The sequence below is a fragment of the Calonectris borealis genome, chromosome 1 (genome assembly GCF_964195595.1).
Source record: "Calonectris borealis chromosome 1, bCalBor7.hap1.2, whole genome shotgun sequence".
Classification (NCBI taxonomy): Eukaryota; Metazoa; Chordata; class Aves; order Procellariiformes; family Procellariidae; genus Calonectris; species Calonectris borealis.
Genome location: NC_134312.1, coordinates 97,879,136 through 97,951,224, shown reverse-complemented (window position 1 = coordinate 97,951,224; position 72,089 = coordinate 97,879,136). Strand labels below are relative to the sequence as shown.

Here is a 72,089-nt window from a genome sequence, read left to right as displayed (position 1 = left end):
CTATGGTGTTGTAGTTTAATCCCAGTTGGCAACTAAGCACCACACAGCTGCTCGCTCACCCTCCCCTCTCCAGTGGGATGGGGGAGAGAGAATCGGAAGGGCAGAAGTAAGAAAATACGTGGGTTGAGATAAGAACAGTTTAATACTTGAAATAAAATAATAATAATAATAGTAATAATAATAACAATGACAACAATAACAACAACAACAATAATAAATTGTAATGAACAGGAAAACAAAAAGAGAGAGATGAACGAAACCCAGGAAGAACAAGTGATGCAACCACTCACCACCTGCCGACCGATGCCCAGCCAGTCCCCGAGCAGCAATTGCTGCCCCCTGGCCAACTCCCCCAGTTTATATACTGAGCATGACGTCATATGGTATGGAATATCCCTTTAGTCAGCTTGGGTCAGCTGTCCTGGCTGTGCCCCCTCCCAGCTTCTTGTGCACCCGGCAGAGCATGGGAAGCTGAAAAGTCTTTAGCTAGTGCAAGCACTACTTAGCAGCAACTAAAACATCAGTGTGTTATCAAGATTATTCTCATACTAAATCCAAAACACAGCATTATATCAGCTACTAGGAAGAAAATTAACTTTATCCCAGCTAAAACCAGAACATATGGTTATACCACACAGAGATAAGCAAAAATAAAGCAAGTTAGGGCATAACTACCTGGTCATTAAAAAAATTGCTATTATAGCTAAGTTGGGAAGTTGCAGGCGGGTCAAGTAAGCTTGACAAGCTGCTGTCCTGAGGCCTTGCAAACACAGCAAACATGGCAAACAACTAGCATTGGTAATACAGTATTTACTGGGCTACAGGGCTACAGTATACCAGCTGTGAAATGATATATGTTGTCTTCCTTAGTAATGTGATTCCAGTTAGGGACATTACTCTTGGAAATATTCTGGAACTACTTCAGCTGGTTTTTCATGTCGTGTCATTTCTACGGTACCGTATTTTCTCTCCTCATAGGATTTATGGTCCCAGATCCTGACTTTTTAATGAGAAGGCTGACAGCAAGATTCGTTCATTCCTACAGTGGATGGGCCATCATCTCTCACACTTCAAGTCATGACACTTCATCTACTCTGAATGTTACCCATTCTGGGATCTGGAGGTAGTTCAGGGAATATGAAAAGCAGACTCCTCTATGATAGGCTACTTTGAAGGTTTGCTTTTGTTTTTAATGACAGCTATTTGCTTAAATTTCTTTTAATACGTTAAATTAATACAAGCTCCAAGAAATGATAGGGCATGAAGAATGCAGTTAAGCACAGTATCTAGAAGAAATGAAGGAATGTGGTACAGGGTTAGATATTAGGTCCCACATTTACCATAATTTAGTAATTGCTTTGGTTTGCTCTCTGGGTTGCCCCCAGATATATGCCTTAAATGGAGAGTTCAAACATATTCCTCTTGTGTAGAAAGTAAAGGTTCTAAGGACTTGTGCAAAAATCACCAGGGCTTGGGAGGAAAGTAACCTTTCAATTCATCAGTTGAGTCCTTTTGATGTAGTTGTTCCTCCATTAGCTACCTTCAGTGTTGCTACAGTAATAAATCACACCCAGTAAAAGTACATCTAGAAAGCAAACGCTGAATGACTTTTTGTGTTTGTGAATTGCTGTTATTGTGTAAATATATTGTTATATAGGTATATATGTAGCTATAGACAATAAAATATTTAGTATCTTTTTGCAAGCCACAGTTAACAGCTGGTTCCCTAGGATAAGTACATTCTCATGATCTAATAATAGTGCATGGGTTTGTTCCGTCTCTGCAAACATACAGCAAATGTTGATGGTATGCTCCTATTGGACCCAGCCTAATAGTGGACTTAGCTTTTGAGTCACCCCACTCTTTCTATCATGTTCATGGTTTCAGTTCCCAGGGCCTCATCATGGTGAGAGCAAATGGATATGTGACTGAGAGCCAGGCAGCAATGGGATCTTAACAAAAAACTGTTCTGCGTGGGAAGCAGTGGAGACATACATACATCCCAATTTCATGTCCATGGAGAGAGTTGGGGACCCTTTTCTTTGGGCAGAGGATACAAAACCATGTTGGGAATTAGCATGCCAGGTGCAGTTCTACTCTGAAAAGTAAACTTTGTAAAAGAAATTTCAAATGAAACCTTGCTTCTACTAAAAGAAATTAAGTGATAAGGAAAAGCTGCTGTCCCTGTGATGCTCAGCCAGACTCTTCACATTAGTGCTCTTCTCTGGCTGTATGATTTTAGCATAGTCTTTACAAGAAAGTGGCTTTTACCTGCCTTCGGTGCAATTAACAACTAGCCTTTTTTGCAGCTCTAATGAGCAATGCTCATGTACATCCAGTGCCTTTCTCTGAGAAATGCATGCTTCCTAGAGCTAACAGCTAAAATTAGAAATGCCTATTTTGTCATTTGATGTTAACAGGAATGATAACAGGGCATTCAGAGAAGGATCTATTGTATAAAGCAAAGCCTTTCTTATAGTCACTCTGGAGAACAACCCCGTATGAGAACAGTGCTGTACTTTAAATCATTAAAGATAACTTCTTGCCAGGCAATGCAAGATAATGATAGCACATAATATTCCTCTCTTTGCTGCTTCTTTCTCATGTATTGATTGGTCCTATGCTGTAGGTGTGATAGACCAGGGTGCTTACCCTCTATTCCTCTGAGCACTTTGAAGAAACTACTACATTTGTCAAATGACAAAAAGAATCACCTTAGAGAGTCAATTGAGAGACATCAAAAGCAACTGGAAAATCTGCAGTCCCAGGTGAGCTGTTACTTGAAGATTATCCAGCTTTCGAGTCATCTGAGGTTTGTCTTTGAAAAGTTCTGCTGAACTCAGACTGGATTTGAGAACTAAACACTGGGGTTTTTTGTTTGTTTTCCGGGCTCCCTTCCCTCCCTATCTCCTGGGAAGAATAGATAAAAAAGCAGCGTGGTTAAAGGGATTCTGGGCCACATGGTACTTGTCCCATGGCATCTATGGGGTTACCATTGCCTAGTTAAAGATTGTTTGTTTGAATTTGCTTTATAAAAAATCATAAAAACCCCAAAAGAACAAAAATCTCTACATTGGTCTATTTTTGAAATAAATTATTCTGACTGTAAAAGCATTAAAACAATCATGCTATGTTTAAGGTATGAGTGTGTTTTCAAGTTTGTTTCACCTCAGGGTTTTTCAGATAAGCACTGAGATTCTGCTGCTGTAACCTCCTATCCAAATGCAGTGTAGAAGCTAATAACACCTGAAATAATTACACATTTTTGCTAAACACCAAGTTTGCTGGGAATAAAACAGAGTGATCAGTTTGAAAGATGTAGACCTTCCTTCTCCTATACCAGTGTTTGCTTTGAAGTAGTAATAAGTTTAGGAATTGTAGGTTGTTAGGAACAGGATATATCAGTAGTTTACATGCAAGTTGTTTGCTAAATGCTCTTAAGGAATTACCTTCCTTAGTCCATGGAAGCAGTGGTGAGAAGGAGTGCAAATGCAAGCAAGTCTTTCAGGATTTCGAGCCTAAGCCCAGCGTTTGGTTTCCAAGGAGAAACCCTGCATCAAGAATTGTTGCATTAGATCAAGGGGCAGGGGGTAAACAAACATCTGCTGTTCGCAGGAATTTGCATCACAAAACTGTATGGTATAGTGCTTCTTCAGATGACAAAGTGCTTGTTCTCAGAAACAAACTTCTAATAGTGTGAACAAGGACATCTGCTTGTTTCTGCCATATTTAAGGAACAGAAAATTACTGTTTGGTCAAGTTATCACTTCGTGATATGTAATAGCATTCTTTTCATCCTGATTTCCAATTCTGTCTCTTGTCTTGAGGGAAAAAGAAATCATAAGACTTTCCCTAAATATATTTAATGTCTAATTGCTGTCTCAACAATTGAATTGAAATCAACTAGATTTGCAATAGTAGCATAGTTCTAAAAATTACTTAGCATGTTCATTTTTAGACTACCTCATTCCATCTTTCTGTCACATCATGCTCTTTATCAAATTATTCTACTATTTTCCAAGAAGAGGCTTGATGATAGAATTATTATTAATGATCAGAGATGAAGACATAGTGCCTCACATGTTGTAATTTCTACCTTTTGCTGTGTAGTGATAAAAGGACAGGAAATTGTTTCATGTTTTATTTGTCTTTATATCATCACAAGTGTATATTAAGCTGATTTCTGTAATCCTCATAAAATCAGTTCTCATAAGTCCATTGTGCTGTTCGCTTACAGGCTGTGCAGCATCGCAGCCCATGTACCCTGCTGCCCCATCCACAGCAACTGGAGCATGCTGTGGTGCTTGGGTTCTTACCGTGACCACCTGCTTTTCAGCTATACAGGGCTAGGCCTCCATGAGTATGGGTCTCTGGCATCCTGGCGTGCTCTGAGACACAAGGCCATCTATTGGAGTTTCCTTCTGAAAGTGGAACCTCTTCCACCTAAGAGTTTCCAGAGTGGTAAGCACTCTCGCTTCAAGAGCCCTATTCCATTGCTGGGGCTCCGTTGTGCTTTATCTCTTTGGGCACATGTGATTGATAGTTGAAGAAGACAAATTTTGCACAGGATTTCTAAAAGGTTTGCTTTCTTTCCAGCTCTTTGATGAAGTGGGACTTAAACAGTGCGCCATCCCGCCATGGCTCCCTCACCGCTTGCAGGTGTTCTGCAGGGTATGGCTTGATGTCTTCTCACACTCTCTTTCTTTCCTGACTCTGTCCCCTCCATTATATATCACTTCAGAAGATTGGGCTTTTCTTCTAAATCAGAGTCTCTTCTCTGTCTCCCTGTTGACTGCATCTTTGGCTGATTCTGATTCTTCAAATTCTCCCTTTTTGCCTGTCCTCAGTTTCAGAGCCGATGTGCTTTATATCTCTATAAACAGTGACATCTGTTTATCTGTTGCTTCATTGGATTTTCCATTCAAGTCACTACATTTCGGGGAAGTTAGTTTTGTTGGGGTTTCACCACCGCACTCTGGGTAATATCTGTTTGGTTTACTAAGGATTTCTGACCACAGTTTATATAAGAATCAGATGCTTGGACACATCTCAAGTCTTGCAAAAGCTACCAGCCAGAAGTATGATCACACAAGGATGGTCAGTAGTTGTGCAGATTGTTTGAAATCTGTTTTTAATAGCAAAACTGAAAGCACTTCAACAACAGGAAAGCAAATCACCCCCACCTCTTGTGATGTTTTTTGCAAGCTTGGTAATAATCTTCTCTTTTTCACTTCAGCTCATCTAGTATTCCTGATCTCTTTTCCTTCCTTCTCTAGAGATTTACAAACAAGTTCCTTAATATCAACATCAAATTTTCTTTTCATATTTCTTTCTTTCCTTGAACAAATTATGTCTCCCTACATAGTTGATAAATTGATCAGAAATTACCACTAAATTAAGTTACAAGTTAAGTTCTTGGTGATTCAGCATTTCTCCTTTAGTTTGCCAAATGTGCACCTCTTCTGTTCTTAGTATTATTTTCTTAAAATTTCTCCTGGGAATGTTGCTTCTAAGCAAGTTAACCAGTTGGGTTATTCTTATCTTCCTCTAGCTCTCTTTGTTTTCTGAAGCTTGTCTATTCCAGCATTGGTTATGATTGTTTACCTTCTTTATATCTTCATCTTGGTATTTAATTGCCTGAAAGCATAATCTCTGTGTTCTATTTAGCCAAATGCTTACAGTTCTTACTTAATACTGTTTCATTTATGCTAAGTTGCTAGTTCTCCCAAAAGAAATATGAGACAAAGATTTAGTAAAGTTAAGAGTTTCGAACATATAGAATATATAAATTCACTTACGGTTCATAAATGGGGCAAATAAAGATTTCATGAGTCACCATGCACCAGCTATCATAGAAATGCTGAAATTTTACTTTGAAATTTAATTTGATACACTTGTGTTACTGCCTTACTGGCTATTTGTTTCTTAGAAAGTCTCTCATTTATCTACATTATTGGCTTTTCATCTATGGGCAGTCTCTAACTAGCTCCTAGAACTGCCCCTCCAGAGTAGAGAAAGAGTGCAGGCATTGGAGTCGTCACTGCCAAACTGAAAAGCTTCCAGCTATGCAGCTTTTCCTTTTGTTCTTCAGACAGCTTTTTTATCCCATATTCTATTGTACCTTCTGTTTCTTTGATTGAAATCCTTTGCCAAATGCTTTTGAAAATCTAAATATAACTGCATCCTCTGAATTTACCTTTATCTTGGTGGTAATACCTTCAAAGGACTCTTGTAGGTAAGATAAATGTTCTTTCCACTGTCCAAAGGAATATGGAGTAACACTTCAGTTGTGCATGGATCCTATGGAATTTTGAAAAATGTACGCATTTTATTGTTGTAGCTTTATACTACAGTCTTTTCAAGTAAAGCATCATTGCTATCACTAGAGTTCATTTTTTCAAAATTTTCGCTCAAACTACGGAACCTTTTGAGGATTTTCAGGCAAAGAGGGGCTGAGCTTTTAGGATGCTTTTTGCACTTAAGACACGTATCAAAGAATAATAAATGAATTCCTAAAATGTAGTGATAGCACAATGCAGGAAAAGGATGCATAATATATACTTTTCAAAATGCAGTACGAACCTTTATTCTTTAAAAAAAAAAAGAACGAAAGAATAGTCATTGTTACACATTGTTTAAGTGATACTAACACTTTTTACAGGACAGGAAATACAAATGCTTTCATATTTTTGAAAATTTGTATTTGTTTTCATGCATAAGCATACTTCACCTACTTACAGAAAATGTAAGAAAATTTCATGTAAACAAATTCAGCTGAAAGTAGCTGAAAGCTGTTGCAGAAGTATTACATATGGCTTGCCCTATTCCTGTTCTCCCTCAGCATTTTCTTACAGCACTTTCGGGAACAGAATAGGTGATGAGATGGGCCCTTGGGCTGAACCAGGTCACCAAATTATCTGTAGTATTTCAGCCTCACATTTATGAAATTGATACATCCATTTATTCCATCAAGAAGGTCTAAATATAATTTTATGCTGTGACCACTCTTATAAAGCCCATATTTCTTGTGCAAAGAGTATTACGTAAATAATTTCTGCACATAATTTGTTTTATATATGTTGAAAATGTACACAGAATAGCTCTTAAAGAATCACAAGGTGAGCTATAATTTAGATGTTGAGCTCGTGTTGTCTATGATAATTTATTATCAAACTGCTCATATTAAAACATATTACTTTTCCCATTTTTTATGATGAATTTTTTTGAATAAGTTTGCATTCTGTTCATCTTGCAGTCTCCTGGAGAGTCTAGTTAACACCCAACCTCAAGACCTTTGAGAAGCAAAAAATGAAGGGTCATTTCATATTCTCATTTCTTGAATTTTCTAAAAACAGAAAGCACAGAGTTCAGGTGTTCAGTAATGCCCATTAATGCTATCCTGATTGTCAACAAATGGTAGAAATTATATGTGTGCAGTCTGTATGGTTGTCCTGCATGGGGGTGAGGGGAGCTGATATGATGTCACCTGAACATGCCCAGGATGCATCACCTCAGAAAGAGCAGGTGTCCATTGCTGAAGAGACCTTTTTTCTCCACAGGCTTGTTAGGGTAGTTAGAAGTAATTTTGAAAGGGGGTTTACAGCTTATTTCTGTAGTTGTTTCTTTGTGCCGCTACTTCAGGAGGCATGCTGAATCTGAGCATTAACTTAAAATGTCAGTTGCTAACCTTTTGAATAGTCATTCAGCGAGCCTTTACCATTTAATGACAGGCATATATAATTAAGTGCCTAAATTTCATGCACCTTTTTCCTAGAGGCCTTGTTCATTAGGACCACAAACAGCTCTTTGTTCTGGAGGCAGCAGAGCCCCAGGTACAAATCTATTTCATTGTTTGGTTTCGTGCTTTCTGACAAACACCTACGAAACAGCGCTAGAATAAGAACGAAAATAGTCCATGCACACAGTCAACTTTTGGCTTTACATCATGCAAAATAGAAGCTTGCCCCCAGAAAAAGCACGTTTCGTCTTCCGGAGACAGTCTACCTGATTGGAAACCCATTTAGTGTTAGCGGGGAACTAGAAAAGGTCAAACTTATTCATGAGTTACACTCTAAAACCAAACACAGACAACTCTTAAGTGGACTAACCAAAGCAGGAGAAGGGCAGGTTGCAGTATAGCTGGCATCTTCCCTTCTCTAAGGAATAAGTGAATGGTCACAAAAGAGTGCACCAAAGCTACTTTTGCATGAGGGATCAGTTCTGCTATTTCTGTGCCTAGATGACTGTAGGAAAAAAGGTCACATGCAAAAAGCAGGCTCTAAAAGGTGCTGTACTTCAGGACAGAGACTTCTATCCCCAAAGAAAACTAGATCATGTCAATGGCGAAGGTACTCTCTTTCCTTTTCAAACCATGGGGAGCATCCCCAAGCTCCTGAGGTGCAGTATTGCAACCCCTCATTTCCCTCCTTATGTTAGCTCTGTGTTTGCAGAGTGTTTATTTTGTAACCAAGCAATTTCAAATGCGTTTTCAGAAACAATAAAGATTGTACAAATACTATCAAAAGTGATTCACCAGACCCAATTTGAAGTAAAATATTTATTCTTTCTTTGCGAGCCCTGTTACCTTTGTGTGACGGTTAACACGTACGTCTAGTGGGGAGTGTGTGTGTAGATGGGAATCGCGCAAGTGTCCGCGCAGCAGCCTGGGCTGCCTCCTATGCTGCCATTTGTTTGAACTGTGGTTTTACATGGTTGCCTGTGGGCTCTCTAGTGACTAGCTGCTGCGCCAGCATGGTAGCCACCAGTTTCTTCATTAAAGCTCTGCAGACTAAATAATAAGACATTAAGGCAAGACAAACCTCAAAAAGAGGTTTTTATATAGCAGAGGCTATATAGAGAGGGGACATCATGTACTGAATCTTGCTTGCTTTAGACATGTTACGGAATAAGTTTTTTGAGGCAGGAACTGTTCTTGATATTTTTAGAAGAGTCCTTGCCCCACAAAACCTGGCCTCAAAATGTTGTTGGAGTGCATATAGTAAATGATTTTGTGTTTTCCTTTCCGACTAATAAATAATAACATGAGAAACCTTATTTCAGGTTAAAGGCAGTTTTTAAATAAGTAAGAAATCAAAGACTTTTCCCCAGGGGATTTGCATTTGTGTGCACAGGCCACAGCATCACTGAAACACAAGTTTTCCCTTTGTCATTTGACAGCCAGAGGCACATGGAAGAGGGGACATGGTAAAAAAATTTGTTCTGTTAAATACCAGACAGGGAAGGCTCAAAAAATGAGACCAAGCAAAGAGCAGCCTAAGGTGCAAGGCAGCTACAGAAACTTGTGTGCACCCTAAGTGGCATTTGATTGTACAGGAAGAATTAACACATTTAATGTTAAGCTGGTTTGGTTAGGTTTTAATGCATAAATGATAGCATTGCTTAGCATTACAATGGGTACTAGCTTCCCCGGAACAATCTGCCAGCAATAAGTATGTACTCCTCCTGCTGTTGTTACACACCTATTTTCATGTATCTCTCCATTTATTTGACTCGCATTTACTACACACCAAAACACAAATGTATGGTTGGCTCTTGCTGGTGATTTTATCATGGTGGTGATTCAGGGAACCTTTAATATTTTTTCTTCAAGCGTACAGAAGTTGGTGTATCTATTAAAAAGTTGCTCTCCTAAGACTTTTACCGTGCATGGTTTTTTAGAATTGCTGATTAAATTTTACCGTATCTCATTTCCAAGTGAAAAGTTTCCTTGTAGTTATAGATACTCGCTACAGGTTTTAACATCTTCATTTTGAAATCAGTGTAGCAGTTCAGAGCAAGACAATGATTTTTTTACTGCCCTTGACACTGGCTGTGTGAAATACCAGGTTCAGGAGCACGTGTTTGGTATATACAGTATAGTTAGCAAGCTCTTTGGAAAAGGACATTCACATGCTGAATCACAAATATTTCCACTCATCTTTTAGCTCATGAATGATGATGCAGCTTATCTTCCGTGTTGGAAATTTTATTACAGTGATCAGATCAACTCAGGATTAATGCTTCTTGGATTTGGCAATAGCCTCTTACACTGTGATATTGCAGGTCATGCCTTTGACAAGAGGACTAATTACATTGCTCCTGTGAAGGTGTGTTTATATTTATGGTCTTTCATTAGAATAGCTCCCAAGCCATTTTTCAGACAGTTAGCTCACAGTTCTTCGCTATAATTTTTTATTCAGAACAAAAAAGTAACTTTTCTTGAATTAGATTGTTCTCACATTCCCTCAAGCGTCAAAAAGACAGAACCACTTTTATTTCAGATGGTTGAAAATTCCACCCCCACATACATCTTCAAAGATTAAAGGAGGGGGGGTTAGGGAGTGAACTAAATAAATGGCTTTGCCCTGGATAGAGACCAGGCCTCTAGCACTACAGATTTCATTCCCAAAAGAAAGGGATCAGAATGTTAATGTATATACAATTGGGAAAATAACATTGTGGTTATAGGTCCTATAATTCAACTTGCCCAACATTTCTGCATTGTGCTAAAAGAAATAGAATGTCAGAGAGCAGTAAATAAAGCTGTATGTTAATACAAGTCTAAATTATAAGGCATGGCATGAGTAATGCTTGTAGTTAAACTGGCTGGGATAAAAACTTATTGGTGCTGCCAGTCTTCATGCTTCAGGATGTACATCAATCACTCAAAAAGGTAGGGAAAAAATTCATCCCCTCCCAGCCCATTCTTCCTCCTTTCACTGCAAGTTTGTTGAGTATGAGTGTATTGATTGTTTGCATCCTAGTTTATTTTCTTTTCCCTGTTGTTGACTCCTGCTGAAGATTACAAGAAATATTGGTTTAACCTGATAAAATAATTCCTGGTCATATCTGCAGGAATTATGTGGCCACGTGTGAACTGATTAGCATTTATTTGTTTTCTGATTTCCTGAAAAAGAGGTGTGTCAGATCTCAGTCTTCGGAAGATTAACCTGTCATTAAGCTAACTGCTATCAGCAAGATAAAGGGTTGTCAGCCAATAAGCTGTTAATTGAAAACCTGTTTTTTTCTATGACAGTCAATCAGAGAAAAGTAAAAGCATCCAGTTTCACCCACGTTTTTCTACAAAAACTGCAAGCAGGATGTTGCACAAGAAAACGGTGCTTTAAAGATAGAGGCCGTTTTCTTGAAAATTTGGCCCTAAAAGGAGAACTGTCAACCGGGATGTTTTAACATGGAGGTATGTTCCCCAGAAATGCGATTTAACACCGTATCTTAGGTTCTTGTAACTTACTATATGATAGCAGTGGTTTGTCGGGCAATTTAATGCTATCAAAGACAGATGAATCTTTGTGCTGCCGAACGGGCATGAGGCAGCTCTCTGTCTCTGTGGTCCTGCTCAGCTACCGGCAGTGGTACAGTACACAGTCCAGAAAGGTCCGTGCAACATCTCTTCCATGCACCCCAGGTATAGAGGTGTAATTCACATCTGGAACATCCCCTAACAAACTCAAGACCTTTTAAAAAAGAAACATATTTTGCAGCATGTCACAGAAGGAGACAGCCCAGGAGATAGCCCATTTCAGACTGTGAAGGCATTCAACATACATGCTGTTAAGCTAAAAATACCTCCATGTTGTTAAGCTAAAAATACCTCCAGCCTAGCTGTTTCCTATATAATTTTGCAAGTACCCCTTCCCAATCTAAAGGAAAACACCTGTTTTGTGAACCATGGACGTTGTTACAATTGATGTGAAAAACAAATTTGATTGTAAGTAATAATCCAGAAATTATCCGTGTGAGGACTTTCTTTAAAGCACCAAAGCTGTTGTATGAGAACAAATCATATCAGAATTGAACACAGGGGTGATCCTAAACCTCCTGGCTACTCAAAAAACATTTTTAAAACTGGTGTCTTACAATACTGGACTATCACTGAGGATTGAAATCAGTTGTGTATAAATACGAATTTACCAAGTTTCTTGTAAACCATGATAAAAGACCTTGCTGCGGCAGGAAAAGTAGCATGGATGAGCTCTAGCATGGATGGGCTTTCAATGTCTTAAAGCCAGTAATACTCTTAACATGGTGAATGAGTGCTCTAAATCTCTGGCTTGGGATATCATCTGCCTTAATTACTTGTGGATCATCTGTCTTAAAGTGCTGACTTGTTCTTGAAAACATAATGTTGGTGATGCAGTGAAAGTCAACCTATGAACCTGCTAGGTAAATTCAATTAATACTTCCTTACAATTAGTTACACAACTACAATCAACCTAGAATAATTTCAAGCCCTCTAAATAGAAGGTTTATCATTTTCTCTCTCTCTCCCACTCCCTCTCTGACAGAAAAAAAAAAGAAAAAAAAGAAGAAAACCCACTGATATAGTATATAGGAAGTGAAGACATCTATGATGTTTTAACTCTCAGAAATGGAAATTGGATAGCCAGAGGCTAGTTTGCAAAATTATAAAGAAATACAGGAAAAGTAATTTCTTGAAAATAGTGTGAATTGAGCACCCCAGAATCAAGAGGGTAAAGCATAAGCAGAAGATAAATGAGGCAAAGCTTAGAAGGTATTAGTAGGTTATTTTCATGAAATTGTTGTAGCGCTTCACTGCAGCACAGAATGGCCCTTTTAGAGTACAAAAACTATTAAAAAAATTCTAATGTCATTTTCAATTGAACAAAAGAAATCTGCACCAATTTATGACACCTTTGGTGGAGAAAGAGAGGGACAGTTTCTATAATAGCAGTATGGATGGACAGCAGGGTTGCATTAGGAATTAGCAGTCAATTTAAGAGCAGAATACTCTTGAGCTGATTGAAAGCAAAATAATTTCCTTCCATTAAACTAAACGTCAGTGAAGTTTTGAGTGCATATAGCGCACAACTGTTTCTCATAAGGGATACGAAGGCTGGCACTGAGCAAGGCACTAAAGGTGTGTGTCATTTATTATCAGACTTTGGAGCTCATTCATTTTGGGGTGATATCACAGGAAGCTGTTTAGGTGGCAGTCCTTATGGTCAAGATGAACCATAGCTGTGTTGCTTTCACTTACATTGTGTTCCATGTCTTTCCTGCAAATAAATGCCTGTCTCTATGCAAATAATGCTGTTTTTAAGAGGCAACATGTGTGATAGAACTGGAATATAAGTTAGTATCATCTGACCTGAGTTTACAGGTCTTACCAAGTCATCTTACAAATGAAATTGTCTGCTAGCTGTTTCCTCTCTGTAATAGAGGATCTGTGCTGCTGATGTGCAAATAAAAGTTGAGTCCATACACAGTACTTAATGCTGCTAAGTCAATTACATCTTGTGAGGACGCTTTTTTGTGTTACACTGAAATTTTTATTTTATTGACCAAGAATTCACCATGATACAAGCTCTACCCACTCTGTATCATTTGATCCTAATCTGTCTTTAATTACTGCTTAGATATTATTCTGGTTGTCCTATAAATGATGAATAGCTATAAACACCCTATAAATGGTTATGCTTGAAACATTAACTTTTCAAAATCACTGCATAATTCTCTCCAGATATGCCACCCACTACGATGCTTATCTTTTCTGATTCTTTGTGACTTTCTTTTAGCCCTTATGCCACTGTCTCAATTTGGTTAAAACGTATATATACGTCTTATACTATGACTTGCCTAAGCCGTGACTACATGATCACAGCTGATAATCTAGTCTCAGATTGCTGGTGAACAATTAGGTCGCCATCTCCTGTACCTTTATTTGCTTTTCGATTATGCCGTTCTGTGCTAGAAAAATAACGTAAGATTTAATTGCTTGGTGTTTCCTTAGCAGCTTCTGTTACCCTAAAGCTGGCAGTTTTCAACCTGCTTTTGTTCATCTTAACCCCACTTCCTCTGCTTAGCTATCTGCACACAGTCTTTCTCTCATTTTTATGTTTCAAGCCATGCAAACTCTGGCATTTTGGCAGAATAAAAGAAGGTAGTAATTTTCATTAGTACTAGGCTCAGGCTCTTTGTGAAAACTGGCCTGGGTTGTCTTAAGTTGCTGGATATCTGGCAATTTTACATGCATTGAAGATCAGCCATTTCATCTGTCAGATGGAATAATGTAGGATAGCTTTGATGGATAGTTTGCAGAACACATATTATCCCTGTTTCAGGGCTAGCCGAAATGTCTGATAATCATACATTATACCATGCTTTACCTCATTTTTATGTGTTCAGATAGGTAGTTCATTATTTTTAACACTTCTCATCATGCCTGAATCGTGACAATATTAGCTCCAGTATTGCTTTCTATTTGTAGGAATGTGATGCTAAGAATTGGATTAAGTTACATCTATCTTGATCCTTTCTTTCCTTGGAAAGCATGACGTCACTTCCTTTCCTCATGTGTCGGGCCTTGTTGTCATTAGCTATGTCAACACACTTCAGGGAAATTGCACAGCTAAGGCTCGTCTAAACTGACTTGAGAACCTACTGTGGCCACAAGAGATGAACAAGAGCACTTAACGCTGTTTCTCCTGCTGTCCCCTTCTGATCCGTTAACAGCACCCTGCACTTTGTTTTCTTTTCTTTTGTTTTTCTTTTCTTTTCTTACATCTTCTTTAATTCTGGGGGGGGGGGGGGTGTTTTGTTGTTGTTGGTTTTTTTTTTTCCTTTAAGCTAGAAGCTTGCCTGTCTTCTCTTGTGAGCTAATAATTCTTGACTTCCCATGGCTTCTATACTGGACATCTAGACCTGTGATTAACTTTTCTGGCTGGTCTGATTTCATTGTAAGTTATAATCAACTTGCTTTTACCGCAAAGGAAGTTACAGTACTGTACACAGACACTTCATAAAACCATCTTTCCAGGGCACCTGTACTGATAAGTGACAGTGCACATGGATGGAAGATAATCAATGCCAATTACTCTGTGAAAAAGCCTCTACTATTCTCAGACAGTAACTCCTATCACCTCTATAATAAAGGCCTGCTACTAGCTCTGCTACAAATCCCTGTTCTTCCAAAATTTATAACGGTTCTCAAAGTATACTGTAAGATAAAGCTTGATATAATAAACCCAATATCCAAGAGCAAATGTGAAATCACCCACTCACTTTTCAGTAGGCAATAAAACAGGGCAATTGAAGCCGTTATGTGCTATATATAAATGACAGGAAATTGTAGACTAGTATGCATCTATACCTCTAGTCAAACAGGAGATTCAGATTCTGTCTCTGATGGACAGCCTTCATCCAGCTGAGTGCTTTCCCTACAAAACCAGTCTTGCTTCTGCTTCTTCCTTTTAGACTTTGCATGTAGGAGGGCAGAATGAGCGAAGAGGCTGACCTGCTGCTGTCTTGGGCTGTCGGGTGGGAGGTTTGAGCTCTTTCACTCAGCTTTTCACAGCTGTTAAGAGGGTTCTTCCACTGGCATCAGCTCAACCACTTCTCTTAAAGGTCTGCATATCTGCTTATGACATTATTTAGTAACTGTCAGGATATAGACGTTTTTAAGATAATTAAGTCAGTCAAAGAGCTTGCAAAAAGCTTAATCGTTTTCAACAACTCTAGTAAAATGCTTTGTGTGTGCACACATATTTCTTCGTTCTATATCGTGGCCAGCAACTGAGTACCCACCGGCCACTCACTCACGCCCCCACCCACCTCCATCCCCCAGGAGATGGGGGAGAGAATGGGAAGAGCAAAAGTGAGAAAAATTTGTGGTTCAAGATAAAGACAGTCTCATAATCTGTTTCATAATAATGATGAGATGGTGTCTGAAAATGTATTGGATTGAAATGGGAAACAACTAGCAAGGAAATATTTATCGCTCAGCTCTGCCATTTTGAACCCATAAACATCAGTGGACTTATTTCTGATGAAAATAAAAGCAAAGGTAAAGTAGGATGCAATTGCATCTGATGAACCAATAGCATCTGACTCTTGTTAGTTATATCCCTGGTTTTATCAAAAGTTAGGTAGATCAACACATAGAAAACTTCACTTTATTCTAAGTGACATTTTATAAACTTTGCTTCAGGATGAGACTGAAGACTCACTTTGGCATGAGGAGACTTAAGAATAGGAAAATTGCTACTCTGAGCTTTAATTTGCATTTGTGAGATTTTATTGCTTATGAGTGTTTTTTAACAAAACTCTTTATATAACAGGACTAAAACCTTATTTTCCTTGTATGTCATATGGATCAGCAACTAACCAATCTGAATGCCATCTGCCTGTTACAGATTATTTACCTGAAAGAAAAGTCATCCTGAAGAGCCTTTTGTTCTGCCTGCACTCAGTACAGAGCAATGTGACTCTTCTATGTAAGCTCTTTTAAAGAAATTATTGCTAGTATTTTTTAAATAATAAGCATGTACATCCTTACTAAACGTTGACATGTTTAAAAGTTCTTTAAAGATACCACTTTCAAATAATTCAGCTGATGTTCTTGGCTAAGTCTGTAGGCTTATTTGAGAGCAGGAAATGTACAAATGTATTTATTTGATGGGGAAGAAAAGGGAAGTAGCTTGCTGCTTCTAAACCAGACAGGCGAGAAGAGTAACCATGCTATTTGGAATAGCTGCAGCTAATGATACAAAACATAATGCAATGCATGACATAGACTGTTCTATATAAAAGAGCCAGCTGGAAACTGGGGCTAATGATCCCCTCAGGTTTCAATGATGAGATCTTCCCCAGAGAATTATATCTTGTATTTATGCTTTATTTTTGGTGACTGCATAAGCATTAAATCTGTTTCATTGATATTATACACTGACCCGATGGGTAAAAATGTCCTAATTTCCAAAAATGACAGGAGGCTTTTTTCAATCACTAGGTACACTGGTAAATTGGGACCACCTTCAGTATTAGTATTATCTGAGGATTACATGACCAGGAGTATCCTCCTGAGACATAGTTTCCCATCTCCTCATCCCGGAGTCAATTGTGTTATATAACTCTGTTCATAAACCGATTAAAATCCATCTTTTAGTGCAGCAGATGATCAGCTGCCTCTCCTTTTACAAGCAATTGTTCTGTTTGCTAGCAACCTTTTCCTGGATTTGAGTGTGATCTTAATTGAGTCTAATTTATGAAATTTTGCCTTCCATACCCATTGAAATTATTCTTTTACTATTTTAAAGATTTAAATCATAATTCCATTCAATTTTGAAAAACTGCTAATAATTTTACGTGCAACATTTTTCTGTAAATAAATGCCACTTGATGTAAATTATATCTATAGAAGTCTTGTTTATTCTTGTTGTTCTTTATTCTTGTTCTCCTTCATTTCCTGGTACTTTAATTCATAAATATAGGGTTAATACAATAAAACTTTCATCATTCTTGATGAAAACACAGCCTCAATAATTTTCAGAAAGAAGACTTTAAAACCAGTGGTTAAACACCTATTCTTTAAACTGCCAAAAACCAGAAAAGATTCTTCTAAGACCCTGCTGTTCACCCAGTATATTAAAGGCAAGGACTTGTCCAAGGTTTCAGATCCCTTAAGCACGCTCGCTTAGCTTCAGTTGTACATTTTTAGCATGTAGTTAGACCAATATAATCACTACTTTATGCAGCTGCGAGAAAACATATGTACCACTGTAGCTGCTTAACTCCAGTGTGCCAAACACAACACATAGTCTTGCAAGGCTTGGAGCAACATCTGCTATCATAGATTTGCTATAATAAGAGTCCCTAGGGTGGGGTTGTTGGATGCCTGATCCTAGTCTTATCAGGATGGTCAAATGCAATGTAGCATTCAGCCAACTGTCCTGGCTTTGTTGGACGAATGAGTTTAGACGTGTAGAGTGTTGCTGCACAGAGGTAAGATAAATGGAAAAGGCATTTCAGTAACACTAATGCAGGTATTAAAATAATGTTCTATCAGAATAAGGTAGTATCTGGACAAATATTTTTCTGCAGTACCTCAATAGTTTATCTTTATGGATAAACTTATGGATATCTTGGACTGCTGCTGCGTGCAGTATCAATTTCTGCATTTAACAACATGTGTCAAAACTGGGAACTGTTGCTTTGAATTTTCTCGTGTTTCTCTTAAAACTCAGTGAAAGGAAGCCCGCTGAATAAAGCTTTATTTTTAGCAGATTTCTCAAAGTAGTTTAATTTTTTTGAGAGGGCAACAGTTAGAATATTGGCTTGTCAGTACTAAAATACTAGATATTTTAAAATATCTAGCAAAATATCCAACATTTTAAAGAAATTCCAAAATACACAACACTAGCTGTTTCTTAAAAGATTTAGTCTGTTTCCCATCTTCCTTATTTCTTTGCAAAAGTACGTATTCACCTGTTCTTGTTTGTTTTTGAGTATTTAAGCTAATTAAGTTCTAAGGTTTCACTCCACCAAGCACTTCTTATTTGCTCTTTAGTAAAATTTACAACTCTAATTCATTTGTCTTCCTAGTACAAAAGTACCTGTCTCCTATTAGATGAAAGAATATGTTAAAGGATGCCTTCTGTTCATCCCTGTCTGATATTATTGAATTCCAGCTGGCAAAACAGTTGATTTAATCATTATTTTCCTGGCTTACATTGTGCACATCACTCTCTACCCTACACAGCCAGGCTGTCAAGGAGACCATGCTTTTCCAAGCAAGCTATACTCTTGCTCCCAAAGCAAAAGCAGATGTTGAATACCTGAGCTGCTTTCACTCCACTTCTTCCAACCTCTTCCAGCCCTTTTTGACAACATGCAACTCCTCTTCCTGCGAGACATTAGTACTACCGTAATTTGGAAGGGCTCAGACCTACCTGACCCCATTTGCAAGCCCTTCTGCCAGCCCTCTGCTTTCACTTTGCTCTTACAACTCTAAAAGCACTTTTTCTGCTCCCTGCTTTCAGGACCAAGTGGACTTTAGGATCGTGCTGCAGGGTTGGAGAACAACTGGAGTTGTCCAGAGCCCTGGGACCAGTGCCCTTGGCCCAGTGGAGGTTTCACTCGCTTCCACAACCTTGACTCAAAAATAAAGGACAATGTGGTCTCCCTGATTTCAAGTTTTAGTTTGACACTTACTGTGGCAGATTTAACATGTTAACTGTTAGGAAGGCAATAGGAAGGGTACCTCTGACTTTCTTTAAGTTTATTCTGTTCTCTGCTTATTTAGTGTACTGAAGAAGTCTGCACCATTAGACGGGAAGCTGATGCAGTGACAGCATTCATGGGATTTTCCCTCTGCGTGTGGAGGAGGACACAGGAAATGCCAACCTCTCATTTAAGGTAAGTTTTTCTATGGCGAATACCTGAGCAATCCTGCTGTGCTCACCTTGTGCTCAGGCAGGATTGAACCAATTTCAGTGCTTCAGAGCCTTATGCAGAAATATAAACAAAGTTTGAGTACTGTACAAAATACCCAGAACATAATAAACATCTGACCAAGTTTTTAACCAGTATAGGACGTGTGCCGTACAGTTTTACTCTAAGCAGAAATTCTCAGGTGCACATACATCACCTAGAGTGTGTTCTTGTAAGACTATGCTTGGATGAGAGTTACAGTTTTGAGGACTCAGCTCCTCCATGTTTCTTGTTCATGTTGGAGCAATGCTATTCCACTGCATGAGCAGTGCTTTTAAGAAATAAGGGAACCAAAAGATTTCTCCCTTTGCAAGCTGAATTCCCATTTTACAACATTATATAACTCTAATCCTGGTTTCAGAACTTCAGCGGATGAAAGTGGCAGGTATCTGGCTCTTTTCCTGTCACATCACCATTGTGTAATGGCGGATTTAGCAGGGTGAAATGAGGATTTTCATCTCTTACTACCTCTTATGTCTCTCTCTGAAGCCAGTAATAGCCATGCTCCCTGTGGGTGTTCAGGACTGTTTTTCGGAGAGTGAAAGACTGTTCCTTCTTCTGGACAGTGAATGAAATTAAGAGTGAAGCTGCAAGTAGTTTGTCCTTGGATGAGGGAGGAAATCTTTAGTTTAGTGCTGAACTCGGTGGTCAGGAAATGCATAAATTAAATACATAAGTTTTTGGCAGATGCTGTGTTTCTACCAGATTTGGAGGAGGAACGGGGGTTTGAGAGTATAACTTTGAAACAACGTGCTTAGAATTTAAACTAGATGCATTGTGGCAGCATTGCTATCTAAACTCTCTTTGCAACTCTCTTTCATTTTTTACTGCATTTTTAATTTGACTTATCATGCACTATGTGTTTCACGTAGGGAGTAAAATACCAAACCGATTCACTTGCACATTTGGCTTCTGAGACTGTCTGCTCTGTAGTAAAAAATAAAATGTTGTGTCGGGTTCTGAAGACAGAAGGAAAAAGAGTTTTAGATATTTTGAGACCATTTATCTCCTGAAACAAAAAGGAGTGATGTACTAAGCAAATGACAGAATTAGGGACGTATTCCATACTCCTGTTACATCAATCGTTAAAACTAAGAAGCTCTAGGTCAAGTATAAAGAGCACCTGGACTCATAGAAAGCTTCTGCTCGCCAAGAGACTTTTACATTGAACAACCACCAGATAAAGCATAGCTTACTAGATTCTTCTTAAACGAAAGAAAAAAATATAGGCAGGAACTAAGATTAAATAGACAAAAATTAACCAGGCTTCTTATTTAAGGATTATCAACTTGTGAAGTGAAAAAGTAGCGATATAAAGAAGCTTTAAAGATATTTGTTAGCAAAATAATGACATTTCTGTTTCAATGAATATAGTTGCTGTGGCCAGCTACATCACCACGATTGTTAATATAATTGCTCTAAGTCATTTTCTGAGAGGAGAAAAACAATTCCTAAATTAGAAGAAATGTTGAAATCCCTCAGAAAACTTTTAATAACTTCGACAGAGGAAAAGGTGCTGTGTTCTGTTTTGTTATTCTTTGATTCAGTAGATGCAGTTTGTAAAAAAGCATCAGCACACTGCAGTTGAACTGTCAGATTTTAGTTCATGCATTAGACAGTCTCTTCAAATGTGTGTAATAAGAGTGATATAGCAGCCTTATCATTATTATATGCCTGAAACTGATGTCCAATATGTCTGAAGCAGATGTCCAATAAAATTGCCAGAAGTACCAGTGGTTCCCTAAGGTGACTTTTCTGCCAACAGGGAGAAATGCATTAAACCCAGCCTTTCAACACTGTTCTGTGGGAAAGCACGGCTGCCATAATGCCAGAAGTACAGGTATCTGAAATGCCAGCAGTGTCAGCCTTTACAGTCAGACTTTTTGCAGCACACGAGCTTGCAGTACAGTTTCCAGGTGTGTTAAGCCTCTGTCTGTGATTTGGGTTGCACTTCATTTGTTGAAACAGCATCCACGACTGATTTGCATCCATCTTAAGGCATTCAATAATTCAAGCAGGGTTATTAGGCAATGCAGACTAGGCAACATGAATATTCTGTCTGAAAGAAGATCCTCCTTCACCCCTTTTCTCTGCTGCTACTCTTACCTTCCTTACCGAACTCACAACCACCGTGCATGCAGCTAGTGACGTGAGTAAATACACCGTACGTTGTTCAGTGGAAGCTGCCGCATCCCTGCAGCAGAAGGCAGCTCTTCTGCACCCCTTCCAAGGACGGAGCGAGGGGAGTGGGAGGGAACCTCATCCCTGAGATGCCAAGTGACTAAGTCAGATGTCAGATCTGCACATGCTATTTCTGACCCTAGCGTGGTTTCACTGCAGCTCTGAGACAAATCTCTTTCTGTGCTGCAGCTTCTCATCTGAAATACAAGGAAGCATTTTGTAAAACATGGACTTTTCCCATTATTGATGTAAAATTAAAATTAAAAAAGCTTTCTGTTCTTCTGCTGGCACCATGTGGAAGACACATTGATGGCATCAGATAGCACAGACACATAGTGAAGACTCACTGGATAGCGCAACTGGCTCACAGTCCAGTTCTTTAATTTTAAACACGGCAAATTACACACAATGGCTGCCAGACCATTTAGTATCATCTTTAGTATCCATGGTTGAAAAAACAGAATTAATATTCATAAAATTGAGAAGACTTCCGCTACTTAAAAGTGTACTAAATTGGAAACTGCTCACTAAGTAAATTTTCTGCTAGCTTTTCTAATGGGATGGTGTGCACTGAAGTCTTGTAAGTGCACTTTGCTTGTATGAGGCATCTTCCTGATGTTTCCTTACTCTAAATAGGGGGAATATCCTGCTCTCTTAAGTACTTCTGACATACAGATGCAGGCAGAGTTCCTATTTCATTGGAAACCGCAGTGACACCGACTGACACGGACATGTGATGACGTTACAGAACTGGTATCAAGACCTGCATTGACACGATTTTTCCAATGAGTTTTGTAAGGTCAGTGATTGGCCTCTCCTGTTTTTCAGTGCAGGCAGTGTCTGCTTTCGTCCCCATCCTTAGCTGCGCTGAAATTTTGGCTGAAGCAATGTACCGGGTGCGGGTGTCAAGGTGCTGGCTCTGGGAGCTGGGGGGCGGCCTCTGTGAGGAGCGGCCAGGGCTGCCTGGTGCCGGACACAGCTGGTTCCAGCCGGCTCCGACCGACCCGCCGCAGGGCACGGCTGAGCCCTGCAGCCACGGTATGGCGGCGCCTCGGGGAAAGCCTGGGTAAGGAAGGGCAAAATGCTGCGCGGTCAGTGAAGAGTGAGGGGAAGAGCGTGAGAAACAGCCCTGCAGACACCGAAGTCAGAGAAGGATGAGGGGAGGAGGTTCTCCAGGCAGAGATTCCCCTGCAGCCTCTGGGGCAGACCATGCTGCAGCAGGTATCCATACTGCAGCCTGTGGAGAGGACCCTGCTGGAAGAGGTGGACATGCCCTGAAGGAGCTGCGGCCCATGGAGAAGCCCATGCTGGAGCAGGTTTATCCTGAAGGACTGCAGCCCGTGGGAAAGAGCCACCCTGGAGAAGGGGAAGAGTGCGGAGGCAGGAGAGGCAGAGAGGAGCTGCTATGGACTGACCACAGCCCCCATTCCCCATCCCCTGTGCTCCTCGGGGGGAGGGGGTAGAGGAGTCGGAAAGAGAGAGTGAAGTTCAGCATGGAAAAAAGGGGGGCTGTGGGGAAGGTGTTGTTTTTACTTGTCTTTCTTTCTCAGCATAGTACTCTATTTTAATTGGGAATAAATTAAATTAATTTTCTCCAAATCAAGTCTGTTTTGCTCATGATAGTAATTGGGAAATGATCTCCCTGTCTTTATCTCAACCCATGAGCTTTTTCATCTTATTTTCTCCCTCATCCTGCTGAGGAGGCGGAATGAGAGAGCGGCTGGGTGGGCATCTGGCAGTCGGCCACAGTCAACCCACCATAGTCATTTACATGTGAAATTGGTACACTTTAGGAGTCACTCTTGGTAAGTACAGCTACTCAGCTTGATTATTTTTACCAGTCCACGTTACATGTGCTTAGTTGCTATGTTTTGTCTCTGTGGACAAATTGTTACCCACTTGTTTCTAAAACTTTGCAGATGTACGATGAACTCAGAAGACAAGACTACAGTACCATTCAGAGAAGCTGCAGCTCACTCTACCCCCATTAATAAGCTGCTTTCCTCCGGTTTCTGCATTTTGCTAATTCAGTTTAGAAGGGGAACAGCTTCCAGACACCTTTAAAGTGAAAGGCAAAGATCAGATATTTTCATGCGAAGTTTGAATTGCTTCCCCATCAAAGACCCCATCAGAAACCACACAGATTTGTTTTCAGGGTTCTTTTTATATTTTGTCCTGTGCTGTCTCGCAGCATTGGAAAGTTTACTACCTATGCATGTTTACTGGGGGCTTGTGTTACTGGAAGATGCCAGCAGCTGGTTGTCCAAGGAGCACGTTCACATTCTTTGTTTGTCCCAGCAACAAATTTCAGTTTTTCAAACTTTTCCAGGAATTGATCTACAGAATTAAACAGCCTGTTATGGTTCTTCTGGTGAGCTTCATTTTAGATCAAAGGATTTGAAATTTATATTAGTATAAGAGGACAGGTTTATCAGTTGTCCCGACCTTCTTTTTTTCCAGTACTGCAGGTTTATTATTTTTAAATACTCCAATGTCACCTTTAAGGTATAGGAGGATAACTCAGCTGTGAAAACGTCGTTATTCACCAGCTGCTGGTAAAGAGTTAGTTTGCTCGTCTAGCACAACAAGATGTTGTGCCACTAGATGGGTGTAATTATTCTTCATGGATGCTACTTTCCAAGGAAAAGAGCATTCTTTGATTTTTATTCTTGAATTTATTAACAGAAGTATGTTTAATACTCCAGAAAGCTGCCTTAAATTATATGAAATAGACAAAAAGGTTAAGCGGTTAAGCCTAATTCAGAAAACCTGAGTTCAGCTTTAGCTTTCAGTTATTGTCACAAAATGTTGTGGCAGTCAAGACTATGAAAAGATTAATACAGAAAGAATTTAGTTCACTTAAATGTTTTTTTGTGAAATTTTTTGGGGTTCTGAATACATTAATTTCTCTGGTAACAGGCTGGAAAATTTGGTGTCAAACTTTTTAGTGCAAAATCAGAGTGGTTATCTTTGAGTAAATCTTCAGATTTAGAGGAATTGCTCTAGGAGGTGTATCTTGTGTCTTAGACAAATCACATCAACGTGGTGATTTTTAAGAACTGTGAGAGAAGCAATATTAGTCTACTAAAGGTCAGTTTTCCAGGCTCAAGCAAACAGCATTTGCTGTCAAGAATAGTTCACATATTTCACTGTGATGTGTTTTTCACGGATGAGGCCTGGTTTAGTAAGTAAATGAACTTGGACTACTTAGAATATTTTTCCCCTTTTGTATCTGCTAGAAAAGAATTTGGTAAAATTGTCATGCTCGCTGTTGCATGCTGAACATATGATTTTTAAGGAATGAGGATTTTTTCCTCTCATCCCGTATCTTCTACCAGTTCAGTGGATATTGTTATTCTCTAAGAAAATGGAAGCTTGGAACAGATTAGAGACTTTCTTAAAATGCCAGCTCATGAAATTGGAAGATCAGCTGAGGTCTCTGCTTCCATCTAAGTATAATGGCTGAGAGGAACCTAGTTGGTTTCACAAGAGGAATATGTAACCTTCACTTCTTAAACCAGACTTTTCTTTTCATGAAATTAAACCTTCAAACAGCTTTGGAACCCAAATCAATTTTTTCCCTTTTGTTTCTTTCCAAATTTTGATTGCAAGTCTGAATCCAATTTTTCATTGGATTCATGATATGCTGACCTATTACATGATGATGAAAATATTTTAAAAATGCAAAAAAGAAATCTGTAATACATCAGCAAAATTGCCTGAAAACAGTGATCTTTACCTTCTAAACTCTACCAGATTTCCTGTACCTTTATTTTAATTGCATGTGCTGATTAGAGCATGTACATTCCTCTTCTAAAAGCACTGAAGTTGTGCCTTCCTTCATAGAGTGCAACTTCTTAGTGAAGTATAAATTCTCTAACATGTATTTTCATCATTTTTTCAGACTGAAACACAGAGCAATACTCTTTGTCAATACTCAGTGAAAAAACACTTGAATAAATGTGCCTACTGATATTTCTTCATATCTTAAAATTTGTCAAGAATTAAAGCAGTCAGGAACTATCTTTCAGATTGCTGTGGCGGTGTGAGACAACTTCGCAGTGCGGTCAGTGCTGCATAGCACAGTGGTGATGAAATTCCTCTCGAGAAATATAAAGTATAAAAGGTTGAAAGATTTTCCTACATCTTTCTTTTAAATTAAATTCCATGCTGGTTTTATTTTTGTGTATTGTCTCTAAGGATGTAATACCAAATGCTGATAGTAAGATAAAAAGATACCAGTTTCCTTTTTGTTTTCTTTGTCCTATCCTATTAACAGATCTTGCTCTCAACTATTTGGGGTCCTTCTGACAGAAAAACAGGAGGGAGAAAACAAAACTTAGAAGTTTTTTCAGTCTGACCTCAATAATGTAAAAAACTGGCATTGCAGCCCTCAAGAGGCTGGCAAAGGTTCAGGTAAAACTTTTTGGATATGCCATAAAGTAAGTTACTGTAATCCCCTCAGTCCATTCTGTATCAGTTGGTGTTGACCAGACATGGTCAACATGGATGTACCTTATGGGCCATTGTTTGGATGCCCTCTGTTACGGGTTATTAACTATGTGTTATCAGCTAGTAATTCTCTACATGCAGATGAATATTTATAAGAGTTCTCAGTAGAAATATGTAAGGGAATGCAGGGTTGCCTTTATCCAGGATATAAAACAAAACAATCTCTTTAGATTTGAAAGACTATTCCAATCTGTTTAAAAATCAAAAAAAGAGAGAGAAAAACTCTGTCCCTCCTTTGCCACATCTACAAAGCAGAGTATGCTAGCAAACCACAGCGAGCAACGCTGTGAGTTGCAAACACAGCTGTTCAAGGAAAACTTAATAGCCCGAGGGAAAAGAGGGCAGTATTACTAAAGTGCCTTCACAGGGTAAATTACATGTAATTTCAAGTATTTCTAGTTATTGAACAAAAGAAGAAAAATGTGGCCTGTCCTGGGCTTCCAGAGTTAGTTGCATGTCCATCTATAAGCATAGATGCATATAGATAGCATAGATGTCCGACTATGGACTATTTGTAGACTGGGAGACATGCCTTGGTGCGCTGGAGCTGAATCTGCTCCCGTTTCCCACCGAGTCGCTCTGTGCCCAGGTGCTCAGAGGGAACGTGATGCTCTGCACGGTGTGAATTCCTGTGCTCGTTCACATAGCACTAATCTCGCTGCTTAGATAATCCCAGACACTATCCCAGCAAGGACTGTCAGATTAGATGTAATTACTGCTGGAAAATCAGATTATGACTTACTCATTAAATGTAAGATTTCTTTTCAAGGCTAGTGGTGTTAGGCATGTTATGTATGTTCTTCAACTTAAGTTCGTATAATCACTTTACAAATATTAATTGTTAAATTGCTTCATTAATACTTTTGGTGAATTTTATGATATTTAGCATCATTCTGAAGGAGGCATAACTTTTATTTATCCTATCTCTTTTTTCCACTTAGAGTCGGGGGAAGGGAATGCCTTTTGCTTGGTGGGGTTTATTTTTTTTAAGATGAAAGAGTGTCTGTGTCATTAGAGTCCTAGAAAGACAATGATGTCACCTTAATGTTTTATAAAGGGCTTTAGTAGCATTAGAATATTACTTAAGTAACCTTACCAACAATTTAGAAACAACTTGCAAAACTAATTTTAAGAGGCATCTAATAAAGTTTATGAGAACCACTGCAGATTAATTAATAATAATAATAAAAACAACAATTGAAGAGGAAGAATTACAGGTTAATTGCCATCTAGTCATTTCCTCAGTGTAGGCTATCACAACTCTTTCTGATTTTTGTTCTCTTATTAGCTGGTATCAGCAGAACCCTGTTTTGTCATGCATCATGGCTTTGGTAGCAGACAGATTTCTGCATATGTATTGTTTTGTCACTTAAGAAAACAGATGTAGGACATAACACAACAATAAGCCACTAATGTACAGGTTTATTACTGTCTATTCACATTTTCACATACAAGAACACTGAGAAGCTTACAGGCAAATTAAAACAGAAAGGGTCCTAATAAGGAAGCACTAAGCCTGTGTGAAAAAATGATGGGAAGATGCAAATAGCAACTGTACAGAAAAAATAATTTACATCACTGCTTTTATGATAAATGTGCAAACTACAAATAAACTGTGTTTGCCTTCATTGTACCCAGACATGCATCTAAGTCAGGAGTTCGAAATAGCATCACTTTTTCCAAAATGATTGCTCTTCATTCATCCAGTATGACCACCAGCTGGACAAAGATAAGTCGATTAAGCACTCTTTGGATCATGCCTGGTATATAAAAATAGCCATACTTCACTAGTCATGTCAAAAGTACTTCGGGTCCACTCTCCTGTCTCTGGCAATAGCCAGGAGCATGTGCCTAGGGAACAGGTACCCCTCAATCACCCTCTCTGCTTCCAGCAGCCTGTGGCCACTCAATCAAATAAGAAGCTCAATAAATGGGTTTAATGGGCTTTTCCTTCATGAAATTGGCTAATTGCTTTTTGAACTCATATTTACTTTTAGCCTTCATACCATCTTGTGGTAATCAGTTCCACAGTACAATTACACAAACGTTCTTATTTTCTTTTTTAAAGAAATCTGAGTGATCCTTTCTCAAATTATTTTGCAGGTATATTTCAAAGAATTCCAGACAGGTTGTCTTGAGGTTAAAGGAAAATAAGATTTTTCAGTTCGGTGACCTGCGATTTTTATGGCCACAGTTAAGATCGTTGCCTGTCACCGTAGCAAAGGGATCAGATAAAAATTCTAAATGTCACTGTCTTCCTACGTCCTTAAAGTCCAAGCATCTTAAACCTGTGGATTGCAGAGACTGATGGTGCTGATATATAACAATGAGAGAGACTTAGCGAAAATTTTGCTATGGGGAAAAAGCTGTGGACAGAGTTTAGTCCCTTGAAGCTTCTCTGTAAAATAGCTGTTGATGTCTCTGTCCTGATATCGTTGTCCTCATTGTCTGCAATTTTTATGTTTCAAAGGCTTCATTACATTTTCCCCCACATTTCATAGCATCATGCATGGAAAACTTGAAATTTCCTAGATACAGTTTATCAGAGCCTCAAGGGCCTTTATTTCATAACCTGCGTTAGCAGCCTTGAGTCACTTCCGTTACATATGAAGGTAATGCAGGTGCCACCTGGTACAGTGCTGACGGGCTACAGGTGACCTGGCTTTTTTTTTCCAATCATGTTCAGAGGAAACTAAGCAGATGGTATACATTTGATACAGGCACTACTTGGGCAATAGGTTTCTGTGTACGACTGTTGATGCTGGATTTAAGTCTTTGGAATTAAATTCTGGGTTTCACTCTGATGCATAAGTTCAGCTTCTTCTTTCCAGGCCTCACCCTTCTTTCACGGCAGAATTTTATGTAATTTTTTTTTCTCGTCCTTTCTTGAAGTGCCTTACGTTCTGAAAGTCCTGTCAGTCTCTCTGCTCTTCCTCTTCTAGCTGCTTTCCCTCCCCTTTATGTTACATTGCTTGCAGATCTACAATGCAAATTCTTCACTGCTTCTGCATTCTCCCTCATTCTACTTCTGGACTTTGCTTGTAGGGTCATACACATGAAGAAATATAATCCCTAACTAACCTGGATGTGCAGATACGATAAGTCTGAGAAAATTGTGCTTTAACTAGAGAAGTCTTTTTTTTCCTCAGAGTGAAAGTGAGGATAGTATTAAATTGCTAAAAAGAACAGAGTTGCCAGCATACCCCTTCTAATCTGTGTGTACTTCATCACGATAATCCCCCAGTAAAGCTAACAGGAACGTGGCCTAAAGGAACTCCTTTAAAAGCAGTTTCTTTTCCTACTTGCACTTAATTGTAGCTTCCATGTTTCCATTTTATTCTGGGCTATTGCACTGCTTCTTCAAGTCTTCTGGGTGTTCTCTCTTATTTCTTTTTTAATTATGACCTTTGCTGATAAGCATGTTGTGCTTGTTCATATGCTTATTTTGTCAAATGCTGCAGTGTAAAATTTAAGTTTTTTTCAGATTCCTCAAATGGATAATTTAGAACAGCTTGATGATTATCTTGAAGAGTTACTTAAATAAAATTTGGATTTCTCTGGTGTTTTAACCTTGTAAGTACAAACACAACAGAGTTCAGAGATTCTTCCATGCCACATGAAAGAAATATGCATGTTTTCAAGGACTGAGATGGCTTAGTCTTTGATACTCATATTTATGCTGTCACTTTTTTCAGAAGCACATACGAAAATGTACAAAAAATGATTGTAGACTCCTGTATTTGCAAAGACCCTAATTGTCTATGGCTTCTGAAACCTATGGTTGAAACCTTTGATTTTTTCTTTCGGATACCACTGTTATTTCTGAAAAAAAAAAAAGGAAGTCTGAGTTACATCTGAGTTTTAAAACAGTTCCTCTTTTTGTTGAACAAGAAATTTGGTAAGTATACACTTGGAAAATTCTGTGTGAGCATTTCCAATTACTAGCTATTGAAAATTTAGATGTGATGAACAAAGATAAAAGACTGAAGACTGCTACTTCAAGCTACCTTTTTTTTGCTTGCTTTCTTGGTTATTACATATATAGCATTCTTTGCCTGCTAGTGATATTTTGAAGTGGAGTATTTCCAAATACCACTTCACATGTTTCAGATTTATTCTGGTTTTATTCAGTATTTTGCCTAGGTAATCCCTGCTGCTTCTCAGTATTGAAGGCCTTGATCCTATAACTGACAGCATGTTAGCAGACAGCTATTGTTGCTCCGGGGAGACTGTTGAAAGCAGTGCAAGGAAAGACTAGAGATTAGAAAAATCACCTTTTAATGATAGCTACAGTATATGTCGCTATTCAAGTCCTCCAGGGATCCAGGTGCGCCTTTTTTCCCCTTCTCTCCCTCCTCAGCAGCGTTGCCCTGACTGGCTGCAGGCTCTGGTTTATGCAGTGTAGTTACAAATACGTGCTGAAAGCCCGTTCCAGTCACAGGCCAGCTTGTTCCAGCCCTGTCGCCTTTTGCAGTGAAGGCTTGTAACCTATTCCTGAGAAATATTTTGCAGTTCTGATCTTACGTGATTACTGTGTCCCAGCTCTTTATTTGCCTAAAGAATTAAACAGAGTTCAAAATACTGGATGACTACGTGAACCTGTATGCTGTGACACAGAGCCTGCCCCACACCTGCTGCTGCCGGGGCAGCTTGCCCAGGTTTGGTTACACCACCCTCTCTGTGCACACCCAACGGATGCACCACTGCTCATCCCTCGTGCCACCTGAAAACCAGGTTTCGTGAGGTGTCCAACAGTAGCATTCAGTTTCTTTGCAGTTTTGAGATCAAATTTGTCACTCGTGCCTGTTGATACTGCTTTTGCCACTGAACCAGCCTGAACCTTGGCCCAGAGGGAAATTCAGCTCAGGCAGCTGCACAGCACACCAGGGGCAGCCGGGCTGCGTTCTGCAGTGAAGTAGAAATGCTGCTCGGCTAGTGCTCACCGTTTCTCTTGTGAGACACCACCAGAGTGCCGTTGGTGAGACAACATCTTTACGGTAGGCTTAAGTGTAACAATTGCATTTTTGCATTCTACCACTTCAGTCTTTAACTACGGCGGGCCATGGCATATGCTGTAAGGCTCAAATACTGTAAAACTGTAAACTGCTATGTACTGCTATGCAGCACAGACATTATGACATTGCTTTACAAGTTTCCACAAACAATTTGAGTCAGCAGAAGAAGCAGTCCTGCACCCCCTCTATTGCTGGCCACCCTCTTCCATCCCCACTTAATCTGTTCTCTTGTAGAACCCAATGTTTTGTGAGACCAGGCAATGCAAAATTTAAATAATGTTGTCTAAAACTAACTATATTTATTAGTGTTCAATTTCATTGCAAGCTTTTGCCTGGATCTGTTCTTACAGTTGTTCCCAAGTGCAACCGCAAATACTCATGCTGGCCTAAAGGAAGGGAAAGCATGGGATTGAATGAGCGGTAGCAGTGGGGGAGCAGTTTTTAGGACAACATTGGCTTATGCAAGACTCAGATGCTTGTAGAACTGCTGTCTAAAGACAATGGCAAGTTTTTTGTGCTTAGAGTATAGCTGCTTTCAGGTTTTTTTCAGGTTATCCAAGTCAAATCATGTTGCAGTTTTGGCCTATAAGGTAAGATTTGGACCACGGTATATACCGAAGTAATAAAAATGAAAAGACAGTTGCTACAAGGCAGCTGCACAAAAGGTATCCAAATATTAAAAGGGGCTGAAGGTTTAGTTAAAATCTTGTGAATTATTAAAACAAAGGTTTAGAAACTACTCTCAAAGTCCCCGTGTGTTTCTTATTCAATATTCATCCAGTTTACATAGCTTTAGCACCACAGATGCTGACGTAAGATGAGAATCAGCATAATCAGTCCTCATGCCCTGGTAAGACTCTGCAGACTGACTGTGCACAAAGACTCTAATCAGCTAATAAAACCATGGTGCGCTAAAACTGGGCACCAGTAATCTTGCTAGGGTGCTATATTTACTTAGTCTATATTGGTAGTGATCTATAAGAGGTTTAAAGTAGCTCTCAAAGGCAGACTTGCTATTTGGATGATTGTTGTTGGGAAGCAAGAATGAACATTTGTATGAATAAATACTGAAGAAGGTTACCTGGTATGTTTGATGCTATGGGTGCTGCTGGATCAGCGGATGACATTAATGCTATGGAAATTTACCATTGGTACACAAAATTTATGAAGGAGTGCCCATCTGGACAACTTTGTCTGCATGAATTTAAACACGTCCTGGATCTACACGGACTTACTCCAGAAGCTAACAGCTATGTTGAACAAGTATTTCACACGTTTGACATGAATAAGGTAAGAATTCATTCTTAACTTGCTGGCTTTCTAATGGCTGTATCATTTGATGCATTCAGCGACATGTCTCGGGAGGTTGGCAATGCTGATTATTCAGAGGTGATTCAATAGAAAACTGCAGGCAAATAAACATGAGTGGCACGCAAACAATTTTGAATGCTCTGTTCCCAGTACATTTTGCCATTTTGAAAATTGTGTACAGTCATTCTAATACATGTTGAATAGTTTCTCATCTTTGAAACCCGGACTTTTATTATTATTTTCAGTGTGTGTTAATAATTGGAAGTTTTATTTACATAACTCTGCTTGAAAAATCTTTTTTAAAGCAGTAAGTGTTTGGCTGGGTCCATAGGTATTAATGCTTTCAGAATATGCAACATAGACACAGTATGATTCCTTCTGCCACTAAATAAAATATTGCTGGATTCATTCCAAGCACCTTCTGTGGCTTAGCTCAGTATCAGTCAATCCCCCTTTTCCAAAGATACATCTGTCTGGTTTTAATCCATCATCCCAGTTTTACTGCTTAACATCCTAGGTCATCCCAAAGGCATCCAGCGGCTGTTAGTTACATCGCTGTCTTATGTTCTTTCAACTCGCTGTTCATACAGGTTCTTTCTAGCCATGAGACCCATCCAGAAGACTGTGCCTTGTTACTTTCCCCTTAAGCCAAAATAACACTTTCTATCAAATGCTACAAAAGAAATGGAGAGTCATCTGTAATTCCTACAAAAGTGTTTGTCCTTGACTGAAATAAAGTTTAGGCTGAATTGTCAATGCTACACAATCAAAGTCTGCTTCCAGCTAATACAACAGACGGGCCCATCCTGGTATAAAAACTTATTAAAAAAAAAAAAAAAAGTACTAGTGTTCTCTACCCACGTCATTGATCTCAATGAATTCAGAGATGTAATGAAAAATGTGTTATTACATTACATGAATGACTTTAGTGGCAGGTTAAAACTGGTCCAAACTGTAGCCAAAACTGCTCCAGACAGTTTCAATTTCCAGAAATGGCCTTTCTGTTCTTTATCATGAAATGAATTGTATTTGTTTCAGAAAATGCTGAGAGTATAAGGTACCTTGTGTGTTTTTACATTCAACCTTTAATTCCTTGTATGGCGCCCAGTAGGCTAAGAATTCTCAGAGTCAGTACCTTTGTTACACCGTTTTCTTGTTACCCCCAATTCAGCTTGTTTTCTTGGTATTATGTAATTCTTGCTTACATAACCTTCAAGTAGTGTTCCTATAAAATCAGGCTCATCGCGTGCTCCCTTCTTCCCCCCGCCAATAACCAGATGGTCAAATATACTGGCATTTGATTAAGTAGCACCACCTAACTCAATAAATGTGCTAATTACAGATGATGAGCAAACTTCTAGTCCACAAACATGGAATCTGACTGGCACAAATTGTCAACTTACTGTCGTCTTTTCAATTAATAAATCGATGCATTATGTTCCCCAGTAAAGCTTTATCAAGGCTAACTTTCTCGGGTAACATACATGGACAGTGTCTGAGCTCATCTAAGAGCTTTTTCAATTTAGCTTTAATGTGTACTGCAAAAAGCCCTTGACACTTCAGTGCTCTTGAAAAATATTTGGAAATATTTCCAAAATTTATTTTAGACAAATACTTTCAAAGCAACTAGTGACTTGAGGATGTTTCAGAAAATTGAGCCTGCAGCTGGTTTTAGTTTCTTCAGAAACCTGGAACGTGAAATAATCACATCATGAAAATCAGGCTTCTGTCAAGATGATAGCATACCAGTGCAGGACCAACCACAGGCATAGGGAAATCGAGTCGTGCAATGAGATAACAGGGTGTGGAGAGGGAAGAAGAAAGTACCCTTCAAATAGTTTTGCGCCAACAGAAATGCCTAGGGGAACTTGCCACTACTGCTGATATTGGTCTATATATTTGAAAAATATCTATTGTACTCAGTAAATGGTGCATCCAGTACAGGAAGAGAGTGCAGAATAAATTAGATACAAACTTTCAGGGCACGGTTGCTCTTTACCGCTTTACCCCACTCAGCTTTCTCTACTATTCGTAGTCTTTGTAATACTACGTGTAATCAAAACTGTAACAGTTTTCTTCACTTGTTTATATTACTTACAGTGTTGAGAATGTGCATATAGATGCTGACATTGGCTTTTTATATACTTCAAGCATTACAAACCAACATGTTACAATTGTGAAGAATACTTTTCTATATCTAGGTTATTTAGAGTACCTTTATGTAAGGAAAAAATATTTTGCAAAAGTAGCTAGTCAGTCTGTATGAAGACAAGCCTTAGATGAACCTGGAACCTGTCTAAATTGGGAAAGAGCTCCAAACCAAAAAGGTGGGGAGCTTTTGGGGGTTTTTGGGTTTTGGGGGTTTTTTTGGGGGGGCAGCGGGTGTCTTTTGGTTGGTTTTTTACAAGTTACTAATCGCAGGGCCTCCCTCCCAGTCCAAATGGCTTAGCACCCAGAGAGTAGCTTGTTCAAGTTATCTGATGAATATTAAGAGTATGCTTTAAACTTGTCAGGTTACACACACATCAGAGTTTGATGTTACATAGTCCTAGCCATCTATCTGTGATCCCCTTCTCCTGTTTCCCCATAACTTTTTAATCAATTGGCATATTTTAATGAAATTTCACAGAGCAGGCATTTCAGCTAATTAGTTCCTAAAGTTTTCATAAAAATTGGCAGCTGGGTCACAGGGACAAGCCCAGAATGAATGCCCCACACATGCAGTATTCAGTTTTTATTCATTGTTTAAGGCAACAGTTGGCTGGCAAAATAATCAGGCACTTGTTTCCTTTTGCTTGGTGAGGATACAGGGTGGAGCTGGGGTACCAGGGTGCGGAGATTTAGGGGACAAAAGACAGAGTCTGTACAAATCTAGGCTTTTGTTTTGCTGTTCCCAGAAGAGCTTGTTTAATTGATGTTCCATGATAGACAGAAAAATATGTTTCAATATTTTATCCGTTTGGAAGTCTTCCCCCCATTTTAATGAAATCAAACAATGATTTGGTCTTTAGGGCTTCATAAAATCCACTATAAAACTGCTTATGCTAGGTCTATAACTTCATTATTTAATAATGAGGTCCTGCTAAAGATCTGATATTCATTTCCAGTTCTGCAAGATGTTGTAACAATCCACCATTAGCTACTGTAATCTGAGGCATAGATTTTATTGTATATTTTCTTAATTGATCTGTTGCAGCAATAGGCCCAGGAGAAGTTATTTAGAAGGCAGGACTGGAACGGCACATTTAGTATAGTCATATACCTGGGATTGTATAGTCTGTATCCTTTTGCAGCTGGAAATAACATGAAGAATGCGGCATCTGCTCCCAGAAATAAAAGGCTGGCAAGTTTTTCTCCTGTCCAAACTATTTGTACAATTTAGTGGCTGAAAAGGCTTAAACACTTAGAGAAATGAATCAAATGAACCAGAATGTTTTACCTGAATGTTCTACTTTTTCCTTTTTAATAATAGAAAAAAAAATCTATTTTTGATGAAATAGCAACAGTATAATTTTTAATGAAAAGGCAACAGTATAACTACAAGTTTCAGATACAACACATAGCATCTAGATAAGCTGTAGGTCAGTTTTATTTTTCTCTTGCCTTGAATAAAGTCTTGTGACAGCCTCACTGAAAAGCCTGTGGCAAACGAGGATCAGGACCTCTCAAGCCATATGTCAGGATTTCATAAGCTTCCCCTTTGGGATTCACACCGCATCTGTTTAGTTTGATATGATGTGTATATTTATCTGCTGTAATGTATGTTTCCTGTGAAGTCATTCTGTGGGGCTTCAGGCTGGCTTAGGGAACCAATCTACATAAGAAGAAGAATGAGCTGTTGGCATACCAGCTTGCCAAGAGGAACACATATGGGATTTTTATGGCTTGGCACCGGCTTTCTCTGTAACAGTATCCTCATACTGTTCTTGATCATTCTGACTATATTGACACTTCTCTAACAAGAGCATGACTTATGTGTAGTACAATCAAAATGCATTTGCCTTCTGGATTCTGGTCTTAATACAGAAATCCAGCTCAAGACTTCTTAGCAGAGTCTTAATACAGAAATCCAGCTTAGCAGAGCTGAAGGATCGTATTTCAAGATGACTCAGCTCTTCGCAGGTTAGATGAACCAAGTCTCTTCAGCCTCCCTTATACTTCAGTGGAATAACCTGATTCAGTGGAATAACCAATAACCTACCTGATTTGGTCAGCAGAAACTATTTAACTCTTTCTTAACAGAATAAGCAGAAATTTTTTTTTGAGAAAGAAACTACACATAAGTCAAGGTTCTGAAGTGTCATAACATCTTGCCCACTACAATGCAATTACATTTTCAAGTTGAAAATTGCAGGGTTAGTTTTCTCTTTTTTTTCTGAAGTCTGTATGTTTTTTTTCTTCTGTTAGAGGATCAGATTTTGTCTACTGCCGTGATGGTAAAAATCACTGCCAGATCTTTGACATTACTGGATGAGGAAAAGAATTTGGGATCTAATCTCTTGCAGCATGTATTTGGCATTTAGGAAGTGAGATTTCAAGCAAATAGCAGACTTTGGTGTGCTGCAAGCTTCTCCCTGAACCTGAAATTGCTGAAGGTGCCTCTATCAGCTTCCAGCTTCTATGATACTGAAAGTGCCATGCTTTAAGTATTCAAATTTCTATCACTGTATTATCTGAAAACCCATCACTGAGGCTGTGTGAACAGAACGTGTGTGTTAAGTGGATTTATGCAAATGAAGCAATATGGTTACTTCTTAGCGCCTCCCCACGCTTTTACTGTTTCAGAATTATATAAATAAGGACACATTCCTAGTTCTTTTTACCTTAAGATTGTAGGAAAGGTATTTATCACATGCTTAGTTTAGACGGGATGTTAAGTCAAATTCAAAGTATGTACTTTTGATTGGAGAGTCATGAAGAGTCTGCCTTCAGTAAAGAAGACCCCTTCCTGAATTTCACTAGCTCTGATTTATATCCTTTCTTCAGCATCTGATGTGTGAATTTCACCAGTTTTTGTATTTAAATAACCTGATGTTTCCTGTGAGAGATTATCAGAGCATTTGTTTTCAATGCTAATGTTATGATATTGTATGGTGTTTATATATTTTCTTCCTTCAGCTGGATGAACACTTACTGGCACACACCAGAGTCACCATACACATCACTAGTATTTTGCAGGATTTATGATTCTCCCTGTTTTCCAAGGGGCTGATTGCAAAACCTTCCAAACAAAGCACAGCAATGCCATTTCACAGTTTGGGAAGCGTTCAAAGTCATCTTAGCCATCACATTTTTAGTGCAAAGCATTGTAAGTTTAGCAAGAGCACCAAGCCTGCAAACCTGACGTAGGATCTTGCACAACGTGAGCACAGATTTCATGTTTTGTCTTCAAGAGAACCCCTGCAGAAGCAGGTTCAGCCCTGGGAACACGCTGAGGTGTTGAGGTAGCTCTGGCCAGAGAGGAGCACCCACCTATTGACAAGCCTGCTTGCGTTCAAACGGGTCACGAAGGAAGATCCCGTGAAGTTTCTATTTTTGCCTAATCCAGATCTGCAGGGATCTTTAAGAGGTTTATGGTAGTTTTACAGCTCCTGGTTTGTTGTTGAATTCCAGCTGGAGGTGAGTCCAGGACCATAAGAGCACTGCACAAAGGATTGAAAGGAAAGGCAAATGGTGCTATGGGTGCCGGGGAATCAGCTGATGATTTTGCTGCAACAGAAAACAGTAAATGGTACCAGAAATTTATGAACCATTGCCCCTCGGGGCAACTTACTCTCCATGAGTTTAAGACAATACTGGGTTTACGTGATATGAACCCTCAGGCAGATAAGTATGTTGAGCAGGTGTTTCGCATCTTTGACAAGAATCAGGTAAGAAATTTTCTTGGACTGTTTTTGTCATAAAATATATGTGTTAACATGAACAGTAGAGGACTTTGGCCTAGTGATATCAAATAAGAAGCGTTAGGTAACCAGGAATTGGTGTTTTTTCCTCATTGATTTCCAGCAGCTGTGCAGCATTATTTAAACTGAGAAAACTGGATTTGTTGGACTCTTTCCAATGTCATTTGGGTTGTTTAAGAGAAGAGCTCTTCAAAAATCTACTAAACAAGTTTGATTCCTTGTAGGTGGGGCTGGACAAGAGTCTTAAAAACCTCATGTTCCCCCCTTTCACCACTGAAAGGTTGTGTGAGTATTTCTGTCTGCATTCTCCTCTTAAAAAATTATTTTCCCCACCATTTCCAAAGCAAGGTCTCTTCAGATCTATTGAGCTGCATTTTCGGACAGTTACAATGAATCTAGTTTTTTTCCCTTCATTTTATTACCATCATTTTTATTCTTATTTGGAAAGTTTGTAAAAGAGTAATATACTAGACTTACTTCCCTACCCACCCCTTAAAAAAAGCAACTTTTAAAGCTGAGCAGTGGAAGGAAGGTAGACTTGAATTATTGCATAGATAGAAATCAGAAGACCGTGTTACTTCTAAAAGATAAATGGAAAGAATCAAGAAATGCAGTGGAAGAAGTACAGTCAAAAAAACGGGAATAGGCAAAATAAGATCAGTAGATACCAGCCTTCCAGGAGGAGGAAGAAATAAGTGAAATGTTAATTTGACTTTTTGGTTTTTTGTTTTACAAAATTAAGGCACAAGTATAAAGAGATGGAAATAAATGTTCAAAGAGTGGAAGGAGGAAAGAGTGTCTCATCCCTTCTTCTTACATTAACTGAAACCCTATCAGAACCAAAATGCAAGCTGTGGAGAAAAAGTGTTGAAAAGACAGTTAAAATCTTAGCAAGAGATTCATTTTCCATCAGAAACAGAGCTGGTGCTACTTGGACAAAAACAACATATGGGAATAAATGTGGTAGTTTGTGCAGCTGCGGTAAGAGGGAGAGGAAGAGGCTGGCATTGGCAGCCACAAGATCCAGCCCCTCGGGGTGTCCCTCCGCAGGGCCTGCCTCTCCCCCTGGCCCCGAAAAGCGCTTGGACAGGAATTACTAGACAGAAATATGGCCGTGCTCTTTAGCAACGGCAACAAACCCTTGCCTTGCTAACCGGAGCCACTAGGAGATGCAAGTTGCTCAGTGTCTGCTTGGTTTAGGAAAGACTTCAGGCACCACGAAGGAGAACATCTCCAATCAAAACAACGGTACCTAATTAGGGAAGACAGCCTCTCCTTTTAATTAAATGTTTACTGATGTCTCTCTCTATTGGCTTGGTTTTCCCCTTTCCAAAATGCTTAACTCGGTGGATTTTATTGCTGGTGGGAAAAGAAGAAAAGAAAAAAAAGAAAAATGATGCTTTAATACCCAAAGTTCTTCCAAACAGCTGTGCTGCATAGGCAGATAAAAACAGGAAGCTAGGATTTAGAGTTGTTTAAAGATCTGTATGTAACATTATTAACTGGAAAAATCCAATTTGTCTAAGCTGAAATCTTAATGAAAACAGCCTGTGGCATCAAAATGTCATTGGGGTAGGGGTTAATTCAGAGATATTACACTCAACACAAAGATTTTGGGGACTTTTGAAAGAGGACTTTATTAACTTAAATCACTTTTTATAAATTTAAACTAATGGTAGCTACAGATGGTTGAAAGTCAAGTATTTAAAACATTTTCAAAATTAAGTATTTGGGCGGTGGGGGCGGTGTGTCCCCCCCCCCCCCTTCCTTTCCAGATTATCAGCATGCCAATGTTCAGGGGCTTCTTTTCTTTTTATTTCTCCCAGTTGGAGTCAGGACATTTCATTGGCCTCTCAGATTTTCCCTGGATGAGAGGACTCTTTCCCTTCCTTCCTAACAAGACCACTTAAAAGTAACTGTTAAAAGTAACAGTTTAACAGTCATTACACTGCCTCTCTGTCCTTAATCAGAGGTTGTTGGTCCCACTTGCAGTTCCCTGATGCCCACAAGGCAAGGCACAGCCCAAGCTCTTGCCAACCCTGAGTTCAGGAAAATCAGTGAATTTGCAATAGCTACAAAAAGAAAGTATTCCTGACTTATCCTCCTGACAAAGGAGGATGCATCTCTTTGGCAACTAGAAACCTTGATGAAAATAACAGCTTCAGGAGTGGGCGCCCATTGCGTTTAACTCCAAATGGAAAACATAAAGTTGGTATCTCAGAGCACTTTCCATAATCATTGAAATGAAAACAACTGCACTACAAATGGTTCTGTGGGAAGTATAAGACTTGTTATTTCATTATGCATGGTCTGCTGGTTATTTATAGATACCGGTGTGCTGTAGAATGTGTGGTTAACAACACCCACAAAATCACATCTGTAAGTGGTTGATTTAATGGCAAAAAAAGCCTAGGCTAGACTGTGCACAACTAAGATAAGCAAAATTGCCAGGACATGTATCATTGAGCTAACCTCATCGTGTAGTACAAGAAAGAATCGGACATAATAGGCTTTATAGATGTATTTTTAAATGGTCACTGCCTTCTGTTTCTGTTTTAAATCCATACACAAACCCAAGGAGTTCATTGCTTGTAGAAACATAATAGCAGGCAAGTACATAGTCCCACTGTTGCTTATTTGTATTTTTTTCTTAATTCCCAGAATATTGTACAGACTCCAGAAAGCTTCTTGGCATCCCTAATGTAGATCTCAATAGATACTGTAATTTTATCTTCATCTCTTAGCATCAGTTCAGTTTGCCACAGATAGCTCATTTAGAATTGCTTCACTGGGCTTCCTATAAACAAACTAGTCTCTATACCCATTGTTTCAAAGTTCTTCGAAATGGCTTTGCTATATTAATTTCATCAGTTCAGCTCCACATTGTCATGAATTTTTCTATCTTTATGCACAAAAGTAGAAATGTTCCATTGCTGTTGGCTTCAGGAACAGGTGATTTCTGTAGAATTTCTAATATCTCAGCACACGCTTTGTCTGTGAGTGTATTAAATGCTGTCAAACTATGCAGCAGGTTATAAATTTTAGCCTTTTTGTGCTCCATAAAACTCACCTTCCTTTTTTTGTCAGGTGTAATATCAGCTATTATATACTACTCCAGTCCTCCACTAGGAGTGAGGGATGCTGTGAGACTGAAGTATAAATCCGATCACTTTTTCCCCAGGCATTTTTGCTGTCTTTTACAGGTATTTTAGTTATTGTTATTGAAGTAAAGGGATCACAGGTATTAAATTAAAGTTAGAATGATTTTCAAGTAACATTCTCTTGTAAGTTTTTTACCAGAATGTACGATATCTGACAAAAATCTGACTTCTAAGGCCTCATCTTCCATTCAGTGCAGCGGTCTCTCATGTGCCTCAGTCGCCATGGGCACACTTCCCCAAGGCTTGCTATTTGGAAGCAAGTAGCAGTAGTGTGGGTTTTGGTGGGAGAGGATAGGGGATTAGGAGGGAGGGGAGAGGGATCAGTAGCTGTGAGCAACTCCCAAGCTCCCCATGCCTAAGTAGCATCCTGTCAACAGCATTTGCACAAGGTCACGTGAAGAGATGCGAGAGCGCTGTCATTTCCAAGTGGAAGAGATAAAAGAGGAAAGATGACTAGCAGTGGATGAGCGACTGACAGACAGTTCTTACCTGAGCATATCATGGAGAGTTTGCAGCCTAAGTCATGTTGCTGGTGCCCTGACACAATGGTGTTTGACACCATGACTGGCCATTGCTTTAAGAGCAGGGCATGATGGCTAAAGAAGAAAATTCAGGATTTTTGTCAGACTCTGCATACCCAAGAGGTTTGTCTGCTTATTTCCTTTCACCTCCCTTGTCCTTGCTTCCTTTTCACTCACCCCCACTGCTCCAGCCGGCACCCGCCTGCAGATGAGATGCCCGCACGAGATGTGTCCCCGCTCTCCCTCAGTCACTGGGATCACACAGCAGCTCTGGGGCTCAGAGACGGTCTCTGGGGGAAAGGCAACACACCAACCTCTGTATGTACCTGCTGTATGTGCTTGGCCTGCTGAACCAGTTTTGGCTAAACCGACAGCAATGTCTGTATCTTTCTGTTAATCTTCCAAAGTTCATGGGCACTTGAGCAGTGTTCAAGCCTTTTTACTCGTACGCCACATTTGGAAGTATATCATTTTAAACTTAACTATGCCCTTGTGGAGAGAGCTGTAGCATAGCCCCTTAAGAGTATGGGAGTCCTTCTCAAAAATTGACCTGATCCTGTAAGATATTGATTGCTCTCTGGCTTAAGTTGGGCTGGAGGGAGGTTGCCGTTTTTCATGAGGCACTCAGCACCTCACAGGACTGTGCTCTTTAACTTCACCGTTAATGAAAAGGATAAGTGAGCGGGAGTGTCTTGTTCCTGCGTCTCTAACATCCTATAGTTTTACACTGGTATTTATAGCCCGTGCTACAGTAATGCTCCTGAGCTGCTCATCTCCTTGTATAGAAGTTAATCAGTACAGAAGTATTATTGATACTTAACCCCTTCCCTGACCTTACAGAGCAAGAAGGAATTCAGCTCCTGGAAGCTGTAAAATAAAAGGCAGGATTACAGCACTGACCAACAGCAAGAAACCTTGTATTTAATTTACTTATCGGATCAAGGTGATTCTTGTAAAAGGAGTTATTGTAAAAGATTCCTCTTCCGCTCAGGTTCTGTCACGAGGCTGGTGACCAAAATTGTGTGTTTTATCTGGGGACCTGTGCTGAGAGGGGGGAAATAGGATGCGATTGCACACAAATACAAGCTACCACATAGCATATTCATGATAAGAAGTGGCTCAAGAAGGAGTCCTAAGGGCTCTGCCTTTAAAAGGCTTAATCCACCTACAACAGAGAGAATGTAATAATGGGCATGTCTGTTTGTACTCTCAACCTTTTCCATCCTTATTTACAGCATAAATTGTAGCTATTCCTTACAGTCAATCCAGGATTAGACTTTTATGTGCTGATAATGGTTTGCATATAATTCAAAGTGAACCACTTAGAATTTTTCATTTTTCTAATACACATTTGTAGTCAGTGGGAGAGTCTGGATTTTCATGAACTGTAATTTGAGCGTGGCTCTCTTTACTTCTACTTCAGCCACATTCCGAAATCCCATCTGGTTTAGAACTGGGCATTAAAGGTAATCTCACATGAGTACAGATAGTCACTAAATGAAAATAGAAACTTACACTGTAAGAGGTTAACCATGGCCATTTAAATGCAGTATTTGTCTGAGTTCTGGTCATGAGCAAGACTCTGAACCTGAGAGATATAAATGTGAACAGACAAAAAAGAGACACTTTCTGCATAGTAACATGGGCACCAAAGAGTCATTACCAGGGGATGGCCCTGCCCCAGGGATGGACCATTATCACAGCAAATTTGTGAGAGAATGTCCATCTGGGCAACTTTGCACGAATTCAAGAAACTCCTGGTTCTGCAAGGGCTGGATCCACAGGGAGATATATACATTAAACGAGTGTTTGATGTCTTTGATCTGAACCAGGTAAACCTTCTTTTCTTTATTTCTTTGATCTCATACTATTGCTTTGTTTGTGAGTTGTAGCCTGCAGGCTCCTCTTTCTGCTCTGCTCACAAAACTGATATTGTGGACAGGGTTGCCATTATGGTGCACTAGAGGTGAAGAAGTGGGACTGTGCTTTGAGGGCTTTGAGTAGGGCTCTTGTTAGTACTTTCCAGGGGCACCTAAAAAATGTCAAGAAACAATTCTGAAAATGAGATCTAATTTGCAGTTCACTGGTTATTCTTCTATCCTTTGCTTGTCCTGCACTTGTATGTAAGCATATGAAAATATTGGTATGCTCAAATACAAAGTTAATAAGTTTTTACAGCAATGTTAGAGAGAAAAATATGGTCTGCACTTAACCGATGATGAAATACAGTGTAGATAAACAGATTTGTCCAAAGTACTATATTGAACCTGTGGCAGAGAGGAAAATGTAACTCAGATGAGGAGATAACACACGGTGCCCAAATTATAAGACCAAACAGACTACCAAATGAAGAGATGAAGCAGCTTCTCCAGGCTAATTTATGCTCCCTGCTACCGCTTGTGATTGCAATCAGCTCTCCGTAATATAGCTGGCTCCTGGACAGACAATATGTATTTTCCTTAAGTGTAGAGACAAGGCCAAAGCCATGGTCATCTGGTACTTGTGTGTAGCACCTTTCACTAGGTGTAGAAGACCTTAGACCATGTGGTTGTGGAGGGAGAGGGCAAAAGACAGAGAATCTAACAACTGACAGACTGGCAGACAAGTGTGGGCTGTTTTCTAGGTCTGTCTTGAGCGCTGCCTGATGCTCGTAAGGTCCTGGAGCTGGCCACCTTGAGCCCTCCACTCATTGCAATGCTGCAGTGGCCCAGGGCACTGCCTGTCAGCACACACTCTGCAGATTTGTGAAACCTTCAGATCTGTGAGACCTTCAGATTCTGGATTAATGTAAAAGTGAGGAGAGTGAAATAAAAGCAGGTTTCAGAAAAAGCATTTGCTCACCTTTAGTTGCTGTGGCAGTGGCCAAACACGCTTAAAACAAAACGGGAACCCTCTGCTAATTGTTGCTTCTTTATCTGGTGTTTCAGAGTTGTGTCACCCTGTTCTGCAGGCTGTCATCACTCTTATATATGAAGCTGTCAAGTTGCCAGATAGCAAAGCAACTTTTCCCATAAGAAGTAGAGGGCAGATGCATGTGTTTTAAATGTAGAGGGACAATATATATAGTGTGGAGGACAAAGGCAGGAGGAGCTGCACCAGGATTGTCAGCTGGAGAACATGCTGTCTTTTCAGCATGGCTTTCAGGATCACCATCCTGAAAGATCTCAGCTGCTTCATCCGTGTGACTGAACTTCCTCTTTTACCAGGAACTTTCTTGCTGCATCTTTCTGAACTTTACCTTATCATTGTCTTCATCCTCACCTTCCCCAGATGAACCAAGATCAATCACGGCTAATGGATGGAAAACAGGGTAATGGCCAGGAATAGAGTCTCACAGAAAAACTGCTTCATCACCCATCATCTTGCTAACCATCACACCTTTCAGGAACACATCTTTGGGGGACAGCAGAGTATGGCTGTATAGTCAATACAAGAGAAACCATTTCCCCCTACTGTCTTCTCCCATGTCTCTATTTTGTAATGCTTGGGGTCACAGATACCAGACGAACAAGGAGTGGCCTGCTTGATTACAGCAAACTGGGTGGGTTGGAACAGCAGTCCCTCCACCAGAGAAGGCCATCTGTGTCCAGCACCTCACCATCTGCCAGACAGGGACTGGGCCACTCAAGTATAGCGAAGTTACGCATTTGTCAGCCTTCACAGCTAAGGTCTTTTCCAAAATATCACATGCATGGCCATTGACAGAAATTGTGATCCTTGAACCCTCTTGGAGGGTCTTAGAATAGCACCTCTTCCAGTCCCTATAGATAACCTTTTTTTTTTTTTCTCGGGTGTTTCATACCTAGGTTTGCTGAAAATTTCAGCTCTCTGTGTAGTGTGGAGTTGAGCTATGGTTACAGCAAGGAGATCCCAACCTGTAGATTAGCTTCCAAGCTAAAAGAATAATGGGGGGGGGGGGGGGGGGAAGAACAGAAAAACAAAGAGGAATGGGTATTAAACAATACAGCAGCTGGGAATCAAGCTAGAGCATACCAAAGCTCAGAAATCTATGCTGATCGCTAGCCTGTGAGCATTTCTAAAGGTATGTTAGGTATTGAGAGGATCAACCTTGCTAGGGAAGGATGTCAGGCAAACAAAACTAAATCTGGCATATTTGAGACCAGCAGAGATTTTTGTTCAGAATAAAAATGGAAAGGAACAATTTAACATGTAAGATTTATATCCTAAGCTCACAACAACTTTTTACAGAGCTTTACAGATTTGTTGTATTTTAATCTCTATTCAGTATAATGATTGCATTTCTGTTACCACACAGCCTTTGTTTCTTTTTCTAACATTGTTAACAGCACTCTGTTTTCATAAGTTTAGTTATTTTTTTTCCCTTTATTACCAAGACTAATGACCACTATTTTTAAGGTATATTTTTATAAATAACAAGCATCAATCAAACACTTTTCACGTACATGGCTATGATGCTTTTTATGTGGTTAAGCTGGGAATAAAGTGGCAACAGACCAGCCTCTCAGGGCAGAAGAAAGGAACATTGTATGTTATTGATGAGGTAAAATAAGAGGATCTCCGTATTCCATACACTCACTTTTTGTCCTATACCGTCTCTACAGCTTTTTCTCCTCCCCGGGGTTTTTGGCAGAAAGGTAGGCTTTGATCCTGAAAAGTGCTTTTAGTTAAGTACAATGTGTGAAGAGTGGTCAATGGATGGCTGACTGGGAGTATCACACTGTGGGCTCTGAAATGGCAGCTATGATTGTACAAATAAGGGGTCATTATCCTTCCATGACATTATGTAGAACATTTAGGCACTGTGGAATATTAAACAGATGATAATCTTTCATCTCCAAGTCACAGAAGTTAATGGATGCAAGTCGTTGCATGCATAACGCACCAATTCAGAAATAATTGGGTCATTTGAGTTTTTGCTTACATTCAGTTTCCTTCAGTACTTTAGCAACTTCTCAGGTTTGTAGATCAAAATTTTACTTCCTTTGCTATTGTATTCTTGTCTGGTTGTTGCTTTCTAATAAAGGGGCCATTATCCCAGTGAGTGGTGAAGTATACGAAACTTCTTGATAGAAATTATTTCCTTTCTCTTAATAGTACCCTTTATACAGAAGTGCTGTTTAGCTAGACAGCTAGCAAACTTGAACCTTCTTCCATGCTTCCCCCAGCTGACTTTTATAGATATATGACCTGATTTTTCCTTATCTAACTTTTTGTGGCCAGGCAATACCATGGTTTAATAGTAGGGCTTTTACAGCTTAAAATTGCTATGACTTCTATTGCTGAAGCTTATATACAAAAGCATGTGTTTTGGGAACTAGTTTACAGTTGATCTAAATCTAAAAAAAACTCATTCTGGAAAACTTAAGTCATTTAATAAGGTCTTCTACTCTCAGCATAAAATACATTTTTCTCATTTAGGCTTCTGTTTTCTCACAAATAGGAATCTGCTGAGAGAGCTGTGCTAAAGCGTTAGGCCTGAGATTAATCTACAATTCCAATTATAACAGCCTAATGCTCCTTGAGTTAAGTGGGGGTCATCCATGTTTGGAAGTATTCTATCATAGAATAAGAAGATAAAGCACTCTTAAAAGGCGCATAGACTTTCTCATCTGTGTTTCATGTATGCCTGGTTTAAAACCTTTAGCAGATAAGGTGTGGAATATTAACTTCATAGGATGCCAATGGGACTTGGGGGTGGGGGGGAGGTAATTACAGTTGTGAATTGCATTTCACATCCTTGTTAGCCTTCTTGCTCCCAGCTGAAGTCTGTTACAGACATCCCTCTCCTACTTAGGATTTCTGTTTTAAAAAACAACTTGCCCATAAACTGGAAACAGTTCAAAAGGAATTATGGCAGCGTGGTAGGGTTTTTTTGACACTTTGTGATAGATTGAAAGCCTCGGCGAAGGTTGTTTCACTCAAGTCATCCATACAAATACCAGCAGGAATTCAGCTGCAAGCCAAACCTTATCATTCCCTGGATTTCTTTAGGTTGGAGATAATAGAGTAGTTCAGCTCCCTGCTCATGGAAATGACTGTGGTCAGTGGACGTACAGCAGGGAGGGGTACATCTTCACAGCACAATTCAATGTCATGTAGAGATTGAGGTTACCTCTGGTCTTGGCAGCAGGCAGACCATGTAAGCTCAGAGCACTGCACTAACTTACCGTGCCAAAGAGGCAATGCTACTGCGGCTGTATGGCTTCTTGGACTCAGTTGCCTTCATATGTGGCAGAGCATAGTACTGTACAGGTATTCACACCTCTGGCTGAACAGAGTGCACCTGTTCAATGTATAAAAGCTGTTTCCAGTCAGTGCCTGTTTCTGTTGGAGATTAGTGACATAGGCCATGTCCCAAAAGCTTTCTTCTCAGGAACATAGCAAATAAATGCTAACCATTTCTAGTATCTCTTGTGCAGACCACCAGCCCTTTCATAATTAAATGACCTTACACACCAAGTATGCAGATGTCTTCAATTTTTCCGTGTTTCTTAAAAACAAGGGTCTGTGTTAAGACTTTTCATCCTTTCCTTGACCTCTGTGGGATGCCTTGCTAATAATTAAATAAACAAACAAATAAATAAATAAATAGGCTAGTGAAGTTTGAAAGTTGTTCTTCATCACTCTTGGCACCAGTGAAAAATAAAGATGCTGAACATTCAGAACTGTAACTGCAAAGTTAACTTTCCTTGAGATTATCACGAGGAGTGCAGGACGCAGCATTTAAGCAAACGTTTTGTTCATGACTCATACATCAATACTTGTAAGCATTATTTATACAACGGCATTAGCAGTATAATACATGGTGGGTTTATCTTTTGCCACAGCTTTCCAACGAAAACCTTCAAAAATAATGTTTTTATTAAAATACAAGTGCAACAGAGTTCATTTTTTAAAAGATTCCATTTATTAGGTCATTTTAGGGAAAAATTATCTCAGTCTTCTTCACCCTTAAGCTATTTGCAATACAAAAATGAAAAAGCTGCAGTCACATAGAAGTAAGCTGAATTCCTCCTGCTTTTTTATTTCCTCTGCATCTCAGTCCACACATAACTGTCATGCAGTCCTAGTTCATGCAGCCTACTGATGAATTTTAGAGACAAAACAGTTATGTTTATCTAAAATACTTGAGTAGTTGCCAAGTATACTGATGTGTATTTGGTTTTCTGTGAGAATATGTATCATATTTCAGAGAGAGTATATCCTTCAAAATGAGGTTACACCACTGTTAAAAGAGAAAGCATATCTAGAAAAATAATGCCTGGTGTACCCACAATATATTGGACGTGTTAGTTGCTCTTAAACAGAACTAAGGAAACATTCTATAGTCAGCACTGCTACTATTTAATACTTATTCTGAAAAATCTTCTTTCTTTAGTCAGAAACCCAGATCATTGTCATCCACTTCCACTGGCTTGTATAAATAATGCTTACAAGTATTGATGTATGAGTCATGAATAAAACGTTTGCTTAAATGCTACGTCCTGCACTCCTTGTGATAATCTCAAGGAAAGTTAACTGGCTTTAGTGGTTTTGCCACCACTAAAAATAAAAACTGAACACTGTAAGAATTGATTGACTGATTGGGTTCTTATGACCTGTGAAGGACAAAATTTGCATAGCCATTTAACATGTGAAGCAGTGTACTGAAAATGGGATGCTGCTATTATAGTTCTCTTGCTGCTTATTTTGGCATTAATTGAAACTAGCTACAGGAATAAGTGTCTGTTGCTTTGTAAGAAAATCAGATTTTAAAAGGTAGGATATACTGTGAAGAGTAAAGAAGATTAATAAGTTTGTGGCACCGAAGGAAAATTATGCAAGTCCAAGAATTTTCTGTTAACATTTTTAAAAGTACTGAATAGTCCTCAATAGAGAACAGTATTTTCTGCTACACTTCTTATGCAGAGATAAAGTTGGTAGATGCAGAAAAATGGACACTCCACACCAAAGAGTTTAAGAAATCTTTAGATAAGGAGCCCCCAACTGATGTCAATCTTTAGTCATCTTTCTAGTTTGTGCTCTTTCATTTAAAATTTAAAGTAGTTCTACGATAAACTAGAGTTCATCTGACATCATTATGCAGATTAGAACTATAAAAAAGATTTTAAAAGGAATCCATTTTAAAATCTAAAGAAGAAAGTTAAAACAGGCTGTTTGATGTAGAACAGATAATAAGAAATGCAAAAATGTGTTACTTCAATAGAACTTTGCTGTCTGTCGACATGACTACATAGCAATGTAAACTAAATCTCAAGCTACATCTTTTTTTTTTTTTTTTCCTGAAAAATAAGAGTTTCCTTTCACTCCTCATACTTTGCACAATGCTGAGAAGTGTTGGGAGGCAGACCACCATTCCTTTTTTCCTCATCCTAGCTCCTTCCCCTCTGTTCTGCTGCGTCCAATTTTCAGGTAGACTTTTCATCATCTGATTCTGCGTTCTGACTATAAATAGATGTTATCTTCTCTGGTTATAGGAACATGAATGGGATTAGCCAAGTATATCTTCTCAAGTATTGTAGTAGAAGGAAATGTGAATCATTTGGCCATGAAATTCTCTGTGAAAGCAGTGGTTGCACCTCATATTCCAAGAAAAGCGTGCAAATGTTCACAGAAAGATGTAGTTCAGAGATGTTTCGATGATTAATGCAACTCATTCTTCGTTTGACTTTCAGTTGTTTTCTCCCTCCACTTTTCCCCCCTTCTTAAGAATTGTGAGAGACAGAGGAATATTATTTTCATCGATATGAGGCAATTAGTTGCTAGAGATTCCACTGAAGACATTATTCTGTTAAAGATTGACATGGCCCAACTATGCAACAGTTACCTAGCACTATGTGATAGCTGCCTTCCACATTTTTATTGAAGGCATGAGGAGCTCTTAAAAGATGAAATAAAATGACTGCTAGTGAGCAATATTTCAAACACTACCTGGAACCTAAATATTAAGTGTTTCCACCTCTTGTGGGATTAATTATATGGCTCGTGGCATCTTTGCCAACTCTCCTTTGCTGGAAAATTTGATCTTCAGTTGGGCTTCCTTTCTCAGGTTGTCTTGCTCTGATGTGTCCTCAGGACCAGGAATAGCTGCTGTGATATGAATTGTCAGGCTGCCTAAGGAACTGCCTAGGCTGTTTGCTGCATCCTTACATGTTTGCAGGCATTACCAAAGTTGACACAATAGAATTGGGTGCAATGGTTAACAGTTATCCAAAGCAGGGTGAGAGAGGATGATAATTATAGAAATATTTTCCCAAACTTTCCTCTTTCGTATCCTAGTTGTGCAAACATAAGTTCAGCTGCGCACATAATTTTAGGGATGATTTCAGGTTGAAATGACTCTCTAGGCAAGTACGCTTTTCTTAGCTTACTCTAACCAGCCAGCTTAACCAAGGCAGTAAGGTTGCAACACCAACATCTGCATTACACACTACACTATGGGGCTAAGAGCCATATAAGGTGGTATTGTGGTTGGCAAGACACGCTACGCTTTATGCTATTCCTTTTCCATGGTTCTTGTGTTGGCCCAGCACATGTGGATAGCATTGCCACTTCTCCCAGAAAAGTCTAACTCTTGTTTTTTCTGATTTTGAACCCTTTTTCATTCTCACAATCACCTCTAATTGGTCTCCACAACAAGAAATACTTAGAAAACTTACTTTCTTTTCATGACAGTCATAGCTACCACATTGTAGAGTCAGCAATAAAAGCCTGCGTGCTGAAAAATTGATCAGCTTCTAAACCAAGGGCTAGAAGAAAATAAGAATCAGGGTATTTCTTAGCCAGAAAGAATTCTGCTGTCAGAAGTAACAAAAACCTACAGCTCTTACTTCCTGAAATATTTGGGCTTTTTGGAGTTGACATGTATATGTACAAATCTTTTTCCCATTAGTTTCAGACACAATCCAACAAAAACAACAAAGCCAAACAATTTGCTTCTCCTTAATCTGGAGTAATGTTGCATAAAATTATCTTAAATGTAAAGTAACTAGCCTGATTACTGTAAATAAGGAGGAGATTAAATTATGCTTTGCTATGTTCAGGGCAGTGTAGTTGTATCATTTTTGTCACATGCTTAAGTGCCTTTGAAAGGTACTGTACCCTTTTAAAAAATTCCATGGAATAGAAACTATATTCTACAAATATTTCACCTGGTTCCATGAAACACTACTCTATTTATTTATAGACTGTCTTAAGGAATGTCTTTGTTCCACTTTTTAACTACCTCCACATTTTTTTTACATCCAATTTTATATATTGATTCCAAAAAGGAATCTATTACTTTGTAAGGCCTTCCCACGACTATTGGTGTGATTTCACAATCTTAATTCTGTTTTCTAGTGGTTTGGCACAGGTCTTACTGCTGTGATAGTACTAACTTATGCTATAATAATGTGTCATCACCAGCTAAAAGCCTACGTTAACATTATCATTAAAATAATCATTTGCTTAATGTCAGTACAGTTGAATTCTTGACTATGGGATTTGATGGTATGAGTTATGATGTAAAAGTTTTAGACCAGAGGTAATTCCCCAGTAGTGGCACAGCACCATCAAGAATGGAAGGCTGATTCTTTACATGGGATATTAAAGCGAGGCCCGTCTCAGATTTCTATTACAGCATTGCCGAATTCAGTGGCCTTTTTTGCATTTCAAAAAGGGTAATCTGAACGTCCAAGAAATTTTCTTTTTAAAAACAAAATTTCAAAATATTCTTGTAGGCAAGTGCTAGTAAGTAATACTCCAGCTGAATTTTCCTTGCATCGCAGTCTTGATGCTTAGCTGGATTGGATTAAGCTATGCGATGGGGCAGCAGTATTCACAGTGCGCACCATGGAGGGTTCCCACCTCACCGAAGAGCCTCTTCCTTGCCATCTGTGCACAGCGTGTCCAGGCTCACTGTGTTTGCAATAGAGATTTGCTGCACTTGGACAGTAGCTCCATCACAATGTAAAGCACGTCCGGATCAAAGACACGGCTTGCGCGCGGCAGATGTACTACATCCCCCAACGCTTTGGCACCTGGCTCTCAGGAGTCCCCTTTCACACTAGGACCCAGCACCTCAGATCCACAGGTTAAGACAGCCCAGCCTGCAGGTCCTGTGTGAAGCTGTAATGCCAACCACATTGCACAAGAGACCTACAGAAAATGAATCACTCCATTGGATACAGAGAAATTAGTGGCAAAAAGTACTGACAATAAAAATTAAGCACTTAGAGGTTTGGTCAAGTGATTCTTTGGCTTAATGTTTTTTCCTTGTTTTTTCCTTTAACGTGGATTAAATTTGTCTCACATACATTTTTACTGAATGTCCTGCAGAAACAAATGTAGCAAAACTCAATGTGAGTCAGTATAGAAAGGGAGGAATACGGAAGAATGATGAAGCTCAATTTTATTTAAAAATAATCTTCATCCTCTACACAGTCTCCCATTGAGTTGCGCTACCTGAGTTCCTACACTCCCTGACTGTTTTTAAAACAAAGGAAAGGGTTTAGAGTTGTTTCTTCTGCAGTTACTCAGTGACCAATATTACACATCAAACCGAAGCAAATACACTTTTCTAACAACATGTGTAGGGTTTCTTTGAAAATTTCATTTAAGTGTAAACAAATTATCATATACTCTGCAGCTTTCACTGAGCTTAAAAAGTGCGTGGAGCATATTACTACCATTACCAGCTAACACTGTAATTTTGTCACATTACCTGAATAGGCAATGAAGATTAACTTTGTACAATTAAACATAATTACTTTTAAATACTACTTGTTAAATTATGATGTAGATAAAGGGGAAAGTAATTTTAATGAGAAACAGTTCAGGAATCTGCTTCTTTTATTTGAAGAAATCTTAAGTATTTTTTTTAAAGTGCAACTGTCTTCTTTCCTATTTATTTCCTTATTAATTATGAATAAAGCAGTTACAGGCTACTCCAGGTTTACATTTTCTTCTTTTTCCCCTTTATCATTTAAGTGTTGCTTTGAAACATCCGAAACCATGCAATCATGATTCACACATTTGTTGGTGACAATCATGTTGGTGAACCACACTTTGGAAATAATTACAGAAAAAATACAGCAGAAATTGGATGATTTGTTTTAACTAACTTGGCTGCAAACTCATGTAATGACAATAAATGGGTAACAGCTTTCTTGTGACAAAACATGATCTATAATCTCCCATTTTTTACAGAAATAAAAAATGCCTACTAGGTAAAGAAGGTGGAGAGTATTAACTTTTTCCTTCCCTGAGGTCCTTTATCTGACAATACCGAGGGGAATGACAGCATATGACAGTTTAACTTTTAGGAGCCTTCTTGCACATATCCCTTGAGACATTAATTCCTAAAAAACATTATCTAGGAGCATCCGAGATAACCTGACAAATAGAGCATCTTTGCCACTAGAAGACATGTATGTCTTCTTCAAAGTGCTTTTCCTGCTACATTCCTGGGTTTGTCAAACAAGAAAAATTTGCTTGACTTGTCAGCAAGAAATTTGCTGGAAAATGCGTTATGTGGTCATGGCTGCGTGTTTTAGTTTTCTCTCTCTTGACTACTGCTTTGTTTTAAGTTGGGAAAGATGCTCCTAAAAGCACAGGCAGAGGCTCAAAATCAGGGGTGCAGAAAGCTGAACCCCACCATCCAGGAGATGATGGCAGAGGACTAGGTCCCTGAGCACATGCTTTCCTTCAGTACAGCCCTCCTGGGCACTGCTGGGCCGTGCCGCAGGCTGAGCACAGGACCCGGCCCCATGCCTTGGCGATTTCCCTGTCTCCCCGCTTCTCCAGTAGCCTTGAAAGAAAATCATGAGTGATGGCAGGGAGTTGGGGGGTAGTTGTTAATTTTAAAGAAATAAAATTGCTTGTCATCTTAACATTTTGGATTTCACCAGGTTTTACCGGGGTAGCCTACAAGCCTGAGAGCCAGGACACATAGCTGGCTCTGCATTTCCAAAGCCTCTAACACAAAGGTCCTGGCATTTTCTAAGTCCCCAAATCTCACAGGTCCTCTTCGTCTGGGCAAAGCAAAACCTTGTGTAACAGTCTGGTCAATACAGCCTCGTCTCTTTATGTAACAGCGAGTATGCAACTATCACAAAACCACGCAATGATCTGCAGCTCCTAATGCCCTGCTTCGTTCCTCATCCTTATCTAATAGCCTTTGCTTGCCAAGAGTCTCCCCCCACCCCATGACAAACGCCAGCTTTGTTTACTCAGGAAACTGGTGATTCTGGCCACAGCCCTGTAGGACATCCGGAGCTCTCTCCAAGGCCCAAACTCCAGTATCAGATCTTAGGCATGTGTCAAAGTAATAGAGTCACAAGTAGCTCTGTATTTCTTCAGTAATGTGTATGCAACCTTTGAGGAACAGTGGAAAGTCTTCAGAAGCAAAAAGAAAGGAAGGAAATGCGGGAAGATGAAAGGGAGCGAAATGAATCCTCCTTTAGGTTTCTGAGGGCGGAGAAAGCACTGCTATATTTGAAATGGGGTCTACAGAGAAAGAGAGAAGCGCACAGGATTAGCTATAAATTTCACAGTTATTCTGAGCTGTTGTAATCCGCTGTTTGACCTGTGCCTCCTCCCTCTGCCTGATGAGGTTTAAGTAGGATTCTGAAAGACAGGGGGTGGGGAGGGAAGGTGGCTTAATGTCCTAAGCCCTAGGTTTGAAATACCTTGACCATCTATATTTGCACACTTGTTAATCCCGATAAAGCCTGTTGAGCTATCCTCCTGGTGTCAGGTTGAGTTTGGAGATTTTTCAGGAACAAATCTGAAAGCAAGACACTGCTTATTGTGTATAGACCTAAGTAGAGTCCTCGGTACTCCAAGTAAGATGATGAGTTCACTCACCGTAGGGTCTTGCGGGGACAGAAGTCTGCCCTTTCCACATGCACAGCCGTGGCGTGCTGTGGGAGACGGCTGGCTCGCTGTCCCGGTAGCACTGCATCAGCACGGTTAGGAAATCACGTTCAGGTAAGAGCTAGGCAGCCAAAACGCCGAGTTCACGTCATTCTGGCCCAACCTTGAATTACCGCGCTGTTTAAGATCGGCTGTTGTATTCACAGCTGACAAGTCGATTATTTTTAATCTGTATTCAAATAGTTTGAAGCTGTGAGAGTTTTTTAAGGACCTGTGAAGATTAGCAACGCTATTCTGGGAACCGAAGGATAATGCCCTCCTACGGCCGCAGGGCCGGGGTATTAATTGCTGTTGTGTAACGCCACGGTCCCTCGCTGCCCGCTTTGCCCTCGTAGGACACGCGTTCCCCGTCCTCACCGAGCAAAAGTGAGCAGCCTCCAGCAACTGCACGTGGGCTGACATTCTGAAGCAAAAACATCTCATAAAAAGATAAAATTAAATTGCTTTATCCTCAGGAGATCCAGTAACTAATGAACAACTGAAACGGGGCCTGGGTCCCGGGCAGGGGCAGTCAGGGCTGGTGGTGCCCTCAGGGCCGTGAGGATCAGTTTTATATCATCAGCAAATTCTCCTTTCAGTTTTGGAGCCTTCTTTTGTTTTGGAATCAAACCGTTCCAAGCAGCTTAAAAAATCACTCATCAGTGAAAGCAAAACAACTTACAAAAACACAGCATCAAAGGGCACAAACACATGCACAACCACAATGCGTCCTTAAGCTTCTAGTTCATCCAGTCAAGCCGATACAAGACTAAAAAAAACTATCTATTTTTATTAAGTCTACTATGCTAAGCAGAAAGTCCACAGGACTTTGGGGCATGTAAAAGAAGTTTTCAAGCCATTTTTTGGGTGTCTCTCCAGCCCACTCCTCAGAACCGCATCAGGAGATTTCTGCCCCCCTATTTCACGCCGTATCCAGAGGGGTACCCTGTCAGCTCACCCCAGCCGGCTCTGTGCGCATGGGCGGGAAGGGAGCAGGACTTCACCGCCCCTCCAGACGCCCATGGTATCCCAGTGTAACTGCTGCAGCCGAGGAAGGCACGGCCAACGCGTTACAGACACGGAAAATAAGCCCTCACACACAAGAAATGCATCCGTCACTCAAATCTGTCCCGTATCCTAAGCTGCCAAATAAGCAGGTTTCACCAGCATTAACTCCATTTAATAAAAATATTAGAAATTTGCCCTTTGGAATAACAGAGTAAAGCACCAGAAGTAAATTATTTATACCTTCCACCACTGGTAATCAGCTCTGTTTTTTACGTTGTTGGGGTTTTTTTCATTTTATTTTATTATTATTTATTTTAATATTTTTACGGTAGCCTTTTGGTTTTGAATTACTGACTTCCTAACAGATATTTACTGTGTGCGCTGCACAGAGTGAAGTTTTACAGAGCCCAGAGACAGGTAAGGACCTACCTAGATATTTGTATTGTGAATCCAAGAGCAGCGGATGGGTAAATCAGCACAGCTATATTCTTTTAATAACATCATTAACAACATAACACATTTATTGAATTATTTGTTGTACTCACAGAACCACAGGATGATCTTCATAGGTTACTGTTATGATTTTTTTCGTTATTTAATGTACTATTCCAAGGCTCTTGGATGCCACTGTAAAAAGCGCAGTATTTCTCCTCATCTGAGAAAGCTCTGGATATGTGTAACAAGATCGCCATAGCCTTCTGCATCGCATAAATGTTTTCTTTTCTACCTACAATGTATGTTTTTTGGTGTAGAAAGGAAAAACAGCACATTTCTCATCAATCCTTTTATGCAATGCTTCTGGTTCCACATCATGTAGATAAACGTCTGCCTTCTCAGTATTTCTATTCCTGATGCACTGGCTGCTGAGGTTAACATGTTGCCAGTGGTCTTTGCATGTCTACAGAATGTGGCTGGGGCCTTACTGGCAACTACAATTTCACTCAAGTGTTTTTCAGAAGTGGGGTTTTTTGACCTTGGCCTTCAGTCCCTTCCTGCTTGGGGCAGGCCAAATGACCAGACCAGAATTACATACTCAAACACGTTAAGCTGATTATTATGTTTCCAAACTTCTGATATTTTGTCAGAGCAACAACAGTGACACCAAGACATCGGAAGAAAGCAAACAAAGTACTATTTTCCAAAATCCAAAGTGAAATGTAAGAGAGAAAGAAGAAGATTAATCTCGTCATGGACATCCAGCAAGCCTAAAATTAATCTGTAGTTTCAATAAGTAGTATTGAAGCAATGTGAAATGCATCTAACCACATTCTCAATAGATCTATCAAATCAGATGATGAAAATGTAATCAGCAAAATAAAACTTGCCCTCCAGTAAAATACTTGATGAGATGCTTCTGGAAATAATACTCGCAAAATTGAAATTCAAGCTGGTGTGCCAAAAAGAAGCATAAAGTTTGTGGTGCATGATCTGTCATTTTTTGGTAAAGCGTCTGCTTTTAATACTGGGCCTAGTCTTGTTTGAAACGTACATGCAGTTACTGCCAAACTTCATTTAATCCCAAACAGTGGTTGAATGGTGTCTTTGCCTTTGCTGAGTTTGCTCTGACTGCAACTACAGTAAATTCAGCAACTACAGCAGAACCTGCACAAAGAGTCTGTGAAGCAATGGTCAGTCTGCACAAGTTACGCATGCACCATTTCTGCATGTACATCGAATCCAGTGTGTTTGAAACACTGGGTTTACCTCTTAGGTGCCACTCCGCCGAACAGCCTTGCACAGAAATCAAAACAAGCACTACAAGTACGGCAATGAGTCGCACCGCACCTTCACAGGACTTCTTTTCCTTCAGCCTAGTACAGTCTCGAGGGCAGATTAATGCCTGCTGGTTACAAAACCTCAACCGGCAAGATGTGTGTGGATGTATGACAATAAAAATAAGTAACATGCTAAACTTACTAGATACTCATCCAACCTTCTCTTCTCAATCACAGGCCATCTGAAACTGATGACAGTCTTTCCAAGGTTTTCCAAGCAATTGGATTCTGACCAATGTAAAGATCACAAGATTAAATTTACCAGCTGTTAATTCTTTTTATATGCACATGAGAAACAGTTGGAGCAAGTACTCTCCAAATTCAGCAACTGTTTCTTCCATCCTCACCACGCTTTTACAGAAACAGAGGAACTGTCTCAGTGGCTTAGACCACCTGACCGTGGAGGCCTGTCCTTGACAGGTTTCCATCACTAGCTTCAGAGGAGGAAGCAGAAAATATGGAATTAAATCGATCTGAAATGCTCTGTCCCTATGAATATCCCCCAATCCTCACTATTTAGAAACTAGTTTATGACTTGAAGGCTTTATATCCCATGCAAAATGTACTAGTCAAAGAGACCTGATGTTTATATGGAAAAAAACACAGTACCTGGAGGTCAGGCCAGGTTATTGGTTACCATGTACAACACTTACTAATGATCTCTCAGATGAATAACACCTGGAGCACCTCCGTTGCACTGGAAATCATCCATAGTTCTCCAGTACCCATATGAATGGTAACTCTGCTGTAGACATCTCATTAGTACCAAACCAGATATCCCAGACTCCCCTTTTTCACATGCGGAAGTCTACCACAAAACTGTTTCTCTTCTCCTCAAAAAATGTCAATAACAATTGCTCAGAACAGATTTGCCCCCCACCCCTACCGCCCCCAGCTTTCAGGGGAGAACAAAACTGGCTGTGCTAACGCCCCTTCCTATAAGTGCTTCCAGTTCAGCGCATCCTTTTAAATACCGCAGGAGATTTCTATGTTAAGGTGCTTTATAAATCAGTGTGTATTATAGCGAATTTGATTACCTGTTTCTGTGAAATTGCCAGAATGAACAGAGAACCAATGTTGTTAAATAGGTTTTTCTCTCTCTCTCTCTCTCTCTCTCTCAGGATGGATTTATAGACTTCCTGGAGTTCATAGCGGCAATAAATTTGGTTATGCGAGGGAAAATTGACCAAAAATTGAAATGGTATTTTAAGCTATACGATGCCGATGGAAACGGATGTATTGACAAAAAAGAACTATTAAGCATATTTGCGGTAAGCAAGTTACGACCAATAGCAAGAGCATTTGACATAGTGCGTTGCCTCTGAAACAGTGGTTTCATCCTGTGCTGTAAATGGATTGTCTGTACTTTACCTAATGTTTTACAGTTGTAAAACCAGAATTGTTCTGGCTAGCGACACTCCTGCCGTTAGTTTCTTGCTTATTGAAGTAAACATATCTATGTAGTATTTTACTTTAAACCATAGTTTCACAGATATAATGCTTTACTGAAAGTGAAGAACTGTAGAAACAGTAGAGACATTATTGTGATAAACTATACTATAAGGTAGAAATGAAGCAGCATAATGAATAAAACAGCTGGTTAACAAGTGTTTGTGCCAGTCTATTGTGGAAAACTGGCTTCTCAAACTGAACTTGCTGCAAGAAACAACACAGGTGTCATCAAAATATCCCAATATTTTAATTTTTTGAAAGACTTTTAGATTTGTTTACTACAAATGCCATTACCCCTATTTTAAAATTAAATTGGGGGAATTTAATTTTATCTTTAAATCATGCAGTGACATTTGGATACAAATATTGTAGAAAATTTTGCAGAAAATGGGTCCATTTGAAACCCATAAAACCAAAGCAGTGTAATCCTTTCTTTAAAATGATTTCTGTATTTTTCAACTTGCTCTAGTGAAATAATATTTTGCACTTCAGTAGTTGCTTTCATCCAAAAGGTATGATAGGGTTCCTTGCAAATATGAATGAATGGCTTAATACTGCTCCCTAAATGTACAGGACTCGTTACAGATCAAGGTTTTGCTTCAGGGAGCATAAAATCTAAATAGGGATTTAATGTCATAATAAACAAGGACCATACTTTGCCTGGATTTTGTATTACTGCTGGTGCCTGGCTAGTCACTGTTAGAGACTTTCAGGAGCTGCTGCCCAAGTTAAAAGGAACTGGAGCCAGATGGAGCCATGGGGCCAAACAAATAAAGTTGATGCATCACCTTCTAAAGAGCAGCTTTCTAAAAGTAGGAGAGGCTGCATTTCCCAGATTTCTGCTCGTTTAAGACTAATGACATCTTTCTTTTGCAGATATTCTCCATCATTTTTCACACAGAGACAATGAGGTGACTGTGTTTTGTCTTGGGCTTTATCCGAAAAGAGAATTAAAATCCTTTTAATGTAAAGAAGATTTCTTTTTCAACTTACCTGGTTTTAAAACCAGTTTAAACCTCTGTGTGTTTTCTTCTCTTTTGGAGTACGAGAACTTTAACTTAAACCTGCCTAAGTCATTTGACCTAGGCTAGATTAAAATTGGTGGGCTGTAAACAGAAATAAAAATACAGGCTCACAGCCATTAAGGGCCCTGCTTGTACTAAGCATCAGTAAAAAAGGGCTTGTCCAAAAAGATATGTCATATCTGAGACACTAACTTAAATCACAGAAGTCCTATTAAAACTTCATCTGTCCCTAAAGCTATGCAAACTTTGGACCAGCAGATCATTATCAACCATCAAAATTCCTTCCAGACAACCATGCACCCTTCTCAGTGCCTTTTAACAGCCCAGTTATTTTTTTTTATTATTTAAGGTGACTCTGTGACAGTGATTCAAGTACTTCAGGAACCACTGCTTTACTCTTAGCACTACAAAAAAATTAACTGAAGCACAGGTACAACCTTCTTCTGAAGATTGTATCAGGGTCAGACATATAAAACACCAAAAGTATCTAAATATGAATTAGTAATACAAACAAGTTTATGTACCTATTTTTGTAAAATTCTTGCTGCCTTTTTGAACTCATTTGTGCAAAATAAGATAAAGACAGTGATGATCAAGAATTCCACATCAGTACTGAATAGGTTTAACTTACGTTTTATTTAAATACAATGAGTTCTAAAATAATATCAGGAATACTGAAGGAAACAACTGGCATATACAGTAAATTATCTTACACAACACAGTTCATCTCAAGATAATTCAGGTGTAGAAAAAAAAAATCTATCGTATGCCCATTACAGAACATATATGCATGTGCATTGATACATATATATATTTTTTTTTTTTCCCAGTCACCTACTAATTGTGATACTGAGTTTGAGTCCAACTCTGTAAACATAATGAATGTTGCTTGTTGCTTCAGGACCACTGGCTATTAACATATAGGCTCCTATTTTATTAACCCAAATGATCACCAGCATGCAAAAGTTACTGTCTCAGTAGATGGGATACAATTTTGCAAAAATATTCATATATACCTTTACTCTAAATATTGGGTCCCTTTGCCACAGAAAACGTAGAGGGGAGACTTCTGGTTTTCTCAATTTCTTTGGAGGACAAGTAAATTCTGCCAACTTCCACGACTGCTGGTCTGACTTTATTTGTGATTACTAAGTTAAACATGTCTTAATAGAAAAATGACTTAGGCTTTCTCCTCATGTGCTTTCAGCTGTGAAAAATAATACTATATTTAAATCACACAGACCATAGGGCACTCTCTGAAGACACAGAACTCTCTAGGGCAAGATAAAAATGCTGGTGTGGAATCTAAAGTGTATTGCAGAGCAGAGGTGCCACATGCTTTCAGAAGACCTTCAGAGATATGTAAATTAGTCTGTAATCTTCAGGCTGTGTTATGTTAATTAAATTTCCAATCCTCATTACTGAAGATTTACTTGAAATAGCTATTTATTTAGCGATTTTTGAAAGGGTTGGTGAACTAAAGAGCTGCATCGCAATTACTGAGTTGCCAGTGTATTGTTTTCACAACTTGATGGGAAAAAAGTCTGAAAGAACTTTCTGCGTTTCTGCCTTCAGGCTATCCAGGCTATTAACGGCCACACCAACATGTCTGCTGAAGAGTTCACAAACGTGGTATTTCAGAAGATAGATGTGAACAATGACGGTAAGCATCTAGGTTTTCTTGGCATTGGCAAGGATTTTCCCCCATAAGGAAGTATGGGATCAAGAGGGGAGTTGAACACACTACGGAAGAACTGACTGTTTTAGACAAACTGAAAGCCTGAATCTGTTCTTCTTTACCCATGTTACTTCAGCGTTACAGTGAAGTGTAAATCAACTGACTCTATTAAGCTGACACAGGAATTAGATGCAGTAGGGGCTAAAACACAGAGGTCTTGCGCTGTTCATCCACAATGCCAGTAGTCTGGTTGCACAGCAAAATGAAAGTGTGATTGAGGGTTTTTTTAGTATATTTGTGTGGGCTTAATCTATCTAAAATGGATAAGAAGACCAATTAAGATGCATGGTTGCACAGGCTCTACATGTTCTAAAGATCGGACAGCATATTGGATGTCCCTTGAAGGCTGATCATTAACACATGCTAAGCCACATGCTACTGTTTTCTTCCCAAGATAGCTAGATTAAGCCAATTGGACTTGCATTTGGAAACTAAAACTTCGAGTCACTGCTTCAGAGTTGTTTCGAATAGAAAACCTGCCACATGTGAATGTCTACCCTCATACTTCTAATCATGAAGATCCTCCTTCCACTGGCAATTATGTTTTACATCAATTACTGCAATCACTGAAAATTAGGAATACTAGGAAAGCATTGCAGAGCAAAATCAGATCCCAGCCAGGAATTTTGGGTATTTTTTTGTTCATTTTTCTGATCTTATTTGGTGTGTTAAGGTTACTTTTTAAAAAGCTGTTTGTGATATATAATCAGAATATAAACAGTGATCTTGTGATGCATGTGAGTAACTCGTGGAGGATTTTTTCCCCACCTGCTTGGGCCATTTTTTGGGTGAAGGCAAATCACCAAAAGACTCCAAATAACGTATAATCATATTCTCGAATCTAACCCAAATTCTACGATTATTCATACTTTGGCCCCTGCTTTGACCATATGTTTACTGCAAGTAATAATTGTATCTGAGCTAGACCATCAGCTGAAAAAATAACTTTTGTGTCTTACGTTTTAGCAATGAAATGCCAGAACATGAATTATTCAGAATTATCGTCATAATACTCCTATTTCAAACTGCTTTCCATAGTTAAGTTATTTTTTAAATAGCTGCAAAGCAGCAGGACTAGCTCCACCTGAGGAACGGGACAAATTTTACCAAGTTTAGCTTAAACTATGCTACCTCCTTGTAGCTTCTTATTAAATAAAAGGGCAAATAGACAAATAAGTTGCAATGTCCTTCCTCACACTAAAATACAAGAAATAATCCCATGGTTGTCGGGAGCAATTCTTAAAAAACATCTCCTGATGACTTTGCAATTTATTTTCATTAGCTCAAAGAAATCTGAGACCCGTCACGGTCGCAGTGAGTCTGGGCATGCCCATGTAACTACATCCCACTGGTAACTGCAGTGGTTTTTGTATGCTTGCACCCTGGTATTGGTACTTTGAAATACATAGCCTGGGATCAAGAGGAGGGAATTCAAGACCAGTTGACCTGCATAAGCAGGAAAATGATGCAGCGTGTCCATCTAATGAGTCCAGGAACGCCCTCCAACCAAAGACCTCAGTCAAAGGCAATACAGAGGGAAGGAGATGGGAAGTAAGAGGAGTGCCTGGGAGAGGAGGAGAGATCGGAAGAAGTGAGTGGCTGAGTACAGAGACAGCTTGTTCTGTCTCTGCTCCCGGGATAATCATATAAGGGCACTAGGGTTGACAGAGGAGGAGTGAACATCCTCAGGGCACTGCACGCCAGCCCCTGGAGAGGGTTTTACTCCTCTCACTCCTAGCTAAGAGCTGTCATTCTGTCAAATGACATCTTTCCGCTTTAATAGTGTGTATATGAGTCTGCTCACCAGTGCAGTGAGGAAGAGGAAGCAGCCTTTAGTGCCCATGGGTAGAAAGTGGTTTTCGCATTTTTCAAATGCTGATGATTTTCCTTTATCGCATCAGATGAAGCTTCCAAGGTTGCCACGAACAAAAACCAAATCACAAAAAAAACTCTGGGGAGTACTTAAATCAGAAAATAGCCAAAAGTCATCTAGCTAAGCATTCACCAGAAGTGCACGCACCTTGAATTGCTGCTCCCCTACACCCTGGGGCCCCAGGTCATCCAGCTATCTTCCTCTTTGCCTGGCCTCTTGTCATTTCTTATTTCAGTGAGAAAGCATTCATTGTTGTGATTTTAACAAGAAACTTTAAACTGTTCTCAGAGGAAAGAATCAAGCTCTTCCTATTAAACCAAGCTCTATTTCCCCTTTCAGAGAAAAACAGTATCACTGGAATAACTTCTAACCAGAGAATTGTGTATATTCCTATGTACCATGCGAGCAGACACATGCCTTTGCCTTTGCTGACAGGGAAGAGAGCAGGAAAAGAGGAAGAATGCTAAACAATATTCCTGCTCCTCAATAAAAGAGATTTTATAGTTGTCTTGCGACTTCCAAGGTATTACCTGATTTTGACATGAGCCCAAAAAATCACGCTCTAAATGACCATTTCAGATGCTTGGAAGAATTTATCTAATCAAACCACTTAACTGATTTTTTTACTACATCTTATCGTGGCTCTAAATAATCCTAGTAGTCAACACAGGGAGTATGCCTGGCAATTCTCAGAAAATCATGACCTAATCTCTGTTAAAACCAGCTATGAGATAAATTCCAGTTAGCTCAGTGAGAACTGGTCCATACATCTAAATTCAGCCTTGATACAGGCTTCATTAGCACCCTTTCTCACACATTTCTGTCATCACAGATACTGAGCACTCATAGTTGTCTTAGACTTCTGTGAAAGGTGTGTTTGATCTCTTTTAACAGAAAAAAGCCAAGTCTGAGTTCTAGGATCTGATGCAAAGTGGGGAAACATTAGAAAATATTCTGCCCGCATTTGCTTATCAGCAGAGAATGGGGAACCTTCCTGAGGATTGAATGAATGGCCTTGTGTCGGGCTGAGAGTGATTGCTGTGTTCCTTGGTTCCTAAGGAGTATCTGATTTCCTTTTAGGGGAACTGACTTTAGAAGAATTTATCACTGGTGTGGAAAGAGACAAGGACCTACTGGAATTGATTACGAAAAGTTTTGACCTTTCCAACGTACTTAAAGTCATACAGAGCGGCAGGAGACACAGCGTCTGAAGGACCCAGTGACAGATGTGGCATCATCATTTCAAGGAAGATAATATTTGATACATTGAGAGAGCTTGATGTTGTCAAAGCCTGCCCAAGCAATACCAAGCAGCCTGTTCCAGGAGTAACAATTTTCACTCTTGACTCCATATCTCTCCTTTTCTTTTTTTTTATTCTTTCCCTCACTAATGACTGTGGCAGTCACAGAACACAAACCTTTGCCCACATATAACAGAAAAGCTATCTGCTGCAGTACAAATAACTTATTTAGTCTCTATGAACACTGTTCAGAGTAATCAATAAAACAATGAATATATCGCAAAATGCAACCTTTCTAGAAGACACGGAGTTAATAGATTTCTTCTTTTAAGTACGGGCTCTTTAACCTACTATCTAAAGTGTGGACATAAACTTATAGGTAGGACTGGGTTGTATCCCGATCAATTAAGAATGAAGTCTGGTTTGCATTAACTTAACATTTGCTCTAACAGGTACTTAAAATTGGAGTAGGTTGTCTGGGCAACACCTCAGTCAGCTTAATATTCCCGAGTTGTGCATCCTCCTTAATAAGCTGTCTACCGCTCTTGATTTTATTACATCTGTAAATTAAAATAATGTGATGTTTTGATGGTTTTGGCAGGGTTCAGCTACTGTTCTTTCAAATTAACCTTTTATAGGAGCGCTGGAATGAAATTTTGTTATCTTTGTAGAGTAAAATTACAAGTTCAAAGAATAGCTAAAACCAAACCATTTTGTAAGCACTCTCTTTTCCCAGAGATTTGTGTCCTTTGACTTGTATGTCCTCCTTTTCAAAACAACTCGTTTTCACTGGGCTCTTTGCCACGGCTGCACGAGACAAAAGGTAAGAGGTATCGTGACTAGTTCCTGCTGATGGGACTCCTGGCTTCTGCCAAACAGACTGTTTAACAGCTGAATTCTTCCTGCCTTTCCCTGACAGGGAGTACTAACTTAGGTATCTTTGCCCTGCCCAGATACCTGGGCAAAAGCTTTTAGCAATTTACTCTCTTTGAGACTTCTACTTTCTTTCAAACTGGGTTGCAATTGTCTCTGAACGTGGTAGCTGTTAGGAGTGCAGGGAAGGCATTCACAGATGGCATGATCACACATGCTTCGTTCTTAGGAAACTAGGCTAAAACCAACTCAACCTTACTTTATAAATAACAAGATTAATTCTATGAGCTGAAATGGAACTGCACGAACTGTCTGCAAAGGGAAAATTATAGTGTTCTCTGGTTCTGTTGGGATTGATTCTCGCTCAAGTCTGCAACAAGTTTTATCAAATTACTACATTATATCATAAGTTCTCCTTGGCTGACAGTGCCCTGCAGGCATCACACTAATATTAGTTATTGTTAGAAGCATCAGCTTTATGCAAAATAATTTGTGCACGGATCGGTGCAGGTTGAACGAAACAAATATTAAGACTTCAATATGAAAATGTTTTTCTTCCAAATTCACTCCAAATCCATGTCCATTTGCACGAGAAATGTCTCCATCATCTGCAATTATTATCCCAGGTTCTGGTTTGATCAATGGAATATACTAAGAGTATGCAACATGCATCACTTGACATTATAAACAGTTCTGACATTATAGTTCTGACATTTGAATCTTTTATATCCTTTCCAAAAAAAAAAGGAGAATGATGTATGAGACTGCTGGTGGTTCAGATTTTAAGTTTTTGTATTTATTCATCATTGACACATTAATATGTCATTGTCAGTACCAGTTTTCTCACATCCAGACTTCAAAAAAATCCCTTTTCTCATCTAATGCTTTTGCATTTAGATCCTATGAGGTATCCTTCCAAATTGGCTTTAAAATATTTAAAATAAAATGGTCCAATCTAAGTAATTTGGATGTATGGGAACAGCTGCATTTTGGATTTTTGCTTTTAAACTAATGAAATTACAGACTTTGAAAAATGAGTACTATCTATGTACACAGACTTTTTTTTATAAAAGGATTTTAAAGAGAGTATTTGCATTTAAACTTGTCTAATTTTTCTGTGTAACTGTAATTATATGAAGTGAATTACCAATTCAGGAGGACTGTTGTGTTGTATTAAAAAAATTATGTATGTAAGGAAACTCTTAGCCATTTTTTGTTAAACTAAATTTTAAAGGAGTAGCTGACACGCTCATTTTCCACACTTTAATCTAAAATCGTTTAGCAGAAACCTGTGTAATTAAGGAGTAAGTATCTTTGCTGTTTCATGTAAACATTCTGGCACATCATTTCAAAAAATATTTATCTACAGTAACTCCACGTGTGTTTGGGACTAGTCATAAGATTCTATCTAGTTTTTTATAAGTTGATTAACATAAATTTGCTTTAACTACTTAAGTACCATTTGATACACAGCTGCTTGAGATAAATGCATTATGGACACAATTTTCTATTGGTCTCATTCTTCTAAATTTGTCAGCTGCTCATCAAGTGTATCAGTGAAATCAGGTGGCACGTGGAAAAACTCTCAAGTGAGTGACTCCCCGAAGTCTTGTTCTAAATCAATGTGAAGCTGCAACTTGTGGTGGTGGTGGTGCTTTGCAGTCATGAAGGTATATTGTGAGGTGACCTGACTATCGGAATGCTTATTGCTAGTTTAACAGACAGCAGAAAAGGAAAAAGAAAGCCAAATGTTAGCTCATGTTATGTTATACCCCTTAGCAAATACATGAGTGGTTAAGGGGCAGCACTGAGGTGCTGATCCTGAGGGCTGCCAGAGCCCACGGGAATGCTTTTGCCTCAAAGCCCCGCATGGGAGGGAAAAAACATTATAGCACACGCTCTCAAGAAGTGTCTTTGTCAACAAGATTGATGCAGATGCCAGCTGTGAGTGTCTGGAGAAGCTGGGCTGCCTATATCATCATCACAGGGGGGTAGGTTTTAATTAAGATAGATGTGTACTGAGAATGGCTAATGTTTTTGTCACCATATTCACCTTGGAAAGAATCACAAGTTTCAAATTCACTCTGCGCAGCTGGGTGAGCTTTGCCAATCAATGGGGTAATTGGTAGTTTCTCTTCTAATATAAGCTCTTTTACTGGTAAGAAATCCTTATGACTTTATGTTCTTTTTATTGCATCCAAATAGCTAAAGGTAATTAGTGTGACAGTCCCCTTTTTCAAACAATTCTTATTTGTCCTAAAATTATCTCCTTTTCTTTTCCGGTAGCTCAATATGCTAGGAAAATAAATAGGCACTTTGTCTTCTGAGAATCTAGGAATTCAAAGCCACAAGCAAATTGCCTTTTCTTGTAGATATGAAATTGCTTAAACATTAACAGGCGTGATTAACCTTATGCCATAGTTATGCATCCCTGACAAAGTGGGAGGATAGCTTGCTGTGGTGTGGAAAAGATCTCATAGCCACATTTAATTTTTGACCTTATGTAAGATTAGCTGTACCATACAGACCATAACAGCTAAACATTCAACTAAATATTCAAAGCTTGAGTTCCCTGTACGGAAGGACATATGTCCATTTACTTGATACTGACTCAAGATTTTCCACATGGAAAGACTTCTAGAAGCCTTGCATGATTATAGAAATTGCTGAAGATATCAGGGAGGGATTTTTAAACACCATTTTAAAAACTTCTGCTACATACAGTGAAATATTCCATAAATAGGAAATGCAGGTAGCTTTATACTGTACTTTTTGACGTGCCCTTATTAGAAAGCTGAGGGAAAAAACAGCTCAAGTATGTGACTTTAACATGACAGAATCTAGCTGACTTGAGGTTGTAAGAGCTCTGTCTGAAATAGCAAGCATAATGACCCATCTGTGGCTGGAACAGGCTCTTTTCTCTAGTCCCTGCCCAACCTGTTGGCATCATTGGCATTTCTACATTAATAACCAGGCTTTGGTGAACCCTTGCTTTATTCTCCAGTAACCTGACAACTTCTTCTGACCTAAAGATTAGGAAAGGAGCCACTGCTCAGGCGGTACATGTAGCAGGCAGGGAATTTTTTACTTCTACAGCCCGACTGGGGGACAGAGTGAAAGACAAAGCTCCAGCTTTGAATGAAGCTATATGGATCAACTTGAAAAGTGATGTCTTATGCTTAGGCCTACATTGATTTTTGCCTTACAGCAGCCATGTCAAAGGTAACTTAACTGCCAAAGAAAGTTGTTCTAAAAGTTTTTGTGTACCAATACTTAATTTTTATTTCCACCTCCTCTGCACTAGAATCATAGAATGGTTTGGGTTGGAAGGCAGCTGAAAGATCATCTAGTTCCAACCCCCCTGCCATGGGCAGGGACACCTTCCACTAGACCAGGTTGCTCAAAGCCCCATCCAACCTGGCCTTGAACACTTCCAGGGATGGGGCATCCAAAACTTCTTTGGACAACCAGTTCCAGTGCCTCACCACCCTCATAGTGAACAATTTCTTCCTTATATCTAACCTAAATCTTCCCTCTTTCAGTTTAAACCCCTTGTCCTATCACTACGTGCCCTTGTAAAAAGTCCCTCTCCAGCTTTCTTGTAGGCCTTCTTCAGGTACTGAAAGGCTGCTATAAGGTCTCCCCGGAGCCTTCTCTTCTCCAGACTGAACAGCCCCAACTCTCTCAGCCTCTCTTCATAGGAGAGGTGCTTCAGCCCTCTGATCATCTTCATGGCCCTCCTCTGGACTCGCTCCAACAGGTCCACATCTTTCTTGGGTTGGGGGCCCCAGAGCTGAACGCAGTACTCTAGGTGGGGTCTCACAAGAGCAGAGTAGAGGGGCAGAATCACCTCCCTCAACCTGCTGGTCACACTTCTTTCGATGCAGCCCAGGATACGGCTGGCTTCCTGGGCTGCAAGCGCACATTGCCAGGTCATGCTGAGCTTCTCATCAACCAACACCCCAAAGTCCTTCTCCTCAGGGCTGCTCTCAATCCATTCTCCGCTGAGCCTGTATTTGTGCTTGGGATTGCCCCAACCCATGTGCAGGACCTTGCACTTGGGCTTGTTGAACTTCATGAGGTTCGCACAGGCCCACCTCTCAAGCCTGTTAAGGTCCTTCTGGATGGCATCCATTCTCTCCAGCATGTTGGCCGCACCACACAGCTTGGTGTCATCGACAAACTTGCTGAGGGTGCCCTCAATCCCACTGTCCATGTCGCCAACAAAGATGTTAAACAGCGCTGGTCCCAATACCAACCCCTGAGGAATACTACTCATCACCGGTCTCTACTTGGACATTGAGTCATTGACCACTACCCTCTGGATGCAACCATCCAGCCAATTCCTTATCCACCAAGTGGTCCATCTGTCAAATCCATGTCACTCCAATTTAGAGACAAGGAGCTCATGCGGGAGCCAAGTGTCAAATGCCTTGCCTCTTTTGGGCTCTTTCTTCAACAGTGCATTGTTGGAAAAGTTTTCTAACTCCATTAGGGCAGCAAGGAGAGCCAAAGCTCAAACAGTCTCAGATGAAATACTATATACTTTCTGTTTAAGGTTTCATTGAGCTCTTGTAGAAGCAATTCAGTTGTCAAGTATCGTCTGAGGCACAGAGCAGTCACAACATGAACATGCCTTTTCATAGTCTTTTCTCCTTTTCCTCTTTTCCATACTTTGACATTTGGACTTCCTCTAGAGCATGTCCCTTAGGGCCAGAGATTGTCACACCATGATGTCCCTTTCATGGGGCCTGATCTCCCCTACCTCTTCTCCCTCTTCAGGTTTCTTCCCCTGCTTCTAAGGTAGATGACATTAGTTGCTCTTCCCTTATCCACCAAAGCTGTAACCCCATTGTAGAAAGCCACCAAATTTGTCAGGCACGATTTGCCCTTAGTGAAGCCTTGTTGGCTGCCACCAATCACCTCCTTATTTTCCACGTGCCTTATCATAGCTTCCAAGCGGATCTGCTCCATGATCTTCCCAGGCACAGAGGTGAGACTGACTGGCCTGTAGTTCCTCGGGTCTTCCTTTTTTCCCTTTTTAAAAGTGGGGCTTATGTTTCCTCTTTTCCAGTCAGCGGGAACTTCACTGGACTGCCACGACTTCTCAAATATGATAGATAGTGGTTTAGCAACTTCCCTCAGGAAGTTCCCGCAGGACCTGCGGATGCATCTCATCAGCTCCCATGGACTTGTGCACCTTCAGGTTCCTTAGATGGTCTCCAACCTGATCTTCTCCTACAGTGGGCGGCTCTTCATTCTCCCAGTCTCTGCCTTTGCCTTCTGCGACTTGGGCGATGTGGCTTGAGCACTTGCCGGTGAAGACTGAGGCAAAAAAGTCATTGAGTACCTCAGCCTTCTCCATATTCCAGGT

General features: G+C 39.6%; 1 protein-coding gene across 1 annotated transcript; it reads left to right on the top strand.

The window, feature by feature from the left end:
* Positions 1-37,945: 37,945 nt before the first annotated feature.
* On the top strand, positions 37,946-65,812 carry GUCA1C (guanylate cyclase activator 1C). Its single transcript, XM_075172185.1, has 4 exons — positions 37,946-38,137; positions 59,635-59,784; positions 62,566-62,653; positions 65,682-65,812. The coding sequence occupies exons 1-4, from the start codon at positions 37,946-37,948 to the stop codon at positions 65,810-65,812; spliced, it is 561 nt and encodes a 186-aa protein (XP_075028286.1).
* The last annotated feature ends 6,277 nt before the right edge of the window (positions 65,813-72,089 follow it).

What these genes read in the sequence shown, in the direction of transcription:
- GUCA1C (XM_075172185.1), top strand. Translation starts at nt 37,946, where the DNA reads ATGGGTGCCGGGGAATCAGCTGATGATTTTGCTGCAACAGAAAACAGT. An exon ending in GCATCTTTGACAAGAATCAG is followed by an intron (nt 38,138 to 59,634) that starts GTAAGAAATTTT and finishes TCTCTCTCTCAG; the next exon opens with GATGGATTTATAGACTTCCT. An exon ending in AACTATTAAGCATATTTGCG is followed by an intron (nt 59,785 to 62,565) that starts GTAAGCAAGTTA and finishes TTCTGCCTTCAG; the next exon opens with GCTATCCAGGCTATTAACGG.